Below are 71,256 nucleotides of genomic sequence, written 5' to 3' on the forward strand. Positions count from 1 at the left end.
AATAAATTGTAAGTGTATCATAAGTGAACTAGAAATATAAAGTGTGTTTACAGAACCAATAGAAAAAGCAACAGAAAAGAGGAGAGGTGACATGAGACAGTAAACTAATACCAAAGTGAGGAGTACTGATAATCAGAACTGCACCAGAGGAAATAAACCAGTTCATTTTAGGGCCAGTGGAAGTTTCTCTGGTTTTCTTCTGGTCTCAAGTGAAACTTCAGAAAGTGTAACGAGCTCATCTCCAGGTCCTTCAGGTTCTGGAGACACAGACCAGACCAGACCGGATTAGATACAAGACACAATCACGTTGGACTAGATTACAAAGCAATTAGATCACACTAGATTAGAGCACACACACACGCACACACACACACACACACACACACACACACACACATACACACACACACACTCACACTCTCTCTCGCCATACAAGATTATTACCTTCAGATTATTTCCACCTCAAACAGTGTGTTTCAGTATTTACTAATCAGGTCAATGGAGCAGACACAACAACAGACAGAAATATCACTGTCAACAGCATACCTGTGTGTGTGTGTCTGTGTGTGTGTTTGTGTGTGTGTGTTTGTGTGTGTGTGTGTGTGTGCGTGTGTGTGTGTGTGTGCGTGTGACATAATCAACTACAGCCGTGGCCAAAAGTTTTGAGAATGACACAAGTATTGGTTTTCAAAAAGTGTGTTGCATCAGCGTTTCTATATATTTTTATCAGATGTTTCTATGGTATACTGAAGTATAATTACAAGCATTTCATAAGTGTCAAAGGTTTTTATCGACAATTACATTAAGTTTATGCAAAGAGTCAATATTTGAATGTGTTGACCCTTCCTTTTCAAGACCTCTGCAATTCGCCCTGGCATGCTGTCAATTAACTTCTAGGCCACACCCTGACTGAGGGCAGCCCATTCTTTTATAAGCAATGCTTGTACTTTGTCAGAATTTGTGGGTTTTTTTGTCCACCCGCCTCTTGAGAATTGACCATAAATTGTTTTGTACCCGAGCCACTTAGTTATCACGTTTGCCTCATGGAAAGGAGCTCCATCATGCTGGAAAAGGCGTTGTTCGTCACCAGACTGTTCTTGGATGGTTTGGAGAAGTTGCTCGCGGAGGATGTTTTGGTACCATTCTTATTCATGGCTGTGTTCTTTGGCAAAACTGTCAGTAAGCCCACTCCCTTGGCTGAGAAAGCAACCCCACAGATGAATGGTCCCAGGATGCTTTCCTGTTGGCATGACACAGGGCTGATGGTAGCGCTCACCTTTTCTTCTCCAGACAAGCTTTTTTCCAGATGCCCCAAACAATCGGTAAGTGGATTCATCAGAGAAAATGACTTTACCCAAGTCCTCATCAGTCCAATCCCTGCACCTTTTGCAGAATATCAGTCTGTCCCTGATGTTTTTCCTGGAGAGCAGTGGCTTCTTTGCGGCCCTTCTTGACACCAGGCCATCCTCCAAGCGTCTTCGCCTCACTGTGCGTGCAGATGCACCCACACCTGCCTGCTGTCATTCCTGAGCAGCCTCTGCACTAGTGGTGCCCCGATCCCGCAGCTGGATCAACTTTAGGAGACGGTCCTGGTGCTTGCTGGACTTTCTTGGGCGCCCTGAAGCCTTCTTCACAACAATTGAACCTCTTGCCTTGAAGTTCTTTATGATCAGATAAATGGTAGTTTTAGATTATATCTCAATCAGCATGACAGCGCGATCTCCAGACATGTCCCTATCAACACTCTCCCCTGTGTTAATAAGAGAATCACTGACATGATGTGAGCTAGTCTTTCTGTGGCAGGGCTGAAATGCAGTGGTAATGGTTTTTTGGGGATTAAGTAAATTTTCTTGGCAAAGAGGGACTCTGCAATTAATTGCAATTCATCTGATCCTTCTTCATAACTATATGCAAATTACCATTATAAAAACTGAGACAGAAGACTTGGTGAAAATGTATATTTACGTAATTCTCAAAACGTTTGGCCACGGCTGTATAAAACCCCACCACCACGTTACCTAACGCACAGCAACATGACTGTAACTGGTTGTGTCAGCAGTGACACAAGAGCAGAGGTGGTGGCCACCTGAGTTCATGATGTGGGACTTGTGTTGTTTCAGTGAATATCTCGGAATCGAACACTGTGCACGAGGAGTCTGTGCAGCAGTTTTCCACTTTCCTTAACAATGTGAGATGTTCAGAGCATTTTTCAACATGTTCCTCAATTTCTTTGAGACTTTTTCATGGATCTTGATGAAAACAATCAGACATATGATGATTGTGTTGTGGTTTTGTTGTGTGTTAAATCTCTTACCTAAGCATTAACCTGTGTTTGTGAACTGCACCTCTCAGCACAGATGGAGGAGCAGCTCTTATTTGATGGCTTCGTCTCTGGGTAATGGTTTTAAGAGATTTGTCATTTGTTACTTCCTCAAGGAGATAATGTTAAATTCGGAGACTGCAGACTTTTATCAGATTTTAACTTGTGAAACTTCATTGCTGCTTCACTATGACATCCTCCGTGTTGATGTTCGGTCTGTTGTCGACATGGAGCTGAAGAACTTCCGCACCGTCCCCATGAAGCTGTGGTCTCTGGGTAATGTCAGGTACTGTCTGAACGTGGCCACGACAAACATGTCCAATGAAGGCTCCTGTAAACTGAGGAGCATCATCAGCCTGTCTTCACAGTACCACATCTGACACAGCGCCTGGTAGACGTCTCTGTGGAGGTGTCTGCTTGTGTCCGGGGTGATGACAAAGTGTTGGTGTTTGACCTCTGCCCATATCGACTCCCACAGATGCTCTATGATGCTCTGGATCAATGGCATGCTGTAACTCTCTTTTGCCTGATGTTTAGCCTTAGTGACGAATTTGTCTACGATGACCCTCAACGTAACTTTGTCTTTTTTTGTGTGGAATGCTCTGTCAATGTCGTGTATTTCTAGTTGGGATATGTCCAGCTCTGTTACGTCCAGCTGGAATAGGCTTAGCCTGGATTTGCCCTGCACAAGTGTGTCCATCTCATCGTCAGACTCGTCTTCATCAGACCCGTCTTCATCAGACTCGTTCTGCACCAGTGTGTCCATCTCATCCTCCTCAGACTTGTCTTCATCAGACTCGTCCTCATCAGACTTGTCTTCATCAGACTCATCCTGGTCCATCCTCTGCTTGGATAAGTCGATCACAGGTTCATACCACACAGACTCGTCCTCAGACTCGTCTTCGTCAGACTCGTCTTCATCAGACTCATCCTGATCCATGCTTTGCTTGGACTTGTCCAACTTGTCCTCCTCAGATACGACCAGCTCGAGTACACCCCCCTCAGACACGACTGGATCAAGAATGTCCCCCCCCTCAGGTTGGTACAGCTCGTATGTGTCCAGCTCGGACTCTTCCTGCGCGATGACCCGCTGGGTTCTGGACGGGATATCCAGAAACACGCTTGTGTAAGAGTGTCGATCCAATTTGTTTGGCATCATTGTCACTGTGTAGTTTTTCTCAGTGAGTTGAATTCTGGTTATAAACTGTGGTTGAGTAGTGAGTAAAGTCCTTCTGTTGTATAACCACCAGCTGGGGATCAAGCCTATATATGACTAACGCTTCAAAGGCATTCATTTTCATCAAAGGAATTTCACAGAAGAACCAAAACTCTTTATTTGATAGGTTTATTCAGCTTCATGATAAATGTCTGTGGTAGAAAATGGTGCACCTCAGGGCAGTGGCATTAGTCCAATATTGTTTTCCATTATGATAAATGTTGTGTTCTCTCAAGTTCAGGGTGATATCGGTTGTTCACTCTTTGCTGATGATGGAGCCTTGTGGAAGGGATATTAATCTTAGCATACGAACAATATTGATGTTGTTGAAGTAATTTCCATATAAGGGTAACATTTTTTAAGTATTGATTCAGAAAGGAAAAAAAAGATACCCATGGGCTTTCTCATTTTAAAACTAAAATCTGTCGGCTGAGAATGTGTTTGATATCCATACGCCCAGTTGTGGGCTTAACTGGACCAGTGTTACGTGCACAAACTTTAAAAGAATAGTTCACCCCAAAACTAAAATTGTGTCATTATCTACTCACCACGATGCTGATGGAGGGCTGGGCGATGCCCCACAATGCCTAGGCTTGGATGAGTAGTTATAGTTTGCTGTTTTACATAACAAAAAGCTAAATTTACCATTTATCTGTCCTCATTCTAGTGCAGCTCTGTAACCGTTAGCAGGTTGTTATATTTATACCAGATTCTGTTTATAAAACCATCCAGTTGAGAATCCTCCAGCTGTAACACGACTACCTTGAATTTCTTTTACTTGAACTTGACATGTCTGAATTGATCAGCTTTATTATGCTAAGCTAAGTTTATCCAACCAGTCATATCCCACCTCTGTTGTCATGTGACTGAGTGGCGTCCACATGAAGTCAACAACAAAACAAGCAAAAATACCTTTGTTCTTTTTCAGTGGACTATTATTTATTTGATGAATGATCAAGTCTCACAGACACACACACACATACACACACACACACACACACACACACACACACACACTGTAGGGTCTGCACAATGTTTTCTTCCTTCATGTCCTGCAGAAGAAAAAGAGAAAACAACATTGTCATGATTTGTTATTTGAGCAGGTAATCATCATACTGGAGTTTTTAGAGCTTTATGTTAAATTGAACCATCGACTGGAAATATAATGTAATGTAAAATGTAAAGATTTTGTGTCTTCACTTCCTCCCACCACTGACAAACAAAGCCAAACTATCCCTGGACAGGAAAGCTGCCATCTCGCCCATTTGGAGTCACAGTCATGGTACAGTAATAAATACGCTCAATCATCAATCATGAGTCCGTCTCAGCCAATTTTATATCATCAAATAACAAATTAAAACTTCAAAACAATCAAATAATAACTATCTAAAATGACAGAAACCATCTTACTACTGTGGATATGTTTCAAATACAATATTTCAAACATCCATGCTCGGCCACTAGGTGGTGATAAAGTCTACATCAACTATCTGCCAGAGACAAATGTGAGCACACTCAGTGATCTAATTCTCCTATGAACCAGTGTACAGCCGCCGTTCGTGTTATAGATTCTGGCTCATGCTCCTTACACATAGCAACATGTGTGAAGTGAGCTGTGATGTCATTGTTTACATGGATACCCAGATACCAGAGTTTATGAGTTTGTGAAAATCTCCATTTCGGTAAAACACTGGCAACAGGCACCGAAGGTATCTGAACATTAGTGTGGCAGAGGTGTGTGTTTGGTCCATGTCCTATCTGCTAACATGGAGGAGGCAGGGTTTGTGACCTAAACTGCAGCCGGCCACCAGGGGGAGAGCGAGACTCTTGTGGTGAGTCGTTCTGTCGACCATCTTTATTCACTGAAATATGAAATACTGAAACTGATTATAGTTTAAATGTTTTTTGTTGTTTTCATTTCATCTAAGCTGTAAAACGTTTTTCACCTCAGCGTCAAACTGAGCTTTTGTTTCACTACCGATATGTTTTCTTTTATGCCACAGCAATACTAAAGTAAGAATAATAATAACAAATATAGTTATGTCATGTCCTAACACTGATACATAGCAAACATCCTGCTGACGTACAGTGGCAGCGTTGTGTTACTCGATGACTCCGGAGCTGCTGAGGTAGACGTCGGTGAGGAGCAGGGAGTTGGTCTGCTCGGCTGGTGGAGCCCCGGTCTGCTGGATGAACTGCTGCAGTTTACACTGCCTCAGCTCCTTATTCAGCTCCTCAACCAGCTCCCATCTGTCCTACAGGAAGCAGAAAATAGGATTTGACCCACGTGTACTTCTTCAAATTCTCTTATTGACATGGCACACCATCCATCCACTGATGACTGTAGTTCTGCTGTTGGAGAGGAGATGGAGGTGTTTTACCTGCAGCATGCTGTCTGCAGCGTGGAGCTCCCTCTGTGTCCCTGACAGCGTTGCGTCCACGTCTTCTGCGTGCTGCTGCCGGTTGTGAAGCTCCTCCCTCAGGGGCCTGAGCGCCTCCTCCTGCTGCCGGGCGGCCTCCTGCTGTCTGTAGGCTGCGAGCTGGATGTCGTGTTCCAGGTGTGCAGATTGAGCCACGAGCTCTTTGATCTCGTGACTTTGATCAACCACCGACGAGTGGATCTGCTGCAGACGTCTGTGCAGCTCTGCTGACAACAGGGAATTAAAGTTAAAGCAATAGATTAAAAAAACAGAACCAATGTGTAAATAAACATGATTACATCTCAAATTTGTGTTTATCATCTTATTTTTGTATGATAAGATGATCATCTTAATGTTTGAACTGGCAAAGTGAAATTCACGTATTTATGTACGACTTTAAAGGTCACACATCTCTTAACCCTATGAAGACACCCTGGACAATGTACCTTGTTCTCTGTGTGTCTCTGTCTGTAGCTCTTCATCCCAGTGTCCTCTGTTCATCAGCTCTGCTTCATTGTGCCTCAGCCGCCACTGCAGCTCCTCCAGTTCCTCTGCAGCGTCCGGACTCAGACATGGAACCGTGGACGGCCCCTCCCGCTCCCACCCCTGTGTCTCCTTCTCCAGAGCTTGAAGCTGAACCTCCAGGTCTTGTAATCTTCTCTGTTGCTGAAGAATCTTCCTAAACACATCCTCTGTGGAGGGGTGAGGGGACGTGAGGGGGTCGGGAGCGTCTAAGAAAGAGACGGGGGAGGCCCGTGGTTCGGGGGACGCTCTGTGGACGGTCCTGTTTGGTTTGGTCCCCTTGGCATAGGTTGCGTGACCCAGATTAAAAGTGAGAGACTTTTGTGGCTCCCTGCGTCTGAGGGTCTCTGGTTCTGAGGGTCTGGGTAGGGGAAGGCGTCTCTCTGTGGTTGGCGTTTCCTGACCACCGCTGAGACTGGGGCCGGTCCTCCGCAGGATGAACTGGACCTCGGCAGCCAGTTGTCCCAGTTGGGCCAGATGCTGCAGAGGACAGTCGTCAGCAACCAGCTGTCTCTCATTCCCTCGGAACTTTAAGATGAGGATGTAACGACCTGTCTGACCTACCAGACAAAAACAAACATGACCAAATCATATCGAGAGGCACTAATATACATTTAAAACAATGATTTCAAACTCAAAGAAGGTAAAATACAAAATAATATTCTAGCGTATAAAAAAAACACAGACATAATGCTCCACCATGAGCTGCAATGGTGTCTATAGACAGTCAATCAAATGTACATGGACTCCAGGGAAAGTGAAACCAATAAGGAACTCCCTGAAACCTGTGTGATCTGTGTAATGACCATCAGGGGGCGACTCCTCTGTTGGTTTCTATAGAAAGTGACTCTTATTCTCATTTATAACGTCAGGAAACATTCAGGAGTTTCTGTCTCAGTCTCTAGTTTCAAGTCTTCTTCAAACAGCTGATGTTCATTTAGTGAATTATTATCATTTAGAGTCAAACAGACCATAAAGCACCGGATGTACGTTATTCTGACGATGTCACAATTTGAAGACATTAAAGTCAAGATGAAATTATACAGATTGTCTGAGATGTCAGTCCTCATGTCCAGAACCATCCCACCATTAGCCTGCTCAGCAAGTATTAAACTAAAGAGTTCATGTTCATAGAATCCAGGAAGTACTGTGTTCCTCCTCTGGTGAGCAGGAATACTCTAAGTGAGAACGAGGTACTTCATTTCCCCACTTTCAAAGAACCAGGATTACAAAGTGTGTATCCCGTGCTGAATGAAAACGGACAGACTCACCTATCGCTTGTGCCAGAGTGATCACAACCTCCTGACAGGAAGTGTTCAGGGATAGACCACACACCACCCTGACCACGCCCTCCACCCACACCTTCAGCTCCATCACTCAGCAGCACCAGGTTCCACCTGCAGGGGGCGATACATGGACAGATCACTACACTGTACCTAGGTTAGAAGTAACGACAAATAAAAGCCAACACATTTTCATGTAACCCCTTCGTTTATACATAGTTTATACATCGTATAAACCTCCAGGATATATACACATAGTAGAGAAACTATAGATTAACTACATCAGTATAAATCCTACCATAACTACAGTAAGAGCTGTGCCAGTATATATTACGTATATAAGTGTATAAGTACGTGTTCCTTCATCTGATTGGTCCTACATTTGTTTCCATTAATATCAGTAGATGGAAAATATGCACCTTGAACGAAGAAAAAGAAGAAGAAGAAGGAGAAGGAGAAGGATGAGGAGGAGGAGGAGGAGGAGGAAGAAGAAGAAGAAGAAGAAGAAGAAGAAGACTTTGACTTTTGAATAACTTTATTTAAGTCACATTGTCAAAAATCAATCCTTAATTATTCAAAATTTGTGGACCACAAAATTTTTTTTCCAACATTCCAGGCACACACACATCATACACCAACGATAAAATTACCAGACGTTCTGTTAAAATTTTAAAACCAGCGACTGGTTGTCCTCCAGTGAGCACAGGACCTGTCCCACCCCCCACACAGCACTGAACCCCTCCAGATTGTCCGTCAGTGTAAAATAAGCATGTTCTACTCTCAGGCGAGCTGCCACCAACCCCCTGAGACAGCGCAGTGGATCTGTCCAGCCTACACCCGCCATTTTGTTCTTTCTGCTAACCCAAGTTGCTATTTTGGCATTAGCAAAAAGAAAATTCATTAAAACCATCGTAGTCTTTTTCCTTTCAACGTACTTGGGCCCAAAAACATAGAGTGGCAGCGAGAAGGCCTCTCCTAAACACCCCACCCACTCCTGCAGTTGTTTAAAAGTGTCAGCTAACCTGGGACACGACGAAGAAGAAGAAGAAGAAGAAGAAGAAGAAGAAGAAGAATGAGGAGGAGGAGGAGGAGGAGGAGGAGAAGAAGAAGAAGAAGAAGAAGATGACGGAGGAGGTGGAGTTGGAGGTGGAGGAGGAGGTGGAGGAGGAGAAGGTTGAAGAGGTGGACAAGGAGAAGAAGAAGAAGAAGAAGAAGAAGAAGAAGAAGAAGAAGAAGAAGAAGAAGAAGAAGAAGAAGAAGAAGAAGAAGAAGAAGAAGAACATTGGTTAAAGGGCGGGACTAACAGAGAGGAGAGGAAGTGTGAGCACTGTCACTCAGTATGAGCTAATGTAGCTAACAGCTACTAAAGTAAACCAGGTATTGAGATTAATGTCTCTGCAGTTCTTTGGATCATTAGAAACAAGTTTTTTTTTATAGTGTTTTTAAATGTTTAGGGAGTTAATCGACTGTGTTAGCTGTTAGCCAGCTGCTAGCCGTCTGTGATTGTCTCTGCTAGCGCCGTGCTAACGTGGCTAACGGCTACTAAAGTAAACCAGGTACTTATATTAATGTTTATGAAGTTCTCTGGCTCATTAGTAAAACGTCTTAGATACGTCTGTTCGCCGTTTTGACTGTTTTAGAGATATTAGGGAGCTAATAGCTACATGCTAGCTGTTAGCCAAAAGGTGTTTGGTTTGTCCAGTCTGTGTTATTGTGAAAAACATGGCTGTTCCTTTATATAAATATAGTACTTCAAAAAAGTACTTCAGTATAAGGCTCATTTTTGGGTAAAGAAAACAACATTCTGTACAATTTAGATTAAACACACTAGTATTATTTTCTATTCACTTTCTGCCAATTAGTCTTTTTACCTAAATCTTAGACTCAAGTGTTCGAGCTAAATGGTTCGTTCTTAGTTGTGCGAGATGTCGTGGATTAAGTTTTTTGTAAAGGTTTTATTGAGAGAAAAAAATTGTGTTTGAAAAAATCCTTAAAGCTGAGAGATACATTTTTTAAAGCTGCCTTAAGTACATTCTGTTAGATTAAAAGATACTTGTGCAATTTCAGGTTCATTTGTTTTGGCTGAACAAAAAGGTAATTGCACATTTTTTGGGTTTAACTAAAAAGCTGCTTTTCTTTGTTACATGTTTAATTTCATAAAAAGACATTTAACTTTCCTCTTTGTCGTATTTATAACTGCAACTGTTTAGAAGTAGAGGGAATACAATCAAAGGGTTAAAATTACATGTTCTCATTAAGATTTACACAAGTTTTTATCATTAAAGGGAAACATGAGGAAAGGTATAAAGTCAGTCTTTATGTTTAGAACCTGAGGCGCTGTATCTTTTGTTACGTGATACATAGAGAGTGATTGGATTAGATGATATTCATATGCTGGTAGATCATGTAAAGTAGAACATTTGAAACATGGTATTTGTTTTAAGGTGATGTTACTAATCCGTAGGTAGTAAACGGCACAATGTTTCTCACACTGTGCAGTAACCTGACACTTCAACAAGAGAGAGGAGACCAGTGTGAAATATCACTCTCTCATGGTGTCAACAACAATCTGCGACAAAAAGACAAGTGTGAGACCACGAGACAAACAGACACCTGTTTTTAAAACCACCTGACACATCAGCAAACATTCTTCACTCTCAGTGTTGACACTCCAGGTTTCGGTGAACCAAACTCTGATCATTAACTTAGTACTTATGTTGATCAGCTGAACTCGGCTGAAGCTTGAAATCCCCAAAAAGTGACCTGAAGTTGTTTAATTGACTAAACTAAAGATCACCTGAGACATTGACTGTCGGCACTGGAACCAAAGTGTATAATAATATATGTTATTACTGCGACTGTGTAGGTTTGTGGTCATTCTAAAGGTCATTGGTGGAGAGGGGAAATCAAATATTTGACTCCTGCAAAAGTACTAATACAAAGGCTAAAATCTTCTCAAGTGAAACTAAATATTAACTTGAGTACAAGAAAGTACTTTCTTTTGAAAATACTTGTTTTAGATAATAAAAGTACTTAACTAGTGTAGCCTATTCCCTAATGCAACTACATCATTAACTGTGGCCTCTGTATATTGTGTTTAATACAAGGAGAATACAGACGATACTGAAGACACTGAGTCTCGGCCACGCCTGGTGTTTCTGCTTCTGCTGCAGGAGGCGGGGTCTAACGCTCCCTGTCCACTCTGATTGGATCAGTGAAACACTTCCCCTCTTCTTATTGGTTATTTTAAAAACATAAATCAATGTGAAGCTGTCACGTAATGCTTTGTAAAAATGAAGTGAAGTAGAGAATACAGACATTTGCTGATGAAAAAATAATTAATTAAGTACAGATACATGAAAAAGGACGAAAGGAAAAACAGCCACATTTTCCATTGGTTCTGTCAAAAGTTGATTCAATGTTTAGTTTGTAAAATGACAAAAAAGGTTTGAGTGAAAAGGTGGTAACGCTACTGATGTTTAAAATAGTTTTTAAGTTTCTATTAATTCTCTGAATAACTTTTGGCACAATATGAAAACAACTGTTTTTTGTTTCACTTTCTTTAAAATTGTGAGACTTTTTTTGTTGTTGATTGTTGTCCTTGATTTCTCAGAGAACTCAGTCCCTGTTGTAAAGTTCTGTGTCTGTAATGTTGTGTTCTCTTTTACTCAAACTCTTCCGTTCTGTCACTTTGTATTGTTTGTGTGCAGAGAGCAGCTTATTGTGCAGAGTGAAGTTCACCAACAGCCAGAACTGTGACCTGGAGAGGACACACAACATTGACAACTGCATGTGTGACTGGACCCGACGTGAGAAGAGCCCCCACAGGTTTGAAGTTTGAAATGTGTGTGTGTGTGTTGTGTTTGCAGCAGAACACACACAGATTTGCTGAAGGCAGGAATGTTGCAGAACACGCTGACATTCCTGCAGGACTCTGACTCCACCCACACACACGTACATACCTCAGCGGTGTGTTTACTATTCTCCACTGATCAAAACCACGTTCAGTATCAGCCTCACTCAGAAAAAACACACAACCTCAAATCTTTGAAAATAGGTCAGAAATGAAGCTGCATTCATTTTAAGGCTACTGCCATGAAAGTACTTTATCTCCAAATCACAACTTTTTTTACTTAGATACAAAATCTGAAACAATTTTGTTTCTTTTTGCTTTTTTTTTGACACAAGAAACCTAGATTTCTAAGAATCATTAAAAACAAACTATATTCAGCTCCACATCTGAAATTAACTGAAAATATTTAAATTTCTTTAGAAAGTGATTCTATTATAATTTGAGGGTTTTATAAATGAAATGTTGCATAAAAAAGTTTTTTAACCTCATTCAAGTATTTTGTCATTGAAGTAAAGAAGCTCCAGTGACATCATGTGCAACACGGTACTGTTGATAAATGAAAACACATGAACTAACAGATGAAATGAAATATGTCCACACACAAATAAACTGTTGTTTTTCTGAGAAACAGAAATCAGCAGTGAAAACATTTCCTTCAGTTTATTTCGGTTCCTTCCAAACGCGTGACAGGGCAGTTGAAGAGGAGATGGAACACTCACCTGTGGATTCGAGCTTCTCTCAGTTTCATTGATGATCTTCCTCAGCGTCGGGAGCTCAGTCTGGAGGGCGGCTGGGACTCGAACCCTCCACCTACCGACACACTGCAGCCAGGGGGAGGAGTGAAGCTGAGGAATGCAGCTCTTCTGGATCCACCGCCTGACAAGTGATGATGCTCAGTTGTGGGAGGTAATTAAATGCATTTAATCTCAGTAGGGTTTTGAGTTTTGTGATGTCATCGTCCTGAGAGGAATTTACTGTTCATATCCTTTTATCTGTCTTACTGAATCTACGTTGCACATTTATATTTTACCTTTCAGTGAGGTCAGTGCAGAGCAAGTCACAGGAATCATCTTTTTCTTTCCTTCATTTCTTTCATCTTTGTTTTTTACTTCCCCTCATGACATTCGTCCTAAATTGGAAATACTAAGTTTCACCTCGGTCCAACAGCTCTAAGAAGATGCATCACATTAAACACACTCATAAAGGTCCATTAAAACACTCAGGTGAACAGTAATGAAGAAGATTCTATTTAATTTGATGAAAAACATTGAGTTTAAAATCCTCAGTGCAGATAAAACAGGTAGGATGAACACAAAGTTTTCTATCTTCACTCTGAACAAAAACTATAAAAGTGACAGAATAGAAGAGTTTGAGGACGACTCACTAATGACGAGGAATAATTCTGAAGTATCAACACAGGACAAGATAACACAACATTACAGACGCACACCTGTACTATAACATAAAATAAAATATAATATAATATAATTTAATACGATGTAATATAAAAAATACAACAAGTCACTCTCCAGGTAGATACTTGTTTTTATGATCTTACTTGACTTGTGTGTATCCTTGGCTCAAAGGTGCCCTGCCTTGTATGTATACACAGTACATATACACAGTACATATATTCAGTACATATATACAGTAATATACACAGTACATATATACAGTACATATTCTGCTTCCATCAGATAATAAACTGAGGAACAAGCCTCCTGCTCTTCATCATCAACACGACAATGTCAGAAATGGTTGGAAGCAGCCAGTTACAGTAAAGTGGAGCTGAGTGCAGTAACACACCTTTACCAGGGTTACCACAGCAACCTGAGCATCACTACTTCCAGCCTCCATTTCTCTGAACTGGGATTTGACTCTGAACGGAAACCAGGCTCCTCCCATCAAATCAAATCCAATCAAACCAGACTTTATGGTCATTTTGCCAGACATACAACAGCAGTATGAAGTGGCGTTTCCCTGGGATCCCTCGATAAGATAAAGAAACTAAAGGACATCACACGTACAAATACAGAATTAGGAACACACATTGTCACACTCGAGGCAAGGTGTGTGTGTGTGTGTGTGTGTGTGTGTGTTCATCTTGTTTCCCTTTGGCCTGTGCTGATTGGATAAATTGGAGATGTGCTTTGGTGCCCCCTTGTGGCTGTTTTACCAAGTGGCAGGTGAGTGATGTGTTGCTGCAGAGTTTCCTGTGTGTCCCTCCATGTTCCATCAACAGTGGATAAGGACTGAATGCAGAAAGCTAACCAAAATGGTTTTCATGGTATCATTTGATAATTTATGATAAATATATTGTTTATAGCTATTTTCTTTATTTGAATATATTGTTTATAATATTATTATATTTCATATGGCCCTTTTACATAATATCTCTACTCATTATACAACCATCAGCAAAAAAACATTTGTGATCAGAAAAAGTTAAACACAAACTGAATCAACTGACTCATCATTTATTGAAGCTTGTAACTTTGTCACATTATCAAATGTCATTCGCTTATTTAGTCGAAATCTAAACATGAGCAAAAAAGAACCCCAAAAAAAAACTGACAGACAATTTGTGCTTCATCATCATCATCATCATCCTCATAATCGTCATCATCTTCATCATCATCATCAGCACCATCAGCACATCATCATCATCATCCTTGGTACTTGTCATTTAGAACGGAGCATGTAAATAATGGAAAAATACATTTTAATCAGAAGAATATGAATCCAAAGTTAATCTTTCACAATATGTGAACAACTATATAATATCAGTTTATTACTGAATATTTCATCACATGGTCTTAGTATATTGTACATCCCCATTGTTTTCTTTATAGTTATTACATACATAGAGATAATACATTCATAACTTCATCATCCACATCACCACATTTGTTTCTCTGCCCTGAACTATGTAAATAGTATAAAAGATAATTCATCATATGCCCAAACATATGGAAACAAAAAGGATAAAAAACATGCTAATATACATTTGTTTGGACATTTCTCTTTTATTTATTTTATCGCTGGACGGCGAGTGACTATTGACACAGTAAAAAAAATACCAAAATATAAATCATCGAAGAAGAAAATAAAATTAATTGCACAGAGGTCCAAACTAACTCTTTTTTTTTTTCTTCATCACTGAAACAAATTGGTGGTTTAGTCACATTAACCAAAAAGATACACAAGAGTTAAACAAACAAAAACAAACAATAATCTTTTGCACAGTTTCCCCCCAAAATAGAAAAATGTCCTGAAGCTGAATTAGACAGAAGACTTGAAGTTCTCTGAATTTGCTTTCAGACCTGCACAGAGCTCCAGACATGTTCCTGAGACTTTCTGGAGAGGCTGTAAGTGAGAACGTAGAGAATGTGAGAACACAGCAGGAACATGTCCAGAACATTCACAGAGAGTGAGTGGGCTTGTTGATGAGGTTTCTAATGTAAGATGTGAAACTGGAAAAAAACAAATCTATAACCAAAATCTGGACATTTTCAAGAGTCTATGTCAAAAAATAGTTAAGTAAAGATAATATTTTATCCAAGTGAAAGTGAATCTATTGCTGCATATTAAATTGGACTGAATTACCTGATGTGTTCAGTTGTACTTTGTTCACTTCATGTTGAAGGCGTCTTTCAAACCCTTCAGAGCTTGATCCTTTGTGAGTCTCCTCCAGGCCTCTGGGACATCAGCTGGTTTGACTTCATATATTTTAGCAAATCTGTCATTGTACTGCACCAGGACGTACTTCCAGTAGTCAGATGCCTCTATGGTGGAGTCTGGAGGAATGATCCAGTCTGGATAGTACTTGATGTAGTCCTTGTAAGGAATCCACTCCCATTTGGTGTCTGTGTTTCTGAATTTAACATTACTGTGCACGTCAGTTGTACACAGTGATGTAACCAGCCTCCCACTTGACTCAACATTGAAATTTCCAAGACCTTGTGGCCGATGAATGGCTGCATGATGCATCTTGTGTTCTTTGCCACCGGCCTCACAGGGAGCCTTACAAAATGGACACTGTCGTCCACAACCAAAAACTCTCTTGAAAAGCTGATCCTGTGGTTTGATTGGAAGCTTGCTCAGAGTCTCAGTGATGTCATCAGACTTTGAGAACTCCTCTTCCAGCTGCTCCTTCAACTCCTTCATTGAGCTCTTGAGACACTTGATGAATGAATGACATGAGCTTTGGATCAGAAACAAGGTGGTTTTTTCAGCCTCCACTGAAAGTGAGATGTCTTTGATCAAATGTTTGCGCATGTTGCTGATTAGCTTTGTGATGCTTTCCTTGTTATCTGGCAGCGGAGCACCATCCTCTTCTTTTGCTGCCCGATCTATCGCTTCTGATATTTTTTTGTAGATGACTTGTAGATTGTTGTTCTCCAATTTGCACAAAGTCTTGTCCACTGACATCTTTTCCCTGATGTGCTCAAATATCCAATCCTTAACATATATTTCATAGTTATCAATGTAATTGAAAAAACTCTTGAAGTCTCCCTGTTGCAGTAACTCTTTCTGAATGTTGTACTGGAAGAATGTGCGAGAACTATACTCTGCTGAATGGGAACCTGTCAGAATGTCATCCACAATGTTTACTCCCAGAGATCCACTGATGAACTGTTTCACAGCAGGTTTGATACAAGACTGGACAAAATCTTTTGCCTTGCGTTGGCAGTGATCTTCCTTTTTGTATAAATCAAGAAAATCTGACAGGTATTGAGTCTTGTACTTTTCCAGCTGAGTGCGAGGATTATTATCTGACAAGAATCTTTTGTGCATTTTGACAAATTCCCTTGAAGCAATGCCACAAATGTGAAGTTTCAGGTCAATCTCAAACTTTATATTTGTTTTGTGATGGTCGTAACATTGTTTAAGGGATTCGTCAATTTGTTCTAGAAGATCCTTTGTGAATGAGTCCTGGTAATCTCCATCGGTCTTTACCTTATCACGTACAAACCTTGTACAAGAGTCAATGATTCTGTCTGCAACGCTCTGCAAATCTCTGTCGCACATATATTGGAACTTTTGCATAAAAGCTCCTACATGCTTACGTTTAGTTTTAAATGGACCTTTCCCCATTTCCTTTAGGTCTGTTACTTTCTTCAAGGCCTCATTGACATTTCGATTACAAAAGTCTTTTCTCAGCAGCTTCAGGATGCATGCTGCAATGTCTCGCTCTTTCAGGCCGGACACGTTTCCAGTGGCTTCAGCCCACATCTTTTCAAACTCTTGTTTCAGCTCTTCCTCAGTCAGAGTTGACGCGTTGCAATCACCCAGAAGCTTCATGACCTTCTGTTCTATCACACCTCTGTATCCTCTCTGAATGTCCTGAGCCTTTTGTAAACTTATTTTTAGTTGAAGGGTGCAATCCAGTTTTGCCCACACAGAATGTTTGATTTCATCTGCAAGGCCTTTCACACGGTTTAAAAAGTCCTCTTTGTATTTCTCTATCAGATGAACTTGTTTGCCTTTCATCTTGTAGTAGTCAGAGATTTTTCCAGTCATTGTTGTTTGTTGATCTCTTATTTTGTCTGACACCTCAGATTTTTTTTCTCCAACTAATCGTTCCCAAGTTTTTACCTCAGCTTCATTGTCAGCATTCAAGATCTCTACCTCTGCTTGTGTTTGCCAGGTCAGAATCTCTTTTCTGAACTCCCATTCCCACTGATTGAACTCTTTGCACAAGTTGTCATAGGCATGAGCCACAAGAGTGTTTCTGAAACTAAAGATGAAGTTCTCATATTTCACTGCCTGCCAGAGACTCTTCATCCATTCCAGAAACTCTGGGATCTGCGACACTTCACTGCCCGGGTCCTTCTTCACTGTTTGCAAAAGGTTTTCCTTGAAATGTGCTACAGCTTCACTGTAACCTGTGTTCACTGGAGCCATTGGTGGAGTTCCATGCCAGAGTCCTGGGATGTTCCAGTTGTTCTTGTCCATGTCATAGTCCAGCACATCAGTGAACTCTTTGATTGAAGGTTTCTTTTCCATTTCAGCTGCGATTTGAGTCATTTCATTGAGTTGGTCCAGGAGATGTTTTCTGTCTGTCATGGTCTTGTCATGAGCTGAAACTGATGAAACATTCTGGTGAACAAAATGACAAACTGGCTTTTTTCCAATTTCTTTCATCCTCAAGAATGCGTGCACTGCAATTTGCAGGATATCTTTCATTTCTGTTGAGTTTTCCATTGCGATGTTTATGACGGTGGTGTGACTCAAGCCAATGACAAAGGTTGCAAGCTGGTTGTCGTGCTCGAAACTGTCCTCTAGTTGTGCCAGATCAGGAGACTTAAGACCCTCTGTGTCAATGAGGACAATAAAATCACAGTTTAACACACTTTTCAAATCCTCTCCAACTTTGAGGAAGAGCATGAAAGCTCCTCTTGTGCATCTGCCGCTGCTGACAGGAAACTGCACACCAAACATGGTGTTGAGGAGCATTGACTTACCGCTGCTCTGAACACCCAACACTGTCAGTACCAACAGTCTGCTCCTGTGTCCAACCTTCTTGTGAAGCTCCATCAGGACGTCTGTCACCCATCTCTCTGGGACGTTGGAGGCATCTCCGTACAAAAGCTCTAAAGGATATCCATCCAACAGCATTTCAGCTGCCAAACCAGGGAGCTGGGATATTTCATCAGCTGTTGAGCTGCTGGTTGAGAACTCATAGATCAGTCCCATCTCTCTCATGTAATGCTCTGTTCCTAAAGAGCTGTCCAATAAAGCTTGGTCTAACTCTGCTATGAGTTTGAGGTCTTTCTTCTTGCATTGCTCTTTGAATTTGTGACGTAATTTAGAGAGTTCGACTCGTGAATGTGTGTTAAACTTCAGTTTCATCCACTTCAGGAAAACATCTCTTTTTTCTTTGTCACTTGTAGATAAGCACTTGATGAAACTCTTCATTCCTTTGGAGACGTCACAATTTTGTTGCTTCTTTCTGATTTGTCTTTTTTCTTCCTGTAGTTTACATTTATGTTCTTCAAGGCAAGAATTACCAGATTTCTTCAGTCTACACTCTTCTTTTTCTAACTTTGACAACCTCTTCCAGTTCGCTCCTTGCAAAGTCAGATTTAGTTTTTTATAGTGTGGTATACTTCGCACTCCAATGTCGTCCATGATCTCCTCAGCTGCTTTTCTCTGTGCTTCAGTTTTGCATTCGTCCACAGACAGACCAAGTTCAACAGCTTTTCCAACCATATCTACAATGCTCATGGTGTCTTTCACATCTAACAGGGATGCCTTGATGACCTCACAAAGTTTCTTTGAGAACCCTGCCACATTTAGCCTCTGGCCTTTGCCCTTCACTCTGTTCTTTGGTAAACCTAATTCATCCACCAATCTCTTCACAGACATCTTTTCCTCTCTGGCGTTCCCTCCCTTTCGATTGACGACTAAGAAGAGTTTGGATTTCACATCTTGAAGAGAAGATAGAATCTTGTGCTCACTTTCTTCAACGCTGTCCAGAAACACAAAGGTAGCTGTTGATACTTGAAAGAGAAAGTTGAATTGTGTGAGTGATTCACTAATGTCCCCTCGCAAATCTGCGAAGGCTACTGGCCCTGTAAAAACATCCAAACTTTCATTACCGCAGGGAAAGTACCAGCAAACCTCAACAAGTCCATCTGCAATTTCTCTTTTGACTGCCCCCCCTTCAGCATCTCTGTGTATGAAGATGTTGCAGTTCTGTTGCCCACTGCTGAGGACATGATTCAAAATCTGGGACTTGGATAAACTGCTGTTCTTCAGCCTCACAAAGGAGAAGAATGGTATATTTGCTTGGACAATGTTGTCTTCAACAAACCCTCTTGATTCAGACATATCATGTGGACACCACTCTTTGACGATGTCTCTCAGAGCCCACAGCATCAGGGTACACTGACTCTTGTGGCCGTGGGGCAACAGCAGTGGAAGAGAAAACTGGCACATTGACATCTTGAGGGCCATTTCCTGCTGCAGGATGCTGTCAGCGCAATGGAAGAGAGCGACTATGAGGTCGAGGGGGTTAACCTCATCATTTCTAGAGTCATCAGCGGTGTCAAGGTCTTCATCACAGAGATCATTGTCTTCTTCAATGTTTCCCTCTGGCCTGATAGATGATTGTATTGAGCTCCTGCATTCTGCGTTCATTTTGAACAGTTTTCTGAGGAAACACCATGGTATTTCCTCCAGCGATAAAACAGATTTTTCCTCAATACTATTTGTGTTGATCTCAAAGAGAGACTGTGGATTGAGCTTGTTGGGATAAAAGTTCTTCAGTCCAAGTTTTACGAGAAAGTTCAACAGGGCTGTCAAAGAGAAAGAGAACATACATTTTAGAAATTAGCACCACCTATTGGGTTATATATGTTTGTTTGATTGTTTGGGTATTTGTGATTTTGCATTGTTACATACTGTAAATCTTTGTTTTGAAAACATTTGGGAGCAAAGACTTCATTCACATGAAACCAAAACTATTCGTTATTACATTTAGGAGTCCCAAGATGTCTGAGCAACATCGGCCTGAAAGGAAATGTCGTCCTCGAGTTGCCTCTCTCAGGTCTCAGAGGTGTTTAAATTCACATAAACAAGGCTGGAGACTCTCTCAGAGTCCAGAGACAAATATAAAAGGGCTGTTGGACCAGAATTGACAACAGGACGGAAATGGAAACCCAAAGAAGCAACCCAACAGGTAAGAGCAGCACTCTAGCACACTGACATTGTGGTTCACGTTAAACAGGGAAGAGGAGGTTTGGGCCTAGGTCAGAGTAGTCCCCTGAGGTAATAGACAGCAAGATGTGTGAAGGCTGTCACTCAAGCAAGACAGGGGCATCCAGAGACTGGAAGATGTTGATGGACGTGGTTCAGCGGCTTATAGTCCAATCACGTATTGTTACAACCACCGTAAGACAGGACCGGATACACTGGTCCTGCACATCGTCTAATTCGTAGAATTAACCCAAGTTTTTAACGTCCTAAGCTAGAGAACAGAATTCATTATAAATTTGGTAGCTACAGCTTTATGCCAATTCACATATACAACATATTGCTTTGTAAGCTCTGTGTCCATACACACATACAATTTCAATGAGTTACCTGCATGCTCTTCACTTTCTGCGTCTCTTGTAGACATGGTCAAAGCCTTCCCTTCATCACTCTGTGCGTCAAAATCTGGAGAAAAACATATATTAACTTGTAAGTTTCACGACAGTTTTTTTACTAAATCAAACAGTTTATTTTTGGATTCGTTTTTGGCCAAGATGTTTTAGAATTGAATTGATTTTGGTTACCAACTTCAGGTGGAAATCACAAATCACTTTGTTCATTTCAATAATTAATTTTCTGATTTGCAGCACTGACCCAGATTGTGTTTATTTGAACCTGTTGCTAGTCTAAACCGTCAAATTAAGTTCAGTACATAACTACAAAAATATTTCTTATTGAACTATCTATCATATTGTGACTTGTCATTTTCTTAAGGAAGTCCTGTATTGTATGGATGGACCAAGATTCTGTATGACCTGTACCCACTGAGCCTCATTAAAGTCAACCTGCACTGCCCACAGAGAACTGCCTGAATCTGTGACCTGTACTGAAAAGAGTTTTTGTGGTGACTTTAAGAAAGGATAGACAACATGTCTTCACTTCCTCCCATTGTGAAAAACTGAGGCCAAAATATCTTTGGTTATGATGTAATTGATTGAAGCTCTGTACGTTTCTACAACAGTAAGTTGCTGTTCCTGTTTTGCATTTGTTGGAATGTACAGCGAGCTATGGAGTTTAACTCCTGATCACTACCGTGATGAGGGAATTTAGTCTTTATCCTTTTCCTCTGCTTATAAATTTATTTAATTATTTATTGGGCTTCATTTGATCTTAGGTTAGGTTAGTTTATTGGTCTCCACCAGGGAGAAATTTGTCGTGAAGATCAGTCTAAAGGCCCAGATCTTTCAAAGTATTCAAAGTAATGTACCTGTAAGCGCTCCTTCTTCCGTGTTCATCGCAGACATGGTCTGACTTCTCCTTGTCGTCCTTGATTCCCTTGTGCCTCAGAACCTGGAAGATAAATACATTTATCTAGTTTCAGAACCACTGTTATTATCAGACATTCAAATCAGATCAATTAAATCCTTAAACTAAGTTTCCAGCATGTAAACGAAAACGTACCTGACATGGTGTTACGGGAGAGTGTGCAGCTGCTTGTGTCAGCTCTGCTATTTATACTAGACAATCGGAACCGAAAGCATTTGATGCACTGGAACAACAGGTTCTATCTTGTTTTCTCTTATCTGGATAATATGTCACTTTGTCTGACTTGAGGGGAAAAATGTCACCAACTGGGCCTCACAAATATATCTGTACAGGAGAACACATACATACACACACACACACACACACACACACACACAAACACACAAACACACACACACTATTCAGCAGTTTTACCAGTTAATTTGTTCCCATGCACTGGTTTTGCCCATCATATTGTTTAATTTGCTATCTAAGCCCAGTGGGAGGGGCTCAATGTATAAAGCGGCAGCTTCAAGCCCCTGCCAGGAGTCTGAGACTGGTAACAGAGGCAGTGCCTTTGCTTGTTATTGGTTGATTGGAAAGTGATTATTTTACTGTCTGAGCAGTAACTACAAATCCCTCTAGGTGGAGCTGCACTACCTTTACTGCTCTTCCCTCTTTCTTCCTTTGAGCATTTAGTTTTTGATCATCACATCAAGTTTAGCATAGATCGCTGAGTGCAGGATACTGAAAACCCGATCTAACTTTTTAAAGCTCCTCTGGCTTTCGTGTTTGATTGAGTTCCTTATGCTTATGTTTGTGTTTGTCTTAAGTGACAGTGCAATTCTCTCACTCAACCAACAGTTTGCGTGTCTGCAAAAGTACAAAATAAAAGAATGTCGTCCAGCCGGTGTAAACAAGGATCACTCCCAACCTCTTCTCGTAAACAGTCTGCTTTTCATTGTTGACTCATTTATTCATCACTTCCTTAAGCTTACGGGAATTATTTGCTATCTTGTAGAATAACTGGTTTTGTCACATGCCTAAAACCAGGCGAGTGCTCTCATGACAAGAGGTGAATTGAGTTCATTGGTTTTCTGATGAGGATCCACTTCTGATTCCCTGTATCATCTAGCATGAGATTTCTGTCTCATTTGATGTTTTTATTAAATTGTTGAATCAAATTGATGGACACAATGATAAGTAGTGTCATGATTGACAGCTGAGACTGACTCCTGATTTGTTGTGTATGTGTGTGGGAGGGGCTCTCTCAGCACTTGTGTGCTTGTGCAGAGATTTCATTTTACGTTTGGCATTAGTGTGACACAGTGTACAGTTGACTTTGCTAAAATGATGAAATATTCCTACATAATACTTAAAGCTATAAAAAACATTTAATCTATGGTCACTCTAAGGATACATTTTTTAATATCTATTCTTCACATGAGTTTATATGTCATCATCATTACCACCAGTAGTAACTGAACTGTATATCAACAATAAATAATTAAACACAATATATGTCAAAGTATTGTCCATGAAAAGAAAAATATGCAGCAATGCAGGCTCCTGAATGCGTTAAAAAAAGGATCCATGAGTCCAAGGTGAATTTGTGACTTTTATTAATACTTGACCCCCCCATTCCGGTTATTATGAAACAATAACTGGAGCCGAAAAACAAGCAATGACCAACAATGGATGAATATTAACTTTGTTTCCAACAATAATCAAACACAGAAAATCTTAAAGGGGACATATTATGAAAATTCCACTTTTGTAGTGCTTCTACACATTAGTTTGGGTATCTGGCATGTCTACCGTCCCAAAAACTCTGGAAAAAAATCACTCTCGCGATTTGTTGTGGTTCCTCTATTTCAGAAACTATGTGCTAAAGTGCGTCCAATGGAATTTCGACTGAAATAGACGTCATAGTTGAAAAATGCCCATTTAATACATTCCCCCATAGCTCTATGCACTCCCCCACTACCACTCGACCCACCCCTAGATGGACCCTCCCACTTTATAGAAGCTCCGTCCACCGGTGTCCGCCATTTCATTCTTGCAAGCCTTGGAAACACTCGGATTAGCTAACAGCAGCATGAATCAATTTCAACAACCGAGATGCTCAGTGGTCGGCTGCACAAATCAGCACAAATGTCTTCATGTGACTCCAGCTTCAGAAGACACAAGATTGAAATGGATTGAGTTCATGTATGATGGCAACGTTCCAGCAAGAGTTGGCTAATATCTGTTAGTGTGCTCTAACCACTTTGAATCGGACTGTTTTATCAACCTGGGCCAATATAACGCTGGATTCTCTAAAAGGTTGTTATTGAAAGAGGGGTCGGTGCCATCTCTCCGTGGCAACACTGAAGACGAGGGAAATGTAAGTATTTTTTTTAAATAATTCTGGTATTTGCTTCTTTTAGACATTTTGTGTGGAGGCCAATGACGTCAGCATGTTGTGCCGTGTGTGAGGGGGTGGGGGGCTAGTATGTAGTGGTGGGGGATAGGGAGAGACTTTACAGGAGTTTTCATGTTCGACTATTAATAACGTTATTGAACAATTAATCGAGGACGGCTGGCGAGTCTTAGCGAGAAGACGGCGTCGGAGTCCACGGTGAACGGTGTTCGCACGGCAGGTTCATGAGTGTTGTGCTCTCCACGCGCTTTCCCCCCCTCCGCTGGTGTGTGCCTAGTAGCTGCTGTAGCTGGAAGTTAGATACGGCCGCCGGCCGTAAGCAGCTGCTACGGGGCGCCGGCCGTCAGTAGCTGATAGGGTTGCTGGCCGTCCGTAGCTGCTACGGCCGCCGGCCGTCAGTAGCTGCTAAGGTTGCTACTGGCGCTGTAGCTAACTTCCAGCCCAGTGCTGCCGTGGGAAAAAATCGGCGGCACAGTACTAACGGTAGGACACGCGAGCGGACGGAGGGAAAGAGCATGGAGAGCACAACACTCACCAACCTAACTTCCAGCTACAGCTGCTGCTATGGGCGCTCGTTCAAGATACCAGAGGATGTTGTTGTCATAATGTGCGGGACTAGAACGATTATTCATTACCAGCCCTAGTTAGGGAAAATGTGTCCTTGTATCCTTGTATGCATGACAGTAGACAAACATGAATAACATTGCTGCTTTTGGTGTTCAGGCAAGCACATCTGTTCACGGTGCTAGGCTACATCACGTACCATGCCAGACGGACCCACCACAGATCCGCACACATGGAACGCAGCTTTCTATGAAAACACTGCGACCTCACTACAAAAGTACAGGTTTGTTTACCCTCAGTTACTTCTTCATGTCATTGATTGTGTCTCCGTGTTAAAGTTGTAACAGCATCTCATTTGTTGTGACTCCATGGATACTGTGTCTGTTTTATCATAGGCACACAGAAAACTGTGCTGCACTGATGTCGGTGTTGGGACCTCAGCTGTAAGAGACCTCGCTTGGAGGGAAGAGGGACTTCGGAGAGCCACAGGATACTACCTATGATCCTGATGACTCGATCACAGTCTTGACTGAGTCAGCAGATGTGACGTGAGTGACTCAATATTTAATCGAAACATTTTAATAATCAGATGGATTACCATCCTACACTTTTTTAGCTGTTGCAGCCTTTTGGTGAAATCTTTGTCGTTCTAATAGAATGGAATCTTCCAACCCTGTTCATAAGACACCCACATATATTGTCTATGAAAACTGCCTCCTGGAGCTGTTTGAGGTGTGTCCTGTGTGTCGGGGACAGATGTAATATATAAGAAGGGCGAGTGCACAGCAAAGCCGGTGAAAGCAGATGCAATCTTCCATGATTCTTACAGGCTCTATTTAAAAGCCAAACAATGTACAAACAGTATGTGAAACATAAATAACAAATCAATTAACTGCTGTCTTTAAATGGTCTTCACGATTTAAAGACCATTTATTTATCGTCTTCACGATAAATAGAATAATATAATTATAAAAAGAAAATAATAAATACAAAAAGTGCAAAATGTCCAACTTTTTCCCCCAATTTGTATTACAGATTACGTGGATAACCTGTTGGACCTCATCTTTCACAAGGTTTTTCAGGACCCGACCCCATATGTGAATGAGGTGCTGAAGATCTCAAAACCTGAGGATCTCTCTGCCAAGTATGAGAAACCTGACAAGCAGGAAGTTATAGCCAGCTATGTGTCATAACTTCCCTGAGCATCAGGGAACACTCTGCATATCTGGAGCACCGAGCAGGAGGGCAGGACCACCCTGATTCTCCGGCCCAGAGGGCCTCAACACCAGCTCACAAAGCTTCTGTACGCCAAATACCTGTAACGGCTGAGCAAAGTTTACATTGTATTTAGAGAATAAAAGGTGACACACAAATAAAAAGTGTTCCTTTGTTTATAGTATGGCTACTGATGGCACAAATTGTAATTTTGTAATCAATGTTTTCATTATACTTGGTATTTTTTGTATTTATTACCTCTGTCCCAGCCAGTACATTAAATAACTATGTTGTGCAATAGTGCTTAAAAAGTGTTACCATAGAATGGTGTGCCTTTAGGCACTCAATGAATTTGGTTATCAAAATAAAATATAAAACATCAATATTTAAAATATTAATATTAAATCATAACTTTAACTGGTTAAAGTTCTCGCGGGGCACCACCCTTCATAGAAGGGAAAAGATAGCCAATTTATTGATTAAGATCAGTCTCATTTAGATCTAGTTCAATTAGAAATCTCAATATTTTACCATTAAAGATTATATAATGATCAATGAAGGTTATGGAGTTCTTAGCAGTGTAACGGTTGGCAAAATTCACTTATGCAATATTAATGACAAATCATTTGTGAAAGAAGAACATTTATTATTAACATAATAAAGTATAAAAACACAAATTACTAAACAATCCAACTGACTAACAAGACGGTGTGTGAGTGTGTGTGAATGTAAATTAGCATGCTTTAAAGAATGGTCCCTAAGATAAGAGCCCCCCCCCCCCCCCCCCCTTCTTCTAAGGTCACTTTACGGCACAGGGGGAAGGTTTAACTAGGTGAGATGCTATGCGTGTCTGTGTGGATGTTAAACAGATAATGATAGAGTCAGGGACAAAGCCTGTGGCGAGCCTAACTATTACCATTCCTTTAACTTATGCCTACAACGTCAGAGCATATATCAAACTTATAAACACACACCGATCAAATAAACAGTCTTGCTTAGCGTAGTATAATTATTAAGCCCAGATTATGTTACCAGTCCGAGGGAAAGAGGAAAAGAAGTTGCTGTTCAGTTTGCAGTTCTGTGACGTCTCCTGGCTTTGTGGTTGTAGAGTTCTGCATTCGCGATTCTGTCGAGCCGTGTGCTAAGATGCTGGTTGAAGTTTTCCTGCAGGACATCGCGTCGCTACGAGGAGTTTGGTAGAGCTTGAAGGGCGAGGAGATTTCCTTGAAGAGTGTGGGCAGGGGAGCTGCACCTCTGACCTCCGGTTGTGGGTTGGATAGAGAAGAAAGCTGGATCAGACAAGCCCCCCCCCCCCTTGGCGATATAGGAGAAGAGAGGCTGGACAGCCTGCTGGCCTTCGAAGGATTGTAGAAAGAGAAAGATCTTGGGGAGACCTCTCCTTATATTGGCCCCGGTGACCTCACAGGTCTTGGACCAGGGTGACCAATAGGAGTTGACCCTGGTGGTTCTTGACACCTTTGTGTGACATTGCCCTGACCCCAGGGCATGCAGCATCCTGTTACATCCTCTGGGAGACTGAGTTCCTTGACTTCCTAAGATCAATGGAACCTGTGGCATCTTGGGGGATTGAGTCCACTCCAGCACATGCGGCATGTTTGTTACAAGTTTGACTGAAAGGAGGCCTGTGGTTTGCACAAAAACCATGTCCCAACAACTATTTTTAAAAAGCTCTGTGGCATTCTTTCTAGGAATCTTTCTGACAATAACAGTTTATAGAAACAGTTGTGTGCTTTTAATGTTTGATATGTAACATGTTAACAATTGACACGTGTAAGATGAGCAGTTAGCAAAGTAATACAGAGGGAAGAGTAATGTATGTATTTTATTCCTCAGTCATATTTGTATTGCAGAAATGACTGATATCTCATGCATAAAAAAAAACAAACTTACTGCTCTATTCCTCTTAGACATAAAGGCCCATAATCTGCCCTATAGATGTTGAAAGCATTCTGTAGTGAGAACACATTCAAACACACAGGCTAATTAATGGAGGTAAAAACGTTATGTCCTATACCTCCATGAGAGGGGGGAGGGATGAGAAGGGGGAGGGGTGAGAGGGGGGCGGGGCCTTAAAACAGGTCGATCTGAGGAGGTCTGTTTTAGACAGAGTAAAAGGTGCTGTTTTAAATGATCCTTGTGGTATTTTTTACCAAAAAATGTTACAGACATTTCATTAAGACCCCAAGGAACCATATCAAATGTGGTGAAATGGGCATAATATGTCCCCTTTAACAAATATGACAACATTTTCATTTTTTTCAACCTTCTGGTATCCTGTCTGAAATCAGTCAGAGGCCACAGTATTCTAATCTGTTCCACTGATAAACATATACCTTCCATATAAACGTTACACATTGATGCCTATATCAATACTTCAACATCCTCCTGTAAAGCATGAGTGTCATTATCTTTTGTACTTATGTACAGAGCTGTGTAGCAAATTCCTGTTTCTCTGAATGATTTCTTGAGAAATACTTGTCAGAGTTTTGTGTTGTTTACTTAACGGTCACTGATACAACTCTGCTGCTCTGTTGTGTGTCTGCTGCTGCACAGAGACCGTTGAAGTGAGATCCTGAACCTACAGGATCTCTGGGTGCAGGGTATTTTTTATAAAGTTTAATTTGATCAGACGTTGCACTTGAACATGTTCTTCGTGTAGAATAATCAGATCTCAGATTGGGTCTGTGACTGCTATCGACTTTTTCAGCATGTCAGCGGTGGCACAGCGAACTTTGACGCTTCGACATGGAACTGGTAAGTTGTTGTAACTTAAATGATTATTGTCCAATTTGCTCCAGACTTGACAGGTTTGATAAGGATGATCAAATCTGACATGTAGTGTTTAGTGTGTCTGATAATGAGTTAAGATAAATATACAGTAACTCAGGGGTGTACCTGTGGCTTCTGGTCTTGTGTCCATTGTACATGTGGTCTGACTCAGGCCTCAATCATCAAATTAAATTTGTCCACAAACAAATCAACTGTTGTTTATCTGAGAAACAAAAATCAGCAGTGAAAACATTTCCTTCAGTTCAACTCTGTTCCTTCCAAACGTGTGACAGGGCAGTTAAAGAGGAGATGGAACACTCACCTGTGGATTCGAGCTTCTCTCAGTTTCATTGATGATCTTCCTCAGCGTCGGGAGCTCAGTCTGGAGGGCGGCTGGGACTCGAACCCTCCACCTACCGACACACAGCAGCCAGGGGGAGGAGTGAAGCTGAGGAATGCAGCTCTTCTGGATCCACCGCCTGACAAGTGATGACGCTCAGTTGTGGGAGGTAATTAAATGCATTTAATCTCAGTAGGGTTTTGAGTTTTGTGATGTCATCGTCCTGAGAAGAAGTTACTGTTCATATCCTTTTATCTGTCTTACTGAATCTACATTTAACATTTATATTTTACCTTTCAGTGAGGTCAGTGCAGAGCAAGTCACAGGAATCATCTTTTTCTTTCCTTCATTTCTTGCATCTTTGTTTTTTATGACATTCAACCAAAACTGGAAATACTAAGTTTTCACCTCGGCCCAACAACTCTAAGAAGCTGCACCACATTACACACACTCATAGATTTCAATTAAAACACTCAGGTGAACAGTAATGAAGAAAATTCTATTCAAGTTGATGAAAAACATTGAGTTTAAAATCCTCAGTGCAGTTAAACCGGGTAGGATACAGAATTAAAAACACACATTGTCACACTCCAGGCAAGGTGTGTGTGTGTGTGTGTGTGTGTGTGTGTGTGTGTGTGTGTGTGTGTGTGTGTGTGTGTGTGTCCGGTGTGTGTGTCTGTGTGTGTGTGTGTTCAGCTGGTTTCCCTTTGGCCTGTGCTGATTGGATAAATTGGAGATGTGCTTTGGTGCCCCCTTGTGGCTGTTTTACCTCAAGTAGCAGGTGAGTGATGTGTTGCTGCAGAATTTCCTGTGTGTCCCTCCATGTTCCATCAACAGTGGATAAGGACTGAATGCAGAAAGCTAACCAAAATGGTTTTCATGGTATCATTTGATAATTTATGATAAATATATTGTTTATAGCTATTTTCTTTATTTGAAAACATTGTTTATAACATTATTATGTTTCATATGGCCCTTTTACATAATATCTCTACTCATTATACAACCATCAGCAAAAAAACATTTGTGATCAGAATAACAGAAACTGAATCAACTGACTCATCATTTATTGAAGCTTGTAACTTTGTCACATTATCAAATGTCATTCGATTATTTAGTCGAAATCTAAACATGAGCAAAAAAGAACCAAAAATAAAAACTGACACAGACAATTTGTGCTTCATCATCATCATCATCATCATCCTCATAATCGTCATCATCTTCATCATCATCATCATCAGCACCATCAGCAACATCATCATCATCATCCTTGGTACTTGTCATTTAGAACGGAGCATGTAAATAATGGAACAATACATTTTAATCAGAAGAATATGAATCCAAAGTTAATCTTTCACAATATGTGAACAACTATATAATATCAGTTTATTACTGAATATTTCATCACATTGTCTTAGTATATTGTACATCCCCATTGTTTTCTTTATAGTTATTACATACATAGAGATAATACATTCATAACTTCATCATCCACATCACCATCTGTTTCTCTGCCCTGAACTATGTAAATAGTATAAAAGATAATTCATCATATGCCCAAACATATGGAAACAAAAAGGATAAAAAATATACTAATATACATTTATTTGGTAATTTCTCTTTTATTTATTTTATCGCTGGACGGCGAGTGACTATTGACACAGTAAAAAAACTACCAAAATATAAATCATCGAAGAAGAAAATAAAATGAAATGCACAGAGGTCCAAACTAACTCTGTTGTTTTTTCTTCATCACTGAAACAAATTGGTGGTTTAGTCACATTAACCAAAAAGATACACAAGAGTTAAACAAACAAAAACAAACAATAATCTTTTGCACAGTTTCCCCCCAAAATAGAAAAATGTCCTGAAGCTGAATCAGACTGAAGACTTGAAGTTCTCTGAATTTGCTTTCAGACCTGCACGGAGCTCCAGACATGTTCCTGAGACTTTCTGGAGAGGCTGTAAGTGAGAACGTAGAGAATGTGAGAACACAGCAGGAACATGTCCAGAACATTCACAGAGAGTGAGTGGGCGTGTTGATGACGTTTCTAATGTAAGATGTGAAACTGGAAGAAAACAAATCTATAAACAAAGTCTGGACATTTTAAGAGTCTGTCAAAAAATAGGTGAGTAAAGATAATATTTTATCCAAGTGAAAGTGAATCTATTGCTGCATATTAAATTGGACTGAATTACCTGATGTGTTCAGTTGTACTTTGTTCACTTCATGTTGAAGGCGTCTTTCAAACCCTTCAGAGCTTGATCCTCTGTGAGTCTCCTCCAGGACTCTGGAATATCAGCTGGTTTGGCTTCATATATTTTAGCAAATCTGTCATTGTACTGCACCAGGACGTACTTCCAGTAGTCAGATGCCTCTATGGTGCGGTCTGGAGGAATGATCCAGTCTGGATAGTACTTGATGTAGTCCTTGTAAGGAATCCACTCCCATTTGGTGTCTGTGTTTCTGAATTTAACATTACTGTGCACGTCAGTTGTACACAGTGATGTAACCAGCCTCCCACTTGACTCACACCTGTATCTGCCAAGACCTTTTGGCCGATGAATGGCTGCATGATGCTGCTTGTGTTCTTTGCCACCGGCCTCACAGGGAGCCTTACAAAATGGACACTGTCGTCCACAACCAAACACTCTCTTGAAAAGCTGATCCTGTGGTTTGATTGATCACATGATCTTGTTTTCTTTATAGTCATTACATACATAGAGATAAAACATTCATAACTTCATCATCAACATCACCACACTGTTTCTCTGCCCTGAACTAAGTAAAGTAATATAAAAGATAATTCATCATATACACAAACATAAGGAAACAAAAAGGATAAAAAATATACTAATATACATTTATTTGTACATTTTTCCTCAATTATTTGATCGCTGGACGGCGAGTGACTATTGACACAGTAAAAAAACGACCAATATATAAATCATCGAAGAGTCGTAAAGAAAAGAAAATGCACAGAGGTCCAAACTAACTCTGTTGTTCCTTCTTCATTATCACTGAAACAAATTGGTGGTTTAGTCACATTAACCAAAAAGATACACAAGAGTAAAACAAACCAAAACAAACCAAACAATAATCTCTTGAACAAATTTCCCCCAAAATAGTAATTTTTCCTGAAGCTGAATGAGACTTGTGGTTCTCTGAATTGTCTTTAAGACCTGCACAGGAGGTCCAGACATTTTCCTGAGACTTTCTGGAGAGGCTGTAAGTGAGAACGTAGAGAATGTGAGAACACTGAATTACCTGATGTGTTCAGTTGCACTTTGTTCACTTGATGTTGAAGGCGTCGCTCAAACCCTTCAGAGCTTGTTCCTTTGTGAGTCTCCTCCAGGCCTCTGGGACATCAGCTGGTTTGGCTTCATATATTTTAGCAAATCTGTCATTGTACTGCACCAGGACGTACTTCCAGTAGTCAGATGCCTCTATGGTGGAGTCTGGAGGAATGATCCAGTCTGGATAGTACTTGTTGTAGTCCTTGTAAGGATGCAACTCTCCTTTGGTGTCTGTGTTTCTGAATGAACGATCACTGTGCACGTCAGTTGTACACAGTGAAATAAACAACTTCTCACTGGACACATTCTTGACTCTGCCAAGACCTTGTGGCCGATGAATGGCTGCATGATGCATCTTGTGTTCTTTGCCACCGGCCTCACAGGGAGCCTTACAAAATGGACACTGTCGTCCACAACCAAACACTCTCTTGAAAAGCTGATCCTGTGGTTTGATTGGAAGCTTGTTCAGAGTCTCAGTGATGTCATCAAAGTTTGAGAACTCCTCTTCTAGTTGCTCCTTCATCTCCTTCATTGAGATCTTGAGACAGCTGATGAATGAATGGCATGAGCTTTGGATCAGAAACAAGGTGGTTTCTTCAGCCTCCACTGAAACTGAGATGTCTTTGATCAAATGTTTGCGCATGTTGCTGATTAGCTTTGTGATGCTTTCCTTGTTATCTGGCAGCGGAGCACCATCCTCTTCTTTTGCTGCCCGATCTATCGCTTCTGATATTTTTTTGTCAATGACTTCTAGATTGTTGTTCTTCAGTTTGCACAAAGTCTTGTCCACTGACATCTTTTCCCTGATGTGCTCAAATATCCAATCCTTAACATAAATTTCATAGTTATCAATGTAATTGAAAAAACTCTTGAAGTCTCCCTGTTGCAGTAACTCTTTCTGAATGTTGTACTGGAAGAATGTGCGAGAACTATACTCTGCTGAATGGGAACCTGTCAGAATGTCATCCACAATGTTTACTCCCAGAGATCCACTGATGAACTGTTTCACAGCAGGTTTGAAACAAGACTGGACAAAATCTTTTGCTCTGCGTTGGCAGTGATCTTGCTTTTTGTATAAATCCAGAAAATCTGACAGGTACTGAGTCTTGTACTTTTCCAGCTGAGTGTGAGGATTATTATCTGACAAGAATCTTTTGTGCATTTCGACAAATTCCCTTGAAGCAATGCCACAAATGTGAAGTTTCAGGTCAATCTCAAACTGTGTATTTGTTTTGTGATGGTCGTAACCTTGTTTAAGGGATTTATCAATTTGTTCTAGAAGATCCTTTGTGAAAGAGTCCTGGTAATCTCCATCGGTCTTTACCTTATCACGTACAAACCTTTTACAAGAGTCAATGATACTGTCTGCAAAGCCCTGCAAATCTCCCCAAATCCAATTTTTTAGCTTCTGCCAATAAGTGTCTACGTGATCATGTCTAGTTTTAAATTGACCTGTCCCCATTTCCTTTAGGTCTGTTACTTTCTTCAAGGCCTCATTAACGTTTCGATTACAGAAGTCTTTTCTCAGCTGCTTCAGGACGCATGCTGCAATGTCTCGCTCTTTCAGGCCGGACAGGTCTACAGTTGCTTCAGTCCACATCTTTTCAAACTCTTGTTTCAGCTCTTCCTCAGTCAGAGTTGACGCGTTGCAATCACCCAGAAGCTTCATGACCTTCTGTTCTATCACACCTCTGTAGTCTCTCTGAATGTCCTGAGCCTTTTGTAAACTTAGTTTTAGTTGAAGGATGCAATCCAGTTTTGCCCACACAGAATGTTTAATTTCATCTGCAAGGCCTTTCACACTGTTTAGAAAGTCCACTTTGTATTTCTCTATCAGATGAACTCGTTTGTCTTTCATCTTGTAGTAGTCTGAGATTTTTCCAGTCATTGTTGTTTGTTGGTTTGTTATTTTGTCTGACACCTCAGATTTTTTTTCTCCAACTAATCGTTCCAAAGTTTTTACCTCAGCTTCATTGTCAGCATTCAAGATCTCTACCTCTGCTTGTGTTTGCCAGGTCAGAATCTCTTTTCTGAACTCCCATTCCCACTGATTGAACTCTTTGCACAAGTTGTCATAGGCATGAGCCACAAGAGTGTTTCTGAAACTAAAGATGAAGTTCTCATATTTCACTGCCTGCCAGAGACTCTTCATCCATTCCAGAAACTCTGGGATCTGCGACACTTCACTGCCCGGGTCCTTCTTCACTGTTTGCAAAAGGTTTTCCTTGAAATGTGCTACAGCTTCACTGTAACCTGTGTTCACTGGTGCCATTGGTGGAGTTCCATGCCAGAGTCCTGGGATGTTCCAGTTGTTCTTGTCCATGTCATAGTCCAGCACATCCGTGAACTCTTTGATTGAAGATTTCTTTTCCATTTCAGCTGCGATTTGAGTCATTTCATTGAGTATGTCCAGGAGATGTTTTTTTTGTGTCATGGTCTTGGCATGAGCTGAAACTGATGAAACATTTTGGTGAACAAAATGACAAACTGGCTTTTTTCCAATTGCTTTCATCCTCAAGAATGCGTGCACTGCAATTTGCAGGACATCTTTCATTTCTGTTGAGTTTTCCATTGCGATGTTGATGATGGTGGCATCACTCAAGCCAATGACAAAGGTTGCAAGCTGGTTGTCGTGCTCGTAACTGTCCTCTAGTTGTGCCAGATCAGGAGACTTAAGACCCTCTGTGTCAATGAGGACAATAAAATCACAGTTTAACTCGCTTTTCAAATCTTCTCCAACTTTGAGGAAGAGCATGAAAGCTCCTCTTGTGCATCTGCCGCTGCTGACAGGAAACTGCACACCAAACATGGTGTTGAGGAGCATTGACTTACCGCTGCTCTGAACACCCAACACAGTCAGTACCAACAGTCTGCTCCTGTGTCCAACCTTCTTGTGAAGCTCCATCAGGACGTCTGTCACCCATCTCTCTGGGACGTTGGAGGCATCTCCGTACAAAAGCTCTAAAGGATATCCATCCAACAGCATTTCAGCTGCCAAACCAGGGAGCTGGGATATTTCATCAGCTGTTGTTGAGCTGCTGGTTGAGAACTCATAGATCAGTCCCATCTCTCTCATGTAATGCTCTGTTCCTAAAGAGCTGTCCACCAAAGCTTGGTCTAACTCTGCTATGAGTTTGACGTCTTTCTTCTTGCATTGCTCTTTGAATTTGTGACGTAACACAGAGAGTTCGACTCGTGAATGTGTGTTAAACTTCAGTTTCATCCACTTCAGGAAAACATCTCTTTCTTCTTTGTCACTTGTAGATAAGCACTTGATGAAACTCTTCATTCCTTTGGAGACGTCACAATTTTGTTGCTTCTGTCTGATTTGTCTTTTTTCTTCCTGTTGTTGACATTTATAGACTTCAGGGCAAGAATCACCAGATTTCTTCAGTCTACACTCTTCTTTTTCTAACTTTGACAACCTCTTCCAGTTCGCTCCTTGCAAACTCAGATTTGTTTTTTTATAGTCTGGTATACTTCGCTCTCCAATGTCGTCCATGATCTCCTCAGCTGCTTTTCTCTGTGCTTCAGTTTTGCTTTCATCCACAGACAGACCAAGTTCAACAGCTTTTCCAACCATATCTACAATGCTCATGGTGTCTTTCACATCTAACAGGGATGCCTTGATGACCTCACAAAGTTTCTTTGAGAACCCTGCCACATTTAGCCTCTGGCCTTTGCCCTTCACTCTGTTCTTTGGTAAACCTAATTCATTCACCAATCTCTTCACAGACATCATCTCCTCTCTGGCGTTCCCTCCCTTTCGATTGACGACTAAGAAGAGTTTGGATTTCACATCTTGAAGAGAAGATAGAATCTTGTGCTCACTTTCTTCAACGCTGTCCAGAAACACAAAGGTAGCTGTTGATACTTGAAAGAGAAAGTTGAATTGTGTGAGTGATTCACTAATGTCCCCTCGCAAATTTGCAAAGGCAGTAGGCTCAGGAAAACTGTCAAGTTTTTCCCCACCAGAGGGAAGGTACCAGCTAACCTCAACAAGCCCATCTGCAATTTCTCTTTTGACTGCCCCCCCTTCAGCATCTCTGTGTATGAAGATGTTGCAGTTCTGTTGTCCACTGCTGAGGATATGATTCAAAACCTGGGACTTGGATAAACTGCTGTTCTTCAGCCTCACAAAGGAGAAGAATGGTATATTTGCTTGGACAATGTTGTCTTCAACAAACCCTCTTGATTCAGACATATCATGTGGACACCACTCTTTGATGATGTCTCTCAGAGCCCACAGCATCAGGGTACACTGACTCATGTGGCCACGGTGCAACAGCAGTGGAAGAGAAAACTGGCACATGGACATCTTGAGGGCCATTTCCTGCTGCAGGATGCTGTCAGCGCAATGGAAGAGAGCGACTATGAGGTCGAGGGGGTTAACCTCATCATCTCTAGAGTCATCAGCGGTGTAAAGGTCTTCATCAAATAGATCATTGTTTTCTTCAATGTTTCCCTCTGGCCTGATAGATGATTGTATTGAGCTCCTGCATTCTGCATTCATTTTGAACAGTTTTCTGAGGAAACACCATGGTATTTCCTCCAGCGATAAAACAGCTTTTTCCTCAATACTGTTTTTGTTGATCTCAAAGAGAGACTGTTGATTGAGCTTGTTGGGATAAAAGTTCTTCAGTCCAAGTTTTACGAGAAAGTTCAACAGGGCTGTCAAACAAAAAGAGAACAAACATTTTAGAAATTGGCACCACCTATTGGGTTATATATGTTTGTTTGATTGTTTGGGTATTTGTGATTTTGCATTGTTACATACTGTTAATCTTTGTTGTGAGTAACAATTGGGAGCAAAGACTTCATTCACATGAAACCAAAACTATTTATTCTTACATTTAGGAGTCCCAAGATGTCTGAGCAACATCGGCCTGAAGGGACATGTTCTCCTCGAGCTGCCTCTCTCAGGTCTCGTAGAGGAGTTTAAATTCACCAAAACAAGGCTGGAGACTCTCTCAGAGTCCAGAGACAAATATATACGGGCTGTTGGATCATTGACAACAGGACGGAAATGAAAACCAAAAGAAGCAACCCAACAGGTAAAAGCAGCACTCTAACACACTGACATTCTGGGTCACGTTAAACAGGGAAGAGGAGGTTGTAGCCTATGTCAGAGTAGTCCCCTGTGGAACAAGGCAACTCTTTCAGAGCCGGGACAATTGGTAGTCCTGGAAATCTGGCATCAGGAAGAGGCAGCAAGATGTGTGAAGGCTGAGACTCAAGCAAGACAGGGGCAGTGGCGGAAATGGGAAATCATAGAGAATAGACAGGTCAGCTGGAAGGACCTGTGGGGAATGGAAGCTAGCAGGATTAGCTTCCTGCTTCGAGCAAACCTATGACTTCTTCCCTCACCCAAAAACCTACGGCAGTGTCTTAACGAAGATCCATCCTGCCCACTATGCTACCCTCATCCACACTGGTTGTAAAATAAGTCTCTCCCAAGATAGGTTTACGTGGAGACACAACCAGGTACTCACATGCCTTGCAGCAACAATAGACACAAAGAGAACTGCTACCAATGCCTTGACATCAGAAGCATCAGAGGCAGTTCAAAGGAAAGCTTTTGTCTGTGAGGGGGAATAGGGACAGAGAGGTTCTCCTCCATCTGACCAGGAATGGTCAGATGGAGCAAGCCAGAGACAGGAAGATGTTGGTGGACGTGGGCCAGCGGCTTCTAGTCCAAACACATATTGTTACAACCACCGTAAGACAGGACCTGATACACTGGTCCAACACCCTGCACGTCGTCTACTTCGTAGAATTAACCCAAGTTTTTAACGTCCTCAGCTGGAGGAAAGAATTCAGTATGAACTTGGTAGCTACAGCTTTATGCCCATTCACACAACAAGCACACAGATCTCAACATATTGCTTTGTAAACTCTCTGTGTCCATACACAATAAAAAGTTGAATGAGTTACCTGCATGCTCTTCACTTTCTGGGTCTCTTGTAGACATGGTCAAAGCCTTCCCTTAATTCCTCTGTGCGTCAAAATCTGGAGAAAAACATATATTAACTTTTTAAGTTTCACAACAGTTTTTTTACTAAATCAATCAGTTTATTTTTGGATTCGTTATTGGCCAAGATGTTTTAGAATTGAATTGATTTTGGTTACCAACTTCAGGTGGAAATCACAAATCACTTTGTTAATTTCAAAGCTTAATTGTCTGACTTGCAGCACTGACCCAGATTGTGTTTATTTGAACCTGTTGCTAGTCTAAACCGTCAAATTAAGTTCAGGACATAACTACCAAAATATTTCTTATTGAACTATCTATGTATGACCTGCACCCACTGAGCCTGTTATGAAAGTCAACCTGCACTGCCCACAGAGAACTGCCTGAATCTGTGACCTGTACTGAAAAGAGTTTTTGTGGTGACTTTATGAAAACATAGACAACATGTCTTCACTTCCTCCCATTGTGATAAACTGAGGCCAAAATATCTTTGGTTCTGATGTAATTGATTGAAGCTCTGTACGTCTCTACAACAGTAAGTTGCTGTTCCTGTTTTGCATTTGTTGGAATGTACAGCGAGCTATGGAGTTTAACTCCTGATCACTACCGCAATGAGGGAATTTAGTCTTTATCCTTTTCCTCTGCTTATAAATTTATTTAATTATTTATTGGGCTTCATTTGATCTAAAGGCCCAGATCTTTCAAAGTATTCACCCGTAAGCGCTCCTTCTTCCGTGTTCATTGCCGACATGGTCTGACTTCTCCTTCTCTTCCTTGACTCCCTTGTGCCTCAGAACCTGGACGATAAATACATGTTGTTTCTCTAGTTTCAGAACCACTGTTATTATCAGACATTCAAATCAGATCAATTAAACCATTAAACTAAGTTTCCAGCATGTAAACGAAAACGTACCTGACATGGTGTTACGGGATAGTGCGGCTGCTTGTGTCAGCTCTGCTATTTATACTAGACAATCAGAACCGAAAGCATTTGATGCACTGGAACAACAGGTTCTCTCTCATCTGGAAAATATGTCACTTTGTCTTACTTGAGGGTCAAAATGTCACCAACTGATCCTCAAAAAGATATTTCTGTACAGGAGCACACATACAGTTGCAATCAGAAATATTCAACCCCCCAAAGATTTTAAGGATTATCAAATAAAGTTGACAGAATCTTGCTCAAATAGCAAGATTGTAGAGTCTAGATTCTAGAGTCTGTCCTGACCTGTGATTCTTGCTATTTGAGCAAGATTCTGCTTCGGATGACTTCTTTATGAGTTGAGTGATACAGAAAATCGACACGGAAAATGCATGATGTAGTATTTGTGTGTAGCAGTATATTTTGTTATGATAGCCCCTATATAATATTGTTGTTTTTAAAGCTGTCTGACAATTTTTTTTGGTCCTAAAGTTGAGTTGAAACATTATTAAGCCTTTGGGAACTCTATACTGATCCTTCATTTGCTTCAGCTGTGATGCATATATAATCCCCACCCATGAAGGTATTTAAGTGAGTTGAAATCATGGGAAAGATAAAGGAGCTTCCACAAAAGCTGAGAGAGGAGATTATTTCATCACACCTGAAAGGCTCTGGGTAAAAGAAGATTTCCCCCAAAAATGATATTCCAAGAGACACAATTGGGAACATTATAAGAAAGTTTACAACTGATGGAGCAGCTTCAAACAGGCCTGGCCTTGGAAGAAAACCCAGCATTTCATCAAGGACCCTCAGCAACTTAGTCAGAACAACTCAGATAAATCCCTGTGTGACTACAAGACACCTACAGGACGACCTAATGAAGGCTGGTAAAAGTGCTTCAGTGGCAACTATAAGACGTGCACTGAATTAAAAAGGACTTCATGGCCGGCTTCAAGACGCATTCAGCTCTTGACCACAAGGAACATCAAAAGTCGACTAGAATATGCCAGGAGGAATTTGGATAAGCCTACAGAGTTTTGGGTGACAGTTCTATGGACTGATGAAACCAAACTGGAACTGTTTGGACCAATGGACCAGCGGTATGTCTGGCGCGTGAAAGGCCAGGTTTATGACCAGAAGAATACCATCCCCACAGTCCAGCATGGAGGTTGGTCAAAGATGATGTTGGGCTGTTTTTCTGCGGCAGGAACTATTAATCTTTAATGTGTACATGGCATCATGGATTCACAGAAATACCAGGCCATTTTATAGAGGAATGTGATTCCTTCTGTTGACAAATAAAACCTTGGTGATCATTGGACTTTCCAGAAAGACAATGATCCAAAGCAAAACCTTCAAGTCCACCAAATCTTGGTTGAGAAAAAGATCCTGGAACGTCCTGGAGTGGCATTCACAGTCACCAGATTCAAATTTGATTGAAATCTTAGTATATTAAAGAAGGCAGTTGCAGCATGGAAGCCATCAAACATCACTGATCTAGAGGCTTTTGCACTTGAAAAATGGGCAAAGATTTCAATTGAGAGGTGTAAGAAGCTTGTCCACACTTACCGAAAACATTTTTTAGAAGTTATAAAAGCTAGAGGATGAGCCACTGTAGTATATTCTGCTACCTTTAATCTTAGTATGAACCAGAATCACATGTTTAAGCATGTGTTCCCCATCTTTAGATTCTCAGTAAATCTTCTATGCATTTCTTGTTAGTTCTCTCCCCTAGGGAATGATCTCTGACCTGTTAATGGATGAGTATAGAACATGGGTTTTTGTCTATTAAGTATGAGGCATGTCCTTATGAATTCATCGTTTCATTTACATATGTGCTCAGATACATGCAGTCATGCACCTCTCAACCATGGTATGTGGGACGTTGTCATGGGCGTAGACAACCTCTATATAATGTGGGCTTGACTCCTTCAAAGCAGGCTTCACTATTGGCATGTGAATGTCTCCGGATTTCTAGAGTCTGTCCTGACCTGTGAAGACTTCTGTGTAATAAACTTTAACTATACAAGCAAGTTCTTGGTCTGCGGAGAATTCTTCCTTCAGCATCAACTTCACCATCATCGACCTCTCGGCTGCCCAAAATATACGATATCACAAAGTACTGAAGCTGGGGGGTTGAATAATACTGCACATGCACATGTGTTGAAAGAGTTACAGTTGACTTAACGTCAAAGTTAAGTCAACTTCTGTTGTCAAAATAACTAAAATACGCATCAATAACTATATTTTGTTGTTTGATGAGTTTTTTTTTGTCATTTATTGTCATTATCTGTCATCCACATCACTAAAATGTATATTGAGGTGAGGGGGTTGAATATTTCTGATTGCAACTGTACACACACACACTATTCAGCGGTTTTACCAGTTGTTTTGTTTACATTCACTGGTTTTGCCCATAATATTGTTTAATTTGGTATCTAAGCCCAGTGGGAGGGGCTAAATGTATAAAGCGGCAGCTTCAAGCCCCTGCCAGGAGTCTGAGACTGGTAACAGAGGCAGTACCTTTGCTTGTTATTGGTTGATTGGAAAGCGATTTTACTGTCCGAGCATCAACTACAAATCCCTCTAGGTGGAGATGCACAACCTTCACTACTCTTCCCTTTATCTTCCCTTGAGCATTTCGTTTTTGATCGTCACATCAAGTTTAGCATAGATCGCTGGGTGCAGGATACTGAAAACCCGATCTAGTTTTTGACCACTCGTTTGTGTTTGTCTGAAGCGACAATTCTCTCACTCAACCAACAGTTTGCGTGTCTGCAAAAGTACAAAATAAAAGAATGTCGTCCAGCCGGTGTAAACAAGGATCACTCCCTCCCAACCGTCTGTTTTTCATTGTTGACATATTAATTCATCACTTCCTTAAGCTTACTGGAATTGTTTTCTATCTTGTGGAATAACTGGTTTTGTCACATGCCTAAAACCAGGCGGGTCCACTCATGACAAGAGGTGAATTGAGTTCATTGGTGTTCTGATGAGGATCCACTTCTGATCCCGGTATCATCTTGCATGAGATTTCTGTCTCATTTGATGTTTTTATTAGAGTTTTGTATTAAATTGATGGACACAATGATAAGTAGTGTCATGAGTGACAGCTGAGACTGACTTCTGATTGGTCGTGTATGAGTGTGGGAGGGGCTTTTTTAACAATTAAATTAATAACTATAACCTAAATTATCATTTTGATAGTTAGCTAAGATGAAGGAAATAGAGTTCTTGACAGTGTAGAGGTTGGCAAAATTCACTTGTGCAACATTAATAAAAAAACATTTGTGAAGAAAAACATTTATAATGAATATAACAAAGTATAAAAATACAAAATACTAACGGTGTACTTACTACCTAAAGGTATGTACTTGAGTAAGCGTGTATTTGTCTGTGTGAGTGAGCGTGCTTCCAAAATGGCGGATGGCCACTCCGAAGATAATGGACTCTCCCCTTTTGGAATGTTTTACGACATGTGGCGGGGGTCAGAGAGAGATGGGTGAAGAGATATGCATTTGTCCATGTTTGTGCCAAGGGATTGCATGGAAAGACAATGAAGAGGGGGAGACCTGGCCTTATATTGGCCCGGTGACCTCACAGGTCATGGGGCCCAGAGTGACCAATAGTGGTTGACCCTTGTGTTCTGGAGGATCTGGTTTTCTCCAGATCAAAGGACATCCGGCTTTAGGCTAAACATGTAGGCCGAACTGTAGTTCACAAATACCAGCTTCCAAGGTGGTTCCCAGAGGTAACTTGAATCAATTAAAGTTATTATTTAATATTAATATTTTAAATATTAGTATTCAATATTTAATTTTGATAACCAAATTTATTGAATGGCGAAAGGCATGTCATGGTGTCACGTTTAATGAATTATTACACAACAACGCGATGTGAGAGTCCTTTCATATTTGGTACGAAGATTCTCGGATGAACTCATTCGATTTGTGTCGTCTATGTTCACAAGTCTTCTTCTTATTTTGATCATAATTATCGTTCTCGCTCTTTTGTCAAAGCAGCTGGCCTCCCAGCCTGAACCTGGCTCAGCTTGTTGTTGTTTCTATGACTGCAAACAGACACTGATCAGAACGATTTGATGAAACTTCTTCAAACACACATCAGCAATGTACCAAAACTGTCATATTTACGTCTTTCCTTTTTATTAGATCTCCATCTGTACTGAAGAATATGGCTTATTTCAGTCATGGAAAGTATGAAATTATGATTTTCAGTTTTCAGGATTCCAGAAATGACTAAACAGAAACTGTTATAAAATCAGCAGCTGAAAGTGACTCAAGTGTTCTTAGTCCCTGTTGCTGCTGTCTCTTCTCTCCACTGTGAAGTGATTTAAACTCAGATCCTCGAAAAGTTAAAAGTGAACATGTTAAATTCTGGTTGAGGCTGAGGCATCGTTCCCCTGTGAGGTGTTGTCTGATGAATTCCTTCTTATTGAATCACGTTCACATGTCGTGTGTCTTCAAAGCCTGAGCGTTTCCTGCTGAGCCTGATGAACCTGTCTGGCTTCACTTCCTTATAAATACAACATAGTTCTTATCAAAGTGCATCAATCTGTTCAAAATACCTCTTGTTGTTTTAGTTTGTCACCCACAGATTTTCTTTCTTTATCTTCCACTTTAGATTTGTTTCTTTACAATTACAAAAGAAATAACAAGAAACAGTTGTTTAGAGAGTTTGTATTGTTAAGTGTGTGTTTCCCCTAACGTCCCTACAGGGGCATCGTTTCTATCACGTTCATATAAGATTTAAACTTGTCGTAAAAATAGAACTTGTGTTCTGTCCACCACGATTGCTGTGAGCATCTGAAGTTGTTAGAGACGGTTTTTGATTTGTAGTAAATTATCGTGTGAGAAAAAATATCAGCAGCCAGAACTTATAGGCTCTATATAAATCATCCTCAGGATTTTTATCCAATATATTATATTGACTTTAGTGTTATTCACAGCTGTCGTTTTTATCTTTAAACCTAATCCCTTGTTTCCATTGACTGGTGAGTACATCTTCTTCCACTCAATCTTTTCCATCACAAATATTACCAGTACACACCAGATACATATCTCACCTGAGACGTGAGACACTCTGAGTTATGGTGACAAATCTTCTCCTTGTATGGCCTTTTTTTTAAATGCACCTTATTTTTACAGCCACCATGTGCTTCTTCTGATGTTCATTTAAATAATCACGATGATTTATTCATGGTTTTACCATCGCTCCAGTGTCTGAACTGGCAGAGAACGTTTCATTTGTGGTAACGACATCACGTCCCAGTAACACTTTCATTAAAATCCAATGAGTTCCTGTTGTTTTCGAGCGGGTCCTGGGGAAACCTCTGATAAATGACCTGCAGCCACAGCCTCTGGTCTGCAAACTGAATCCAACTGGGTTCATACAATAACTACAACTTTTTTAGCATTTCCATGTTTTGGTCTTGTGATTTGTGACTTAGTTTTTGTCTTTTTGGAAACTAATTTAACATGGTTAAATAAGCTCTCCGATTAGTGTGAGCTAATTAAAAAAGATATATGAAATGGTCATTATATCAAAATTATAAATGAAGAAAACATGTAAATAACGTGTACTTAAATAAGATAACACAACTTTGCTCTATTGTGTGCGCAAAAAAATAAACATCAAAAAGTCAGTGTTAAAAATTACTAAAAAAAAGTTATTAATGAACAAATCTAACAGAAATGTCAATCAAGTAAAATTAAAACAACCATTTAAAAAACAAATTAACCAGCTAAATAAAAAAACTGAACTAATTGAAAAGACAAAAAGTCCTTAAATCTAAAGTTTTTTATGATTTTATGAGTAATTGGATAAATATTCATGTCTGTAAGTGAAACTTTTATATGGATGTTGTATAGCGATGGATCCACTAGGTGGCATCATCTAATAGGGTAGATCATTTGTGCACATGAACGGAAATGTACATTTGAGTTTCACGTCTCATTTAAAACTTCACTTGATCACAAACACAACACTTGATCAGACACAAAACTTGTGTAAACGTTCATATTTGTGGCTCGTGTTGAATCAGTTGTTTATTTTATTCTAAACAGAAGTGGAGCCTCCCTCTGATTTCAGTGAAAAGGATCAAATATGATTTCTGCTTAGCTTTCAGTTGATCTCAATATATCAGCAACTGTGATGAGAGCAACCGTTACCAGGAGGTGGAGCTCAAAGGAAAACAGACAAGATCATATGTGTTCAATAGAGACACGTTCACAGCTACAAGAGGGTTTGAAACCAACAACCCACAGCGACTAGAACAAGTCTGACCTTCACTGAGCAGATCGGTGACCAGAATGATTCAAAAAAATAATGTTATAAGAGTTTTAATCAATTAACTTTCCACTATGATAAGAGAAGACTGATGTTTCTGCTTCTAGTAGCTGTTGTGTGTTTTCATTGATAGTTTATATGTTGTATTATTGCTTTACCATGTTTAGTTGTGTGAGTCTTAATTGTACTTTTGTATATTTGTCGTAATGGTTTTCAACCCTTGAGCCGAAGCTGAAGAAGACCTGCATGAAGCCATCTGAGTTTTCATCGACTGTATCTCAAAGATCTGAGTAAGAGGAGAAGCAGCAGAACCCTGACAGATAAATAGAGAATCAGACAGAATGTGTGGCTGCATGTTGTGAGTGCTGTTAGTAATTATGCTCTTTTGCCAGTTTAATTGCAGCGCTGTAATCGAAATGAGCCTACACAGCTTCACTCTAAATTATCAGTTTTATAATTACCCCTGAACTACACTCGTCTCACTGCCCCCCCCCCCCCCCCCCCCCCCACTTAATTACCAACAATGTGCCTCTATTGTGAAGCTGCGGTCGAGCAGGAACAGATTAGAATAATAACTTTTGTTTTCTGTTCATTTCAGTTGTTCTTCCGGAGCTTTCTTCTAAAACAGCAGCAAGTTGAAGTGATGCAGACGTCATGTGACTCAGGTCACATGATGACAGGTGGTGGAATCTGGGGAAAGACAAGACAGGCTTTATTATCTTGGACACAAACAGACGGAACCTGCATTCTCACTCTGACCAGCAGGGGGCGCTACACACCTGATGATAGTGTTAACCACAGTAACCAATCAGAAACACTGTGAGTTCAGCATCAGTTGTTAATCTCTAGTTGTGGAAAACGACACTCACTTATATTATAACATCTTGTTGAAACAACAATGGCCGAAGCCGACAAGAACCAAAGCTTTAAATTGAACATCTGACCTTTTTCTATCTACATAGATTAAAACTCCTGTCGCCTAAAACCGCTGCAGCTTCGGATTTTTACAGTGAAGATCTGTGTTTATTACTTTTGGATGAATTAGCATTTTGAGACGAGATGGAACCAGAAGTTAAAGAAGAATTATTTGAAACTGGAGAGAAGGCTCTAAACAAGTTGATTGGTTCTAGAAACAGATCAAAAACATGAGGTCATGAGTTCAAATCTACAGTAAATGTGATAAAACTGTAAATATCTGTGAATATACTGAATTTATACTTGAATGGTCTCGTTTCAGCTCCTGATGTAAATTCAGCTGTAATTATAAAACCTCGGAGCTCGGTTCAAACAAAATAACTGAAAGAGTCAGATTCCATTTTTGCACTGATGAGGCTTTCAGTGGAAATATTGAGCCTCATCACTTCTCCACTGATGGAAAATATATTCAAAAGAAGTGAGCGTTCATTTCCCTGATTAATGTTCTGTTCTTCAACACTGAAGCTCCTGACAGACACAGCTTCACAGGACGTTTCTTCTAAAACCCACAGTGACCTTCTCCTCTCGAGGTTTGGGACAAATCCTCTAAACCTCAACTCATCTCTGCGATTCGCTCTTTATCAGTCTGCTGTCAGAGGAAATGTTCTCTCGTGTGTGTGTGTGTATGTGTGTGTTATCCTGCCCTGCTGCCACAATAGGGCTGACTAATGCAGAAATAGACTGCAGGCTAAGCTTCTTTTTTACAGAGATGTCTTGGAAGTGAAGGACACATTCTGCTGCTCCTGCAGCGTTTAGATCTGCTGTGGAAACGTCATCACGCTCAACATGAGCAGAAAGATAGACCACGATACATGAGCAGGCTTAAAGAGAAACAAATTCATTCAATGTAAAAAATCATATCATAAATGTGGGAAAAATGATAAAATGACATTTTACTGGTGTGTATCGTTTTTCTTTACAATTCATTCACTGATGTTTCTACTTGTTATTGCTGCTCTTTGATTTTTACTTCATGTAACATCACTATTTATTCAGTTGTGTTTTCAAGGTTCTGGTTCCGGTTGCACTCACACCAAACTAACTTCAGTCTCATCTTTCCTTCAAAGATAAACGTGTGAAGCTTCATGAATGAACGTTGTGAACAGAACTGGACCATATTCACTTCAAGGTAATGAGCTGGTTAAGTTAAATGATCTAAATGATCCAAAGTGCTTCACTCTGTTCAAACACTTCGTTCAGCCACAGTGAGCGGTGCTGCGTTCAACTCCCACCTGGTCTCAGATCAGTCTGAACTTATCTCTCGTGTCTGTTATTCATGTCCAGGAACGTCCTGGTTTCACCCAGATGCTGCCACATATTCTTATATATTTAAATATTTATATATATTTTTTTTCTGCTGTATATATATACATTTTATATTTTATTGTACTATCCAATCCCTTCCCTGACTCTACTAGCCCCATGCACAGACTTTACCACTACATATTCTTATATGTTTATATATATATATAGTTATCTGCAGTTTTTATATATATATATATATATATACATTTTATATTTTATTGTACTATCAACTCTAGCAGCACAAGAACACTTTCCTACTGGACACTGACAAAATCACATCATTGCATTCCATTCCTGTATCTGTAAATATTATCTCCGTATGTGATTTATGTTTGTATGTCAGTGAGGTGTTAAGTGTACAAGCTACCGGATGATCTGAATTTCCCACAGGATTAATAAAGTATCCATCTATATATCTATCTATATCTGGTAGCGCTCATATCTGAGATAATTTGTCATCATTTCTGGATGTTGTGAGGAAATGGATCTGTCTCGTCCATCTTTGTTCACCGTCTGTGGTCCATGTGTGTTGTGCAGATCTACACCTGTTGAAACTATGTTCCTCTCGCTGAATCGTCTCCAGAGGAACTTCTGGGGCTGGTAAGGATCCGGTCGTCTTGACCACAACACGCTCAGCTGTTGACACGTGGGTATCGGACGTGCGGCCTCTCCTCGGAGCCCCGGGTGATTATGGCAGATTATTCCTCATGGAGGTGATTAGCACGCTGCCCTGGCTTTGTGTCCACGGTGCCGTCCACAGCTGTCAGTCGGTCCACGGCCTCCAGGGACTCAGAGGGCAGAGATCCGGCTGGAGAGCCCGGTGCCGTGGATCTGGAAATGTCATGATTGATCCGCGTACGGGGGGGGGGGGGGGGGGTCATCGCCGCCTCCTATGTCGATGATGGAGGGCGGGGCTTTACATTAATTAACAGGAAGTCATTTAGCGGTAAAGCCGTCCCATGGCAGCAAGGTCCCCCCCCTCCCACCCTCCCTGTCTTTGTTAGGGACTCGGATTTGTGGGTAAGATGGGGGGGGCAGATGAAGAGGAGGGGTAGGGGTTGGTTGTGGGTGGGTGGTTGAGGGGGGGGGGGGTTCCATCTGCCAGTGAGCGTGCCGGGTCAAAAGGCTTTTGTTGTGAAGGAGTGATGAGACTGATGGATGTTCGGTGTCACCAACCGCTGCTTTAATCAAGTGAGAGTGTCCCAGTGTGTTTACCACACACACACACACACACACACACTGACAATAAATGACTTCATGTTTAATCACTATTTGGAGTTTGGTTATCTAAAATTCAATCTGACTTCAAATAAAACTTTGTCGTGACCTCAAACCCTGAATCTGTTTTATTTTGAAATGTCTTGACAGAAGTTTTTAACAGTGCAGCTTCTTCTCATCATCTTCCTCCATCATCTTCCTCCTTCATCTTCCTCCATCACCTGGACTCATTCAGAGACCCCTGCCGTTCACGGTCTGTGCGCATGCGCGATCCCTATCCAAGCAGCTGTGACAGTATGGCTCAGCACCGGAAGTTAGACGAACTGGCCTTCAAATTAAAACCCCAACTTTCTGACAACTCAAAGACAAAGCCAAAGGGAGGATTGATACCGAGTTAAAATATGTACAAATGTGAGAAGATCACAAACATTTTCGTTCATCCATATTCATAATGTAGTTATTATGAATGTGTATTTTTACTTTATTAATTTATGATAAATTATTAATTATATTTGTGTTCAGTATCCTGAGTTAAGACTTGTAAAGACATTATCAATTTGAGATTATAGGACTAGATGTTAGAGGAGTTAGCAGGTGTTAACAGGAGCGGGGGGGTGGGGGGGGGGCTGTTGTGACACAAGCATGAAGAAACTAAAACAAAGATCTCTGGTGAAGAAGTGCTGACACACACAGATGAAGATGTTAAGAGAGCTGACGACGTGTCAGGTGATGTGAACATGATCATGTGACCTCTGCAGCAGAGTTAACAGGTCACTTCCTGTCTGTGTCTGCGGCGTCCGGCTGCTCCACCTCTCACCTGAACCATGAAGAGGATCTGCTGCTGTGTTGTTCAGCTGTGAAACACGAACTCTGGAGATGATTTTCTGGATCTGATCTGGAGCTCAGGTGTGAAAACTCAGATTTCAGCTGGGGTCAGTGCCCCCTCTAGCTCCGGCCCTGGAGCTGCAGCAGTTCTGTGCCTTTATTGTGAAAGGCAGCAGCGGAAGTGGTGGTGGACACAGACGCGCACTGACGGAGCAGCAGAGTCCGTCCTGTCCCAGCTCCAGCTCTCATCCAGCGGGGCCGCAGCGCAGCTCCTCCCGCAGCAGCACCATGACGAGCGGGCTCCATCCCGCACACTGAGCCGCACCGCGCACCAGAGCCGCGCGGGACCGGGGACACATACGAACGCACGACCGGCGAACGCACTCAAGCGCGCACGCAGAAGGGGGAGTCGATTAACGCAGCAGCATCAGATCCACGGGCACGCCGCGCGAGGAGAGCTCCACCGCGGGACTGCGCTTCTCTGACACCCGCAAGAAAAAAAACGGGTCCCGCACGACTGAGACATGTCCTCGTCGGGGAAGGACGCAAACAGCGGCCATTACGCCAACTATGTGGGACCGTACCGCCTGGAGAAGACGCTGGGCAAAGGACAGACAGGTTAGTGAATACCCCCCCCCCCCCCCCCAGCTGCGGGACTCTCCTCAGCATCATCCGCAGCTGACATCACACAGCGGCTCTGCGTGATCTGTATGCGGGAGAGGAGCAGCGTAGACACGGCTCCTGACTGAGGGACGTGAGGGGGGGGGGGGGGGGGGGGGTCTGAATGATGATGATGAGGGTGATGATGATTAAATTAATGAAAGTGATGATGAGGGCGATGAAGGTGGTGGTGATGATGAGGATGAAGGTGGGGGTGTTGAAGGTGATGCAGGTGATGATGATGCTGTAGTTGATGATGATGAAGAAGATGGTAGTGATGAAGATGGTAGTGTGCCTTTAATCCTTGTCGTCAGGCAGAAAGTTCTCACTGATATTCGGCCCTTGTGATTTTTTCTTGTCTTTAATTCCTCTGTAGCAGCGTCTGTCACATGGTCTCTGCTGAGGCTGCAGAGTGATGCTGCACACAGACACACACACACACACACACACACACACAGAGACACACACACTCTCTCGGCCCTGTACTTTTATTTGCTCTTTAGCTGCAGCAAAGAGCAACTTGTCATCTTCATCGTCATCATCATCTTCATCATCTTCATCATCTTCACCTTGACTTCTCATGAGTCATTTTGGTGAAGGAACAATCTGCTCAGCTCCAGTTCTAGGTCTCGTCAGCAGTGATGGTTTCACTGGTTTCCCTGGCTTCACGAGTTTATCTTCAAATGGTCCAGTTGGAGCTTTTCTGTCAGAGTGAGGAACCACCAGCAGGACCATGTGTGGAAGCTTCCCAGTGAGCGAGTGGACGTGTGGATGAGGTTTCTAACACGTGACGGACGTGAAACTGGAAGAACACAAACATCTCAGGATGAAGAGGAGGAGCCGGACACGTAGAAGATGAAGACCAGCAGGGGAAGGGGTGGATCCAGGACACTTAAAAGTGGGGTGATGTTGGTGGAAGTTTGAGCTCTGGGAGCGATCGTCGTCTGGTAGCTTCATTTGGATTCGGAAATTAACAATATTCCTTCAAACATCAAGTAAAATATGCAGATGAATGTGTTTTCAAACTCAATCGATCTCGGTCCACGTTAGAGTTTTGATTCCAAATCAGTTTGAATCCTCTTCTGCATGAACACAACCAGCAGTCCGACCCGATCAGCCAGAGGTCATGAGGTCGCGAGTCGGTTTCTGTTTGTTCTCAGAGTTTTCAAACTGAAACAGAACCAGCAGCGTCACAGACGTCCCAGTTCCACCGGCTGTAAGGACACCAGGAGAATGTGAAGCAGAGGTGATGAGGTTCCCAGTTCGAACGTAGTGGGAGTAACACGAGTGTCTGTGGTGAGAGTTCAGTCTGTAAAACGATCAGACCAGCAACAAGCTGTTAAAACCAGTGCTTTGTTCCACATCTCAAACTGAGGCAGCTGAAGACGACTGTAGAGACTCCTCCTCCTCCTCCTCCTCCTCCTCCTCCTCCTGCTGCTGGGTCGTCCTCTCACGTCTTTCTGTGTCTGTGAGTTTCCAGAGCGACAGACTCACCTCCTGAGTTCCTCTCGTTAGAGCCGTGTGGTCGACTGGGGCCAGGTTCCCCATCTGTGATCACACTCCGCCAGAGACCATCAAGGTGTCTCCCTGTGCCTCCGGGGGGGGGGGGGGGGGGGGGGGAGAGGCTCACGGCTTCCATCGCTCACCGTGAATAATTCATAACTCACCAATTAGCCGGCTGGATCAAGTTGGTTCGTAACAGTTAATCACATGATGGTTCTGATGGAGTCGAGTTACAGTGACGTGGGTTCAAACTGCAGATGTGATTTCTATTTCTTCTTTCTGGATTAATTCAAGAATCTGAATCTGTGGACGAGACACTTGAGGCTTAAACATAATTCTTTTCATGCAGTGGTAATTTTGAGATTTTTGAGATTGGAGAGATTTCTTCGGTAACATGTTTTTCTTTGAGATTAGTTGATTGAAGATATCATAATAATCCATATTTAGTTTTAAATTTCCCTTTGTGTCTTTGTGTGTGTACATTTAAATCAACATGAACATCTTTAAAGGTCACTTTCTTCTGTTGTGAGTCAAAAATCTTCAATTTCAGTTAAATTCACCAAACTCCAGCTTTTACTGTTTTTCTCTCACGTAACATTCAGAACCTGATTTACAGTATATAATATTTGATTCATAAAAACAGGCTGAACATTGATTTTTTTTTACGGCCGTCAACAATATTTTCTGATTTCTGAACTCAAACAGTCATAATGTTCACTCTTCTTCGGTTTCTTACTCGCTCACTTTCTATTTTCCTCTTCTTCGTTTCTCTTCTTCTGTCTAATGACGTCCACACAGAGCGTGGACAGCTAGTGTCTTATAGCTAGCTGATAGCTGCTAGCTGTTAGCTGATAGCTGCTAGCTGTTAGCTGTTAGCTGCGGCCCTTTGACGTATATGTCGTAAAGCAGTTCCTAATGTTCCAGCACGGTGCACCAGAGTTACACCGTGAAGTTCCAGGCCTCCAGAGGGCGCTGTGTGGCAAACATGGCGTTCTACCTTTTGTAAGTTTGTGTAGCATCATGTTAGTTTGAAGCTTTTGTATAAACACAACTTTGTGTTGCTTTAAAATGCTGAAGCAGCTGTAGATATTTGAGCCTCTGATGAGCAACTCATCGATTACTGCAGAAGAAGAAATGATCCCGTGGGAACGTGACGTCGGACCGAACGATGAAATGATCGGACACGTTGTTGACGGATCAATCAGGTGTCAATCAAATATCTGATATCACGTTAAAGAGTCTCAAGCTGCAACAACAGGAAAAACTAAGATTTCATAAAAAGTCATATCTGATAAAAGCTGAGTAAGTTGTGTATTTTTTCACCTGGAAACTTTTCCGTCATTTTACAAACTCAACAATGATTCGAGGTTTGTTTGAAATAACACAAAGTTGTGTTGGTGTGTGTCCCTTCATGTGTGTAGCCTGTGAGGTGGAGCTCTGCTGGAACAAAGCCTTCATGGTGCGTGTCTGAATGACGAGAGGCTGCGCTGACTCCGAACAATTAGTCTGTGTGTTTTCATGTGTGCTGGTGTGTGTGTGTGTGCTAGTGTGTGTGTGTGTGTGTGGGGGGGGGGGGGGGGGGGGTCGTTTTCGAAGTGCCGGCTAACAGTGTGGAGGGTTGTCATGGTTTCATTCCTCCTTCCTGTGACAATGGCCGCTCTTTTCTGTCTTGGCGATCACTGCGAAGTCGACTGCAGCCGCCGACCTTCACTCCTCCTGCTGCTCCTCCCTGCTGCTCCTCCCTTGGCTCCTCCCTTGGCTCCTCCCTCTGCTCCTCCCTCGGCTCCTCCCTCTGCTCCTCCCTCTGCTCCTCCCACTGCTCCTCTTGTTTGATTGTTGATGATAAAGACCTAACAACGTCCCTGAAAGTCTACAAAATAAAAAATCATTAACATTTCTCAGCAACTTCCACTGATCGACCCCAAAAACCCAACAGGTCAATACCCACAAACTGTACCAGTGTGTGTCTGTGTGTGTGTTTGTGTGTGTGTTTGTGTGTGTGTGTGTGTCTGTGTGTGTGTCTGTGTGTGTGTTTGTGTGTGTGTGTAGTGTGTGTAGTGTGTGTAGTGTGTGTAGTGTGTTTGTGTAGTGTTATAATGAAAAGTGTCATGTTATTGACGTGAAACATCCTAAAGACTGTACATCCGTCAGTCCCTGTGGAGGAGTGCAGCAGTGTGTGTGTGTGTGTGTGTGTGTGTGTGTGTGTTCAGCGGGGGTTGTGTAGGCAGCAGGGAGACCCCCAGCACAGATGGCTGCCTTTAGGTGCCTGAAATACAGCTTCATTATCAGCAGGTTGCAGGTGGTAACACTCTCACTGCATATGTGTGTGTGTGTGTGTATATATATATTTATAAACATACATATATCTTTATATATATAGTACATTTATATATAGTATATATAGTGTGTGTGTGGATTTGCATACAAAGATGCCTTGTATTTTGAGGATTTGCAGTGTTTGCTGGTTTTGCTGCATTAAACATAAAACAATACACAAAATATTTATGGCAACAAATCTGCATAGAGAGCGAGAGAAGTAACACAGACGTGATTTAGAGCAGAGACACAAAGACACAAAGACACAAAGACACAGAGTAAATCCTGAAGAATGACCAGAGTCTCGTATTTCTAATATGGAGGATTATTAAAGAACCTTTGTATCAGATGATCTCACGTGTTTATATCTGAGCTTCATCAGTGAGAAGAAGACGTCAAAATATCTATAAAATTAATAATTGTAATTTGATCAGAAAGCAGCCGGAACATTTAGATCATCGTGTTGTGATTTGACTGTAATAATTCATGGACCTGTTTTATTTTGAAAACCCTTGAGGCTGATTGGACGAATGGAAACGGAGACGTTTGGAAACGATGACGCTCAGAATCTCTTGATGCTGATTCGTCAGGCTCCGGTCACGTGACCTCCTTCAGGAAGAAGACCACCAACACAATGTGTCGTGAATCTGAGCGCTTGTGTGTTCCAGCAGTTGTGGGGAGTTTGTGTGTGTGTGTGTGTGTGAAACAGAAACTGCTGGTAGTCAAAGTCTGCAGACGGGTCTCGTCTTCCTCTACAGTTCATCCCTCGTTCTCTTCGTTCCCTCGCCCCCCCAGCTGAGGGCCCGGTTACCACGGCAACCAGAGGAATGCTCTCCTCTGTGGTTGGACGTCCTCGCTCCAGATCTGTGGGGGGGGGGGGGGGGGGGGAGGAGGCCTAAGCCATTAAACAATGAATGAGAAACTACCCCCCATCTCTCTCTCTGCATCTCTACCGCTCTCATGTTTTCCTCAACCCCCCCTCCTCTTCCTCTTCCTCTTCCTCTCTCTCTCTCTCTCTCTCTCTCTCTCTCTCTCTCTCTCGGAGGTTGTCAGGGCTGAAGCTCGATCTCAGGCGGCAGGATTTTCATCTTCCCAGCTCCGTCTGAAAGATTATCCACAGCTCCCCCCCCCCCCCAAAAAAAAACAAAAGGAAGGGGAGAATATTCTGATGTGAGCAGAGACTCGTCTGCCTGGTCGAGGGTTTTATTAATAGAAGCTGAAATCACACGTTTGCCTTCAGGAGCTGGAGAATCTGCTCAGCATCAGAAACGAGTGGTGACCGGCTCTGTTTCTGTTTCTGTGGCTGAAGACTCATGAATCCACAGATTCTAATAAACATCGTTCTGAGAAGTGCTGAGTGAATTAATGATGAGGAGCAGGAAGCTAAACTGGTTCAGATCAAAATCATCAGTGGAAGCGTGGGAGCAACGTCTGTGTGTGTGTGTGTGTGTGTGTGTGTGTTTGTTTGTGTGTGGTTGTGTGGTTGTGTGTGTGTGGTTGTGTGGACGGAGAGATGCTGAGATTTAAACATGCTCATCTCCAGCACACACACACACACACACACACACACACACACACACACGTTGGGATGCTCCTCCTGCCTCGAGCTCTCCGACACCTCGTGTGGAGGTTGTCGTCATCGTGGCTGTCACACTCACACACACACACAGACACACACACACACTGTCATTAACGAGTCTCCCAGTGCACGTCAGGAAGCTGCTGCTAAAATATTCAGGGGGCTGAAGATACAGACGCCAAAATGCATCTGTGTGTTTGTGTGTGTGTGTGTGTGTGTGTGTTTGTGTGTGTGTGTGTGGTTGTGCGTGTGTGTGTGTGTGTGTGTGTGTGTGGTTGTATCTGCATGAATGTCATGGTTAATCATACACGTAAACTCAGGGTCCTGAAAACAACACATCAGACAGAGCGATGGGTTCAGTCCTCGTTGTGTTGGACGACTGCAGGTTCGTTCCTGTGCTTGAAACTACCTGGCCTCCTCCTCCACCTCCTCCTCCTCCTCCTCCTCCTCCTCCACCTCCTTCAACTCCTCCATCTCCTCCACCTCCTCTACCTCCTTCAACTCCTCCACCTCCTCCACCTCCTTCACCTCCTCTACCTCCTTCAACTCCTCCACCTCCTCCACCTCCTCTACCTCCTTCAACTCCTCCACCTCCTCCATCTCCTCCATCTCCTCTACCTCCTTCAACTCCTCCACCTCCTCCACCTCCTCTACCTCCTTCAACTCCTCCACCTCCTCCATCTCCTCCACCTCCTCTACCTCCTTCAACTCCTCCACCTCCTCCACCTCCTCCACCTCCTTCAACTCCTCCAACTCCTCCACCTCCTCCAACTCCTCCACCTCCTCCTCCTCCTCCTCCCTCACCTCCGGAGGATTGACTTCTCTGCTCAGTGGGGAACGTTCATCATGTTCTCGTAGGTTCCCTCACAGCTTGATAACCGTCTTGTGATTGGCTGTTTCTCTAACTTTGTAGGATGAATGAATTCGATATGTCCACGTGCACGTGTGGAACCACGTCGCCCCCTGCTGGGGACGGAGCCCAGCTCACTGAGGTGATCTGGTGTTGACGACGTCTTTGTGGATCAGTCGGGGGGGAATGAGTTCTGGATGTCCTGCTGGGCTCCGTCCGTCCAATCATCTGATCGTCCTGATTGAGCAGCTGTTGAGATGGAGACGTTGGATGGACACGGTGCAGCAGGGGGACGATGGCGTCCTCTCCTCCATCACAGGGCTGATGAAGTGTGATGTCAGAATGTCTCTGTCTCTGGACTGTTGGACACTTTGAAGACGTGAAGACGTGATGAGGTCATCAGGGGGGCTGATGGGTTTGACCTCCACACACTGGATGTCCCCAGCTCAGGTTCGTGAGGGACGTCCTGCACCACTTCCTGTCCGGTCAGATGGTTCAACCAGCGTGATGTCACCCCCCCCCCCCCCCCCCCTCGTATTCAACAGATTCCGATTAAAGGCCTTGATCGATAGTTGGTATTAAAGGGAATTGGTTCTGTCTCCAGATAAACTCATCGAGGCTCCGCAGCCAATAACCTTAATGACATTGAGCATTACCCCCCCTCTCTCTCTCTCCCCCCCACATCTCCCTCTCTCCCTCCCTCTCTCTCAAACTCTCTTTCATCTGCTTCCAAAACCAATCTGGACTTTTCCCCCTGAGTCAGCGTTTGCAGCGTCCTGCAGTGCATCAGGGGAAATGAACCATGTGACGCGCTCGGCTCCGCCCCCCTGCCCACACTCCACCCTCACTTCATTTCCTGACAATAAGGACTTTCCTGATCTGGTGTGAGATAAATAAACTCTCTCACTTCTAGCCGAGTGCTTCGGGCACCGAGCAGTTTCACTTTGGAATTTCACGGGGAAGAGGACACGGTCACGGAGGCAAAGTCCATTAGGTACAAAACCTTAATGAGGTTTTCACACTGAAGCATTACCCATGAGCACCGGGGGCAGGCCGCGGACCGGCTGCAGCTTCCTCTCTTTGCTGTTGGATGTTCTGGTTCTGTCAGCGGGTTCGAACCCCCGTCCTGACCAAGAGGGGTCCGGTCCACAGATGGTTGGTCGGTGGCAGCGCGTGTGATGAGCCGGCAGTGAAACAACCAATCATGTGGCATAATCAGATTAAGGGGCGGGGGCAACGACGGGGGCGTGAGAAACGCTATTATCCTCACTTTACTGGTAGTGCTGGCAGGTACTATGGCCCCCAGCTCTCTGTGTGTGTGTGTGTGTGTGTGTGTGTGTGTGTGTGTGTGTGTGTGTGTGGGTGTGGGTGTGGGTGTGTGTGTGTGCACTGTATCTTGCAGTATTTTCAGGGAGCTCTGCAGTGTGAGGCTGCAGTGCTGCATTACAGCAGAGACCGGCTGCAGCCTCTCTGCAGTAAACACACACACACACACACACACACACACACATACACACACACACAAAGACACACACACAAACACACAAGCGCATACACACACTCATTTCTTACTGTTGTTGCCTGTATTGGTTGAGGGGAGAAACGGGGTCCTGGCTGTTATACATTATTTGTGAAACTCTCTCTTCATCGCATTGAGTAGCTATGGTTACCTGAATGCAAGTGTGTGTTTGTGTGTGTGTGTGTGTGTGTGTGTGTGTGTGTCTGTGTGAGTGTGTGTGTGAGTGTGAGATACTGCAGGTGTGAATGATGCGTACCTCGAGGTCATGCATTAGCAGTTAAATGAATTAGAGCATGCTAAATTACCTCATGATAAATATCAGTTTCAGTTGCTCGAAGCTAAAGAGGCGAACACTAGCGAGAGAGCGTGTGTGTGTGTATGTGTGTGTGTGTGTGTGTGTGTGTGTGTATGTGTGTGTGTGTGTGTGTGTGTGTGTGTGTGTGTGTGTGTGTATGTGTGTGTGTGTGTGTGTGTGTGTGTGTGTGTGTGTGTTAGACACACAGTATTCTGTGATCCTCAGAAGATTGACCTTACCGAGTGCGGTGATCTCTTTAACCTCCATAGCAGTTTAAACTCATTCACAGAACACACACATCAGAATCTAATGACCACAGTTAGAATCTGAAAATCATCTTTGTACTTTATTATTCGGATTCCTGGATCAGCGGTGGGATTTTAATTAGTTGAAGTTGTAGAATCAAGTGTAGTTAAGTGTGTGTGTTAACAGGAAGACGCTGGAGACGGATTCTGTCTTTCAGTGAAACGATGAAGACGAATGTTTCATGATGTCTATCGTGTGTCATCAAGTCTCAGTGAGGACACTAAGCTTGTCCTCTCGTCCTCTCTCTGCAAACAAAAGACAAAAGACGTGTGGGCGGCGGTCGCTTTCAGCAGGGGTGCCCCCCCCCCCCCCCCCCCGAGCTGCCACCCATGTTGGACTGTACTTAATCTGCCACTAATCCCAGTGACCAGTGTGACTCTGTTGGTTTCAACCAAACAAAATGGAAGAAGCTGTTTGTTTGCTGTGTGTTTGTAGGTTTAGTGTTGAGCCTGTTGTGTTGTGTTGTTCCTCCTCTTCACCGGTTTGATCCAAAACTGTGTGCGTTTATTTATTTCAATATTTTAAAGTCCAGTTGCCGGTTGTTGTTAAAATGTTTGGTAATGGAGGAGGAGGAGCAGGAGGTCATGACCCCCATTACACCACCCGCCAGATGTCCCACTGTGTGTGTGTGTGTGTCTTTGTGTGTGTGTGTTGGATGAATGCAGACGTTCACACACCCGCTGACATTAGAGACTCAGAATCGCTCAGTGAGAGTTTACATTTTTCCGTACGTGTCAGTGAACGCATCATGGTTTCCTCAACAGCTTCAGTTTCCTCTTCAAGTTTGTTTTCAATCATCAATTAATCAATTAATCAATTAATCAATCAATCAACTGCAAATCAAGTAACAAGCGTTCTGATAGGTGATGAATCAGCTCAGTTTATTTTCCTCGAGCACAGACCTCAGTGTTTCCTGCTCCTCCTTCTCTTAGATGTGAGGAGTCGCTGCTGGTTTTCTGTGTCATGTGACGTCAATGAAACACAAAGACTTTTTATTATTATATTTTTTCACGATGCAGAGAGTTCAGAGAGGAAGAAACATCAGGTCATGAGAATCTCACTGGATAGAATTTGAGTTTTGAGTCGTTTCCCTTTAAAGCTGCTGGTATTTAGATCTGGGTACTGGTGGTGGAGGGAACGTGTGTGTCTGTTTGTGTGTGTGTGTGTTTGTGTGTGTGTGTGTGTGTGTGTGTGTGTGTGTGTGTGTGGGGTTGGGTTGGGTTGGGGGAGGCAAACAGGAGCAGGTCAGATCCTCTGGACTCTCTGAGGAGGAGAGAAGAGCCTGAGCTAAAAATACAACCCAGTATCTCAGAGTCTCTCTCTCGCTCTCACACACACACACACACACATAGACACACACACACACACACACACACACACATACATAGACACACACACACACACACAAGCAGACAAAGACGACGCTTCAAGCAAAACTAGAACTCAAGAGGCAGGTGGGCGGGGCTGAGTGGAGGATGGAGTGAAAGAGAGAGTGAGAGGGGGAGGGGCAGGCATGGTGGAGGATGAATAAAAGCCGAGGGGGGGAAGGGATGGAAGCGGGAGAGTGGGAAGGAGGGAGGGAGGGAGGGAGGGAGGGAGGGTATTGAAAAGTGAGAGCTTGCAGAAAAAGAACAATGAGATATAAGTTATGAACGAATAAAGAGAAGGAGAAAAAGATCAGATGAGAACGAGAAGATATTTAGAAACAAGATGAAAAAGAAAAGAGAGAAACGTGTGATGATCCACCGGCTGACGCCCGGGCCTGAAAACAGGTCCAACCGATGATGTCATCGTTTGTAATTGGTCCTGATTAGTCATTAAGGCTTGATTGACAGCGAGGCTCAGCCAATTAGATGTGAGGCTGTGGGACAACGACGAGTTCCCTCGTTCAGCAGCAGAGGAAAAGAAAAAGAGATCCACCATTTACATGAAGGAAGAGACATCTTCCATATGCAGCTCCTCAGACTTTCATCTTTTAAATCTGCAGAACTTTACATTCACAAAAATCCTTTATAACACACTCGAGGAAAAAAACTCATATCTCCTCTTTGTGTTTACACAAAAACTAGTGACTATTACTGACACAGAACATTTCAGTTGTATATGTATTATTTCCCCCCACCGGTCTTTTCTCATTAGTTTCTATGAAGATGCATCGGTGAAATGTTGGAGGAGGAAAACCTCTGAATTAAAGATGAGACAAACAAGTAGATGGAGTGATAAAGATAAATAAAGATAAATAGTCTCATTACGAGAAGATTTGTCTTCTGCCACGATGCAGCATTTCAAGTGTCTGTGTCCCGAGGAAGAGGAAGAGGAAGAGGAAGAGGAAGAGGAAGAGGAAGAGGAAGAGGAAGAGGCAGAGGCAGAGGAAGAGCTGAACCACTGCTCACACGTTTGTCCACAGTAGATGATTGACACAATGGACTGATGGTGTTTGCAGGTGATTGACAGGTGATGTGGGACACGTTCACGTCTCTCATCTGGATTCAATTTATTAGATTCTGTAAAATCTGACTTTAGATTGAATTAAGATTAAACATGTGCTGCGTCAGTCAGACTCTCGACAGGCCTGGATGCACCGCCTCACTTCCTGTTGTGTAACGGACTGGAGTAATTGTTCACAGTGTTTAAGTGGAATATTTGATCTTGTTGCTCCGTGGCCTGTTTATCCGTGTTGGTGCCGCCCATCTGTTCCCGCCTCCCTCTGCCAGCTGCTCGTGGCCCATTGAGGCTCGTCGACGGGAGGTCAGGCCTAATTGGCCGGCGCTCTGTCTGTCCCACAATGTGATCCTTTGAAGGGAAACGCTGAGCTGTGATTAGAGAGAGGAGACTCTCCAAAGTGTTGAATGGACTCGAGGATCCTCGACTCTGAGCCTCTTTGTTTCCTCTGATGATCTCTGGGCTGAGTCCACATCAACCAGCAGCCGGAGACACACCAGGACCACGTTGAACCTGGGTCCCTGTTCTTTGACTTCTTTAGATTTCACTTTAAATACTTGATGCTTGAATCATTCAGCCAATAAATCACTGAAGCAACTTAACTTCAGGGTTCTACCTGTGCTGGTCCTAACCTACCTGTGCTGGTCTTAACCTACCTGTGCTGGTCCTAACCTACCTGTGCTGGTCCTAACCTACATGTGCTGGTCCTAACCTACCTGTGCTGGTCTTAACCTACCTGTGCTGGTCTTATCCTACCTGTGCTGATATATATATAAAACGATATCATATGTCAGACTGGGATTTGTGTTGTTGTTGTTCACAGGGAGTTAATGTGCAGTTGACACAGATACTGAGTTTATTTCTGTTTGTAATGATGCATGGATTTATGATGCTCTGCTTACTGACAGCTCTCACACACACACACACACACACACTCAAACACACACACACACACACACACACACACATCCCAGTAAGAGGATCTGGGCTCGGCTGAGTGGAGGGACATTTGTCTCCTTGTTTACAGTCACATATTTTTGAGCTGTTTATTTTTTAGGGTAAACTCTGATAATCCCGACAGAGACGTCCTCCGCTGACACGTCGGCCGGGTACTGGGAGGCTAATGGGTGTTCAGCTGATGTAAGCTGTATTGAAGAGTGATGGGACCAGTGTAATGACGTCTCGTCCACAGTGGCTTCATAAGAAGCATCTATATCAACAAGTCCTCACACTATGAGCTTTCCAGAATGAATCATTAATCATTTCCTGCTCGGTTCAACACGTCAGCAGCAAAAATCCTGACTCATCAGTTCCTTTAAAGTCCCAATTTATTATTATTTGACTTAATATGTTATTTATTCTCTCACTAACCCTAACCACATTTTAGTTCATATTCAATTTGAATTCAGACTCTGCATGTAGATTATTAATAATTGGTCTTTTTTAACGAGCTCTTTGTTCCAGATCAACCAGTGAAGTGAACAGTTTTCACCTAATTCATAAATGTTGAATCTAAAACGCTCACAGTTTAGATGAAGCTTCACTTTCAGATCTGCTCTGTAGTCTGACGTGTTCCTCACATGTTCCTGATGTGTTCTTCAGGTTCTCTATGTGAGATCAAATGTCTGAGTGTGACTCTGGACATGTTCTGGATCTTCTCATGCAGCCTCCTGGTAACATGTCAGAGTGAGTCCATGAGAGGAACCAGCAGGACGATGTGTGGAAGCTTCAGAGAGCGAGTGGACGTGTGGACGAGGTTTCTAACACGTGACGTGAAACCTGAAGAACACAAACATCTGTCTTTGTGTAGCAGAACCACTTTGTGTGTGTGTGTGTCTGTGTCTGTGTCAGTGTGTGTCTGTGTCTGTGTGTGTGTGAGGGCGCTCAGTTGTCCCCTGTGGCTCAGCCCCCCCCTGTTGGCAGTGATTTAGGAGCAGCCATTAGAGGCAAAGCGACGTTAATCCCTCCGACCGAGCGCAGTGATAAAAGTTCCATTAAACCATCGCTCACACTCGAGTGGCAGCGGCCGCTCGGTTCAGGTGTCCTCACAGTGTCTCACCTGTGAGACGCTCAGGATGAAGCTGTCACACGTTTCATTGTGTCTCTGGAGTGAAGACAACAAAAGGACGTTTATGTTCAGCACAGCGACAGTTACACACAATTCATATTTCACTGTGTCACACGGCAAAAATCTGAAATGTTCAGGACTCAGATATGAATTCACAGGATGGAGCCGCGGCCTGACTGAGATCCTGAAGACGCTTCAGTCTCCAGGAGCTGAGCAGAGTGAGCGTCTTCACTGTCCTCCACGTCCCAGTCGCCCAGATTCACCTGAACAGTTTGAAGAACCTCAACAGTCTCCTGAGAAAAAGCTGAGGGAACTTTCTCTATCTCAGCTTCACGTGGTTCTGGCTCCATTTGTTACCTCACAGCAGCTGGAACAAGCTGGAACCCTCATAAAACCACATTTTAATTCACTAGATCTTTATTTGGATCAAATCAAACAAACTCATCGAGACCAGACCTCTAAATATGATAGATTATTTTCATCCAGATCCATGAATTATTCTCTGAGAAATAAGAATGTCAAAACACGTCTCACAACGTTAGAGAAAGTGAAAAACATTCAGACGAAGCAGATGAAAACCTCCTCAGCAGAGTGAACCTGGTGAGGCCGTGTCCCTGAAGCCACGAGTATCAGACATCACACGTTCACGTCTCTGAAGAAGACCAGATGTTAAACGAGTCCTGGTCTCCAACATTTGGTCCTGAAGGTCAGAACGTTTGGTCCTGAAGGTCAGAGCTGCTCCGAGCTGCTGAAGGAGGAACCTCACAGGCCGTGAGACGCCTGCAGGCACGTGGTGGGAGGAGTTTACCCCCCCGCTGAGTGTCTTCAGGTCCCCACAGCTGGACGCCTCGTTGCAATTATCCTGAGCGAGCACTTTATTAGGAACACCTCTCTAACACTGGGTCGTTCCTCCTCCAGCTCTGGATTCCACACGACGCTGAAACCGTCCTCTGAGGTTCTGATCCGTGTCGACCTGGTTTAATTGAATCCTACGTTCATGCTGCTGCTCCACTGCACCCCCCGTCCCCCCCCCCGGCTGAGCTGTGAGCTCTCTGTGCCTGTCTTGTTCTAATGACGCCTCTGATGCTAAGCTAGGCTAAACACAGAGCGATGCTGTGCCTCTTGACCTGATCTTCTTCTTTATCTCTGTAAGACAACAAGAAAACATGTTGTGTGAAGAATCCAGGAGAAGTCTTTTTTTATTGTTCCTCTATTGTCTCACTTCCTCTCACAGTGTTTTCTCATTATCCGGCTCCAGCCCTCGTCATTAAGCCGTGCAGCCTCTGGGCCTCGCAGCCCAACATCTGTAATGAATAAATGATAACATGTTCTCCAGGAGAGCAGTTTCCCTGGAGCTGCTGCTCCCGTCGCCATCTCTGTCCTGTTTATGGTTGTTTCAATCTTTTTATTGTTGTTTCAATCTTTACTCTCGTACGGCGCCCGTCTCATTTTTAAACTGACCCAAAATATGAGCGGATGGATTTTGGTCTCGGCCCGGCCGCCTGTGGAGAAGCTGCAGCGAGACGTCGACGCTTCAGGCAGAAATAAAACTGATTTCACGCCTGAGATGTTCAATAAAATGATATCATGGCTGAGTTTTAAATGAAAACCATTAATGAGGTTTGGTTCCAGTCGGATTGAACTGAAAGGGTCTGAAGAGGGAAACACTGCTAATGTTGTTTTAACCATTTTAAAATATATGGATGAGCTGACGGGCAGAGACATAAAACCTTCACATGAAAAACACCACACACACACACACACACACACACACACACACACAGTTATTATTATTATCATCATCAGTTATTTGTGGGTCAGGTCGCCTGTTGTCATTAATTCAGGGATTTTTCTTGATTTCTTGATGTTTACACTAACATCACGACACTTGTGTGTTTTATATAATTTTCTAGGACATTCTCAGCTTTGTTCAAACTACGGCTGTCAGAGTGTGAGTGCAGGGTTTCGAGTGAGAGCTTCACAAGACCTCATGCATACGAGAGCTGAGACTCTAACGAACAAGTTTGGACCGTATCTTAGTTTTATTATTGATGACACAAATGAAGAAAGACAGAAATATTAACTTTAGATGAACAGACGTGTCCTTAGACCCCAGAGGGTCCATGTCCCCATCAGGTCTGCAGCAAGCAGCCGGTGCCACAGGACACAGGTGGTTTGAGTTGTCTCAACTCGGACGTCTGTCTTGAGCGTCTCGTGCGTCCTCAGCCGCCTCCTGCTGCTCTGTGGCTGCAGGCTGGTGGCTCTCGCAGCCGGAGGCGGGGCTGCAGTCCTCTTTGTCTTTTCTCTTCCTGTAGAACACTGATGACTCGTCCTGCGTCCAATCAGAAGGCTTCCTGGAAGTTGAACTTCCTCCCTGTGACAGTTACTCGCAGGCAGAGGTTTCACTTTGCCTTCATAGATTGAATGAATCCTGTGGGAAACACTAAACCTTTTCAAGTTAAACACAAATAGAAATGATCAACGTGAAGTTGAGCAGATTGTTTCATCCTTAGAGTCGTGATTCATTAAGCTGCTGGATGTTCCTGGATCATCTTCATCACTACATGTTCTTCTTGTACAGAACACAGAGGTTTGATGGTAAACATGTAACATGACATCTTGAATTTACTTCGACTGTGAAGAGATCAAATATCCAGACTGTCTCCTGAAAGCTTCAGAAACTCAAACATTAGATTTTTCTCTCCGCCAGATTCTTTATGTCGACTCCTCCGATCGTTTCTTTGTGTTGAACGACTCGTTGTGATTGTTGGAAACTCGAGGAGCCGACAGAGTCTCTGACAGTCGGATCAATTCCACTGTCATTCCTCCTGCAGACCTGCCCCAGAGCTTTCCCTGGGATTACCGAGCGCAGGGCGGGGGGGGGTTACATGTGGAAGACAGCAGCCATGTACTGTACAGAGCGGGTGGGGGTGGGGTGGGGGGGAGCAGATATGGAAGCCAGAGTGGGGGATCTTTTGTTTATTTGAGGATTTTCTTTGGTTTTGACGAATGTGCAGAAAGGATTGTCATGGGATCAAACCCTCTCACGTCCCCTGTCCTCTCACCCGTTGTTCCAGTGGTGACGGGATGTAGAGCAATGACGGCTTAACCCCCAACCCCCACCACCACCACCACCACCACCACCACCACCACCACCACACAGACACCGCACAGCAGCAGCTTCAAAACCCCCATAAACCCCCTTTTTTCATAAACCCCCTTTTTTCATAAACCCCCTTTTTCATAAGCCCCCCCGTCGCTCTGCAGATGAACTGGTGCTCCACTTTCCCATTAACTCAGGAGCAGACTTTGGGGAATCCGTTCTGAGTCTCCGGCAGAAACGTGGTTCTCTGATCGATGGAGAGAAAAGACGAGAGATCTGTCTTCAGTCGAACGACCAATTTAACGGAGGCACAAAAATAAAAGTGTCGTGTTTTTCTTCCCAGGGGCTCACAGGAGATTTGATTCCCCAAAGACAAAGGGAGAGCTGTGGTTTTATAAACCGTGTTGATGATAATGAAAGGAACCACTTTCAGGGTGGAAACATGTCGGGGATTAGCAGCAGACGAGTCTTTGTCCCAGTTTACTGCCGTCGGGACGAACCTGGTGATCGGGGAAACACCTTCAGCTCAGCCGTGGTCGTGGCCGTGTTTCCTTCAGCAGCCGGGCTCCTCAGCGTCAGTCAGTTGGGAGCGGCGGCGTGTGGCGGTGGGAGCCGGTGACCACAGAGAGTCACAGCTCCTCAGATCACTCAGCAGCAGCAGCATGTGTTTCCCACGGAGACTTTGTGTTGAGGCAGATGAGAGATGAGGGGGACAGACAGAGCAGCACCATGTTCTATATCAGTTATTTATTGAGTCTTTCACTTGTTTCCTGCTGAGAACTGATGAAGTTCTATCAGTTAGAACTCTGACCTTCACACTGAGCTTTTATAATATTCATCCTGGTTTCTGAGCATGAATCTCCTTCGTTTAAAAAAAAGACATTTTGTCCAAGTTTGTTTTTTAAACTGGAAAAGTTTTCAATATGTTAATAGTATCAATACTATTAGTATCAGTGCCAGAAGTATCTATAGTAGAAGTATTATTAGTACTAATCATGCTCCTGTGCGTTGTGTACCTGTTGTGTAACGGTAGAGGTAGTAGTGGTATTATTATTAGATGTACTTATTCTTAGTAGTTTTATTAATACACCTGCTGTTTGTACTGCAGAGCAGCAGGAGCTGTCCTTGGTGCTGAAGCAGCTCAGGTTCACTTACAGTCTTACCTGTCGTTGGTCTGCAGGTACTGAGTATCTGTAGTAGGAGTATCTGTAGTAGAAGTATCTGTTCAGGTAGTAGTAGTATCTGTAGTAGTATGAGTTGAGCTGTCCATGGTGCTGAAGGCTTCAGTGAGTCACTGCCGCTTCACTTCTTCTCTAACCTTCAGCTTCAGGAGACAGAGACGCCTCCGGGAGAAGCCGGCTAATTTCAATCTGGCAGAGTTTGTGTTGGCGAGTGTAAAAAGGACGAGCAGCAGCATCCTGTGCACTTAACACCCCCCCCCCCCCCCCCCCCCCACGAAGCAGAGCCAGACTGCCGGGGATACTTTGATGTACCTCGAGATCTCAGAGCTCCTGATCAGCCTGTCTGGAAGCAACATGCACACACGCAAACACACAAACACACAAACACACAACATGCTTCCTGCCCTGGGCCTGTAATTTGTCTTCTCGCAGATTGTGGAGTATTTATGTAGATTATTTCTGTAAAGTAGGTTAAGATGAATGTTGTGGAGCTGGAACCAACTGAACGCCATTAGCTGAATGAAGAGTGTTTGAAGGCCAATCAGAGCTGTGAGTGTGAGTGTGTGTGTGTGTGTGTGTGTGTGTGTGTGTGTGAGACTGGTTATTTTTTGTTATGGGGGGTTGTATTCCCAGCATCCCATCTGGCCTCAGTACTGTATTCTGCCAGTTTTGAAGCTGTACTGGGATCAGGATTGTTGAGCTGCTGGTTTCCTCCTGTCCCACAGCTCAGATGCATCAGTCCTTTGTGATGTCCGTCCTCGTTGTCTTTGAGGACGTCCTCTGTCTCCGGTGCAGTGGACTCTCACCCGAGCAGCAGTCTGTGCTTCTGCTCGGGTTTTAAATGTCCGACTCTCGGCTTCAAGTTTGATTGAGACATTTACCAGAAAAGGAAAAACTGCTCTGTGACATTTAGAAAGATTCTTCTTCACCCCCCAGAAATAGAAGTGATTTTATTAGACACATAATCTGATCAGTGACGATGTCTTTAATATGATTCATCTAAATGTCACCTCGTTGTTCCACTGGTGTCTGAGACTAAACACCTTTTATCTTCATTATCTCAAACCAAACATCAGACTCTGATTCTTATCTCATTCTAATTTAATTATAAAAACTCTCTGAAGAGATAATGAAGTCAAACTTCAGTTTATTATTAGTTCCTCCTGCAGGATGATGACAACACAACATGACAACACTCACAGGGACACATGTAATGTTTGTATCGATGGAATCTTATTTTCATTCTAACTGTAAACTCTAAATATATACATGTATATAAGGCTGCATGAATTATTAATAATATTATCATTATCTAGCTAGCTGAGAATAATCAGATTCTGCAGGACTCTATATTTCACTGAGATCCAGTGGAGAAGGAGTCGCAGCCCGGACTCCATGTTGTTTTAACAGGACTCATTATTGAGCTGTAAAATCCCAGAGAATGAAATCAGCAGCCGGACGAGGAGGCGATCATTTGTTCACCTTCAAAGCGACGAGACTCCAGGAGGAGGAGGAGGAGGAGGAGGTGGAGGAGGAGGACGAGCAGGAGGAGGAGGAGGGTTTTCTTTTTTTAGGAGGAGATAATAAAGGTGGCGGGAGGAGGAGGGGGGGGGATGATGTCATATCTGCTGCAGACGTCAGATTCTTTGTTCCTCTGCAGAGTCGACACAAAACTGTCGCCTCAGTCGCACAGAGTTTGTGTTTCTGTGAGAAACGATTTCAAACATGAGACTTTTTAAATCCTCTCACACTGTGCGTCTCTGACTCTTCAACTGAAACCAGGTTCACAAACCACATAGAACAGAATCCATCTTTAGAATGTCTGTCGTTGATCCCTTCGTTTCTTTTGAAGAATAAAATAGAAACAAAGCTTTTCACCAAAACAGGAAATAAGGTGAATTTACTATAGTTACTATATTTAGTTACATTAGTAAAAGTATATAAGTATATCTAACACCAGCTTCTATAACCATAGTCTTGTGTGGGACTTTTCTGAATTTCCCTTTTTGTTGCTTTGAAAATCACAAATATTTTATTTTGTCGACTCAGTTGTTTGATTGATTCCAAACTCACTGTAGATTTGTGATTTCTCTGTCACAACATCATAAGTTAATCAAGATGCTCGACTTCTTCAGAAATAAAAGAAAATAGTGTCGATAGTTATAATTAGTTAAAATAGTTAGTTACAGCTGCTGATAGTTAGTTTGTTGTTTAGACTCAAACATCACATGTGACAGTTTGAGTTCACATCCTGTGAGATGAGTCATTCTTAAAATGTGTGTGTGTCTGTGTGTGTGTGTGTGTGTGTGTGTGTCTGTTCTTCACCTGTGTCCCTCCTCTTCACTTCCTTTGCTCTTTTTGTCTCAGTATCTGTTCAGACCTGATGACTCATCGCGCTTTATGAAGAAGAACAGTCGTAAGGGATTCAAATGAGAGACAACGATCTTTCTCCTCCTCCTCCTCCTCCTCCTCCTCCTCTTCTTCGTCTTCCTCTACCTCCTCTTCCTCCTCCTCATCCTCGCAGCATCATCACATCTCATCATGTCTTATCCTGCTCTCTCTCTCTTTCTGTTTCTTTCAGTCTTAATTCTTTTTATTTTTATCGCTCTAGTCTCACTCTCTTCCTCTGGGAGCAGAGACATAATGAGTGTGTGTGTGGGGGGGGGGTGAGGTAATTAAATTCAACTCGGCTGTGAGAAGGGGAGGTTTGTGTGTGTGTCTGTATGTGTGTGTGTGTTTGTGTATGTGTGTGTGTGTGTGTGCAGGAGGTTGATGATGCAAAGGAAGATCCTTCTCGTTCTCACAGTTGTTCTCATGTTGTTTTTTGTGCAGACGAGTCACATGACAAACTCTCGTGTGTCGAATCATCACAAACCTGAGATCCTGTAAACTCATCTTCTACTGAAACTACACACAAACACACACAAACACACACAGTCTCCTGACTGATAATTATTTGCTGTAAAAAAAAGGACGTTTCACTGATTCACTAAAACATCAACTAAACAAAACATTCACTTCCTTTTCATTTGACCCAAAGAATGAAGAGAGCTGTGGTAACACAACTGAAGAACGATCGTGACAAATCGGGTTTTCCTCTTCTCCTCTTCTCCTCTTCTCCCCTCTCTCTTTTCCCTCTCCCCTCTCTCTCTCTTCCTCTCTCTCTCCCCCCTCTCTCTCGTCCTCTCTCTCCTCCTCTCTCTCTATTCGTTATGTCGTGTCATTCAGTGACTTTCTCTCCTCTCCTCCGCTCCACCAATCAGATCACCATCGATCAGACATTCCCGGGGACGAGTGAGGACAGGTCCTCATCTGATCCGTCCTCTCCCTCTGTCCCACTCATTCATTCTCTTCTTCACAAAGTGGAAGTTACATCACAGCGGTTGTCTGCTCGTCCGTCATTGGTCGACTTGTTTCTGTTACGTAAATCTGACCAATTAAGAGCAGGTCTGCTTGTCCTCTGGTCACGGAGCAGCTGAGTCATAATTAACCTGAGTTTCAGTCCGTGCACGTGATCACGTGACCTGCGTCAGACGGGGGGAGTCCGAGGGGGGGGGGCTCCAAACCTTCCTCTGGTTCATTCACACGGTTGCACTAAAGCTTTTTCAGGTTTTCAGGGTTAAAGTGTGAAAGGAAGACGTGAACCGAACCTGCGGCCGCTCGGG

At 42.7% G+C, this 71,256-nt stretch overlaps 4 protein-coding genes across 8 annotated transcripts in view; 1 reads left to right on the forward strand and 3 right to left on the reverse strand.

The window, feature by feature from the left end:
• Positions 1–4,433: 4,433 nt before the first annotated feature.
• Positions 4,434–12,478, reverse strand: LOC133954631 (ras association domain-containing protein 7-like). 3 transcript variants are annotated; one of them, XM_062389086.1, is made up of 6 exons: positions 12,334–12,465; positions 7,750–7,875; positions 6,403–7,038; positions 5,918–6,183; positions 5,624–5,791; positions 4,434–4,588 (listed from the first exon to the last, which is right to left on the reverse strand). In XM_062389086.1, the coding sequence occupies exons 2-5, from the start codon at positions 7,850–7,852 to the stop codon at positions 5,639–5,641; spliced, it is 1,158 nt and encodes a 385-aa protein (XP_062245070.1). In that variant the 5' UTR covers positions 7,853–7,875; positions 12,334–12,465; the 3' UTR covers positions 4,434–4,588; positions 5,624–5,638. The 3 variants fall into 3 exon arrangements, with proteins under 3 accessions (XP_062245070.1, XP_062245156.1, XP_062245233.1); XM_062389172.1 differs by having other exon boundaries at positions 4,436–4,588; positions 5,918–6,180; positions 12,334–12,461; XM_062389249.1 differs by lacking the exon at positions 4,434–4,588 and having other exon boundaries at positions 5,650–5,786; positions 12,334–12,478.
• A 1,597-nt stretch (positions 12,479–14,075) lies between these two features.
• Positions 14,076–21,667, reverse strand: LOC133954828 (up-regulator of cell proliferation-like). Its single transcript, XM_062389364.1, has 4 exons — positions 21,582–21,667; positions 20,705–20,779; positions 15,221–19,917; positions 14,076–14,980 (listed from the first exon to the last, which is right to left on the reverse strand). Exons 1-3 carry the CDS (start codon positions 21,616–21,618, stop codon positions 15,245–15,247), a joined length of 4,785 nt encoding a protein of 1,594 aa, XP_062245348.1. The 5' UTR covers positions 21,619–21,667; the 3' UTR covers positions 14,076–14,980; positions 15,221–15,244.
• A 10,557-nt stretch (positions 21,668–32,224) lies between these two features.
• On the reverse strand, positions 32,225–39,018 carry LOC133954898 (up-regulator of cell proliferation-like). The gene is made up of 3 exons (XM_062389491.1): positions 38,933–39,018; positions 38,182–38,256; positions 32,225–36,918 (listed from the first exon to the last, which is right to left on the reverse strand). Exons 2-3 carry the CDS (start codon positions 38,216–38,218, stop codon positions 32,243–32,245), a joined length of 4,713 nt encoding a protein of 1,570 aa, XP_062245475.1. The 5' UTR covers positions 38,219–38,256; positions 38,933–39,018; the 3' UTR covers positions 32,225–32,242.
• Positions 39,019–50,019: 11,001 nt separating this feature from the next.
• The window catches only part of LOC133956654 (serine/threonine-protein kinase BRSK2-like), a 67,385-nt gene continuing 46,148 nt past the window's right edge, over positions 50,020–71,256 (forward strand). For all 3 annotated transcript variants that reach the window (XM_062391910.1, XM_062391893.1, XM_062391902.1), the window contains exon 1: positions 50,020–50,387. In XM_062391910.1, the coding sequence (XP_062247894.1) occupies positions 50,294–50,387 (94 nt within the window). In that variant the 5' untranslated portion in view covers positions 50,020–50,293. The remainder of the gene's footprint in view (positions 50,388–71,256) is intronic.

The sequence above is a fragment of the Platichthys flesus genome, chromosome 1 (assembly GCF_949316205.1).
Source record: "Platichthys flesus chromosome 1, fPlaFle2.1, whole genome shotgun sequence".
Classification (NCBI taxonomy): domain Eukaryota; kingdom Metazoa; phylum Chordata; class Actinopteri; order Pleuronectiformes; family Pleuronectidae; genus Platichthys; species Platichthys flesus.

What these genes read in the sequence shown, in the direction of transcription:
- LOC133954631 (XM_062389086.1), bottom strand. Translation starts at nt 7,852, where the DNA reads ATGGAGCTGAAGGTGTGGGTGGAGGGCGTGGTCAGGGTGGTGTGTGGT. An exon ending in AGAGACACACAGAGAACAAG is followed by an intron (nt 6,184 to 6,402) that starts GTACATTGTCCA and finishes CCCTGTTGTCAG; the next exon opens with CAGAGCTGCACAGACGTCTG. An exon ending in CTGCAGACAGCATGCTGCAG is followed by an intron (nt 5,792 to 5,917) that starts GTAAAACACCTC and finishes TGCTTCCTGTAG; the next exon opens with GACAGATGGGAGCTGGTTGA.
- LOC133954828 (XM_062389364.1), bottom strand. Translation starts at nt 21,618, where the DNA reads ATGTCTGCGATGAACACGGAAGAAGGAGCGCTTACAG. An exon ending in GGAAGAAGGAGCGCTTACAG is followed by an intron (nt 20,780 to 21,581) that starts GTACATTACTTT and finishes GTTTTTCTCCAG; the next exon opens with ATTTTGACGCACAGAGTGAT. An exon ending in AGAAAGTGAAGAGCATGCAG is followed by an intron (nt 19,918 to 20,704) that starts GTAACTCATTGA and finishes TCTCTTTGACAG; the next exon opens with CCCTGTTGAACTTTCTCGTA.
- LOC133954898 (XM_062389491.1), bottom strand. Translation starts at nt 38,218, where the DNA reads ATGTCTACAAGAGACCCAGAAAGTGAAGAGCATGCAG. An exon ending in AGAAAGTGAAGAGCATGCAG is followed by an intron (nt 36,919 to 38,181) that starts GTAACTCATTCA and finishes TTTGTTTGACAG; the next exon opens with CCCTGTTGAACTTTCTCGTA.